General features: G+C 33.5%; 5 protein-coding genes across 5 annotated transcripts; 2 read left to right on the forward strand and 3 right to left on the reverse strand.

Annotated features, from left to right (window-relative positions):
• Window positions 1–728: 728 nt before the first annotated feature.
• LOC133668333 (uncharacterized) lies at window positions 729–3,771 on the reverse strand. The gene is made up of 2 exons (XM_062088110.1): window positions 3,171–3,771; window positions 729–1,190 (listed from the first exon to the last, which is right to left on the reverse strand). The coding sequence occupies exons 1-2, from the start codon at window positions 3,651–3,653 to the stop codon at window positions 1,086–1,088; spliced, it is 588 nt and encodes a 195-aa protein (XP_061944094.1). The 5' UTR covers window positions 3,654–3,771; the 3' UTR covers window positions 729–1,085.
• A 28,727-nt stretch (window positions 3,772–32,498) lies between these two features.
• Window positions 32,499–33,103, forward strand: LOC133668104 (protein DEHYDRATION-INDUCED 19 homolog 4-like; the record flags this gene model as incomplete). Its single annotated transcript, XM_062087847.1, has 2 exons — window positions 32,499–32,624; window positions 32,921–33,103. Coding segments are annotated over 2 exons (309 nt in total), but the record flags the coding sequence as incomplete, so codon positions are not given.
• A 5,067-nt stretch (window positions 33,104–38,170) lies between these two features.
• Window positions 38,171–40,721, reverse strand: LOC133668105 (uncharacterized). The gene is made up of 2 exons (XM_062087848.1): window positions 40,245–40,721; window positions 38,171–38,275 (listed from the first exon to the last, which is right to left on the reverse strand). The coding sequence occupies exons 1-2, from the start codon at window positions 40,719–40,721 to the stop codon at window positions 38,171–38,173; spliced, it is 582 nt and encodes a 193-aa protein (XP_061943832.1).
• Window positions 40,722–43,849: 3,128 nt separating this feature from the next.
• Window positions 43,850–44,983, forward strand: LOC133668083 (uncharacterized). The gene is made up of 2 exons (XM_062087828.1): window positions 43,850–44,227; window positions 44,347–44,983. Exons 1-2 carry the CDS (start codon window positions 44,179–44,181, stop codon window positions 44,598–44,600), a joined length of 303 nt encoding a protein of 100 aa, XP_061943812.1. The 5' UTR covers window positions 43,850–44,178; the 3' UTR covers window positions 44,601–44,983.
• A 935-nt stretch (window positions 44,984–45,918) lies between these two features.
• Window positions 45,919–47,588, reverse strand: LOC133667993 (uncharacterized). Its single transcript, XM_062087715.1, has 2 exons — window positions 46,907–47,588; window positions 45,919–46,352 (listed from the first exon to the last, which is right to left on the reverse strand). The coding sequence occupies exons 1-2, from the start codon at window positions 47,378–47,380 to the stop codon at window positions 46,221–46,223; spliced, it is 606 nt and encodes a 201-aa protein (XP_061943699.1). The 5' UTR covers window positions 47,381–47,588; the 3' UTR covers window positions 45,919–46,220.
• Between the last annotated feature and the right edge of the window lie 24,501 nt (window positions 47,589–72,089).

The following is a 72,089-nucleotide window of genomic DNA, read 5'->3' on the forward strand; positions in this document are numbered from 1 at the left end:
CATAAATTAACTTTTATCGATGGAATCACCGATAAAATATTTTTGTTTGTGACTCCATCGGCCATTTTATTGGTGAAATAGACACGTCATTGTACGAATATCCCGGTTTGAATCATTCTGTAATTTCTTTAGGAAAATCGCCCACAAAAACTTCTAAGTCATCGCACTGTTTTGTTTTTTAAATTTATTTATATTCCGTCTTGGATTTCCTCGGTATATATCGATAGAATCTTTCTATCGGAATATATCGACGGTTTTAGCGAGGGAATCAATTTGGTCAGTACATATCACTGCAAATTACTAACATAAATATTTTATCGGTAATTCTATTTATATTTGTTGAATTTCTAGTAGTGATTCTTATTAAAATATTCATCAAGTCTTATAGTTCAGTAGTGGATGGTGCATGCTTTTTTTATTACATAAAAAAAAAACTTTCTTGTTTGGACCATGGCCTAAAGGGACTGCTTTCAGTCTGTTTGAGTTGGCCTGAACAAATTCCCATTTTTGTTTTCTCTTGTTTTTATTCCATAAAATTATTTGAGTCTTGTACACTACCACTAAAAATTCTCTGCTACGAGTATATAATTCAATGTATTTTTTTTAATCTCAAGATGTTAGTGTGGATGCACACCAAACCTTTTTTTTGTTTTTTCACATTTGGGCCATTTTCTATGCCAATTACAATTATATCACCTACAAATCCACCAACCACAAGCAAGCAACCATTTAACAATACAAGTAACCATACAATAATTTCAAAAATCACAAATCACAATTCAACACTCTCCAACATTCTTTGCTCTGTTATATATTGTCTCTCTCTTATATTTCACTAACATAAATGTAAGAGAATCCCCTATTTCCATAGAAATCTAGTTTTAAATGAAGAGCTTGTAGACCAGTGCTGAAGTCAGTCCCTTTACTAGCTGAAGATCGCTCCCCATGAAAAGCTCAATCTAGTTTGAAGTTTTTCATTACTTCATTAATAATAGTCTTCCATAAGCAAGCGGTTCAAGTTTCACCCCTTACAAAATTCTAATAAAATTAAAACACAGTGACAATAAAATACATCATTTGTTCTTTCACATAATGCTGCAGCCCCAAGACGCTGCAATAGCAGCACAACCGACAACTAAGCCTGCAACTTGCACTATCTTTTCAATGTTTTCAAGCACTTCTGTTCGCTTCTGAAATTAAAGATGAAGAACCATATTATTAGATATTTGGAACTAATATCCTGTTATCGGTAACATCCAAACTATAAAACAAATGATGTATTCTCATTATCACTATGCTATGTAGTAAAAGCGATTAGGACATTAAATTCAAAAGCTGCAATTATTGAAAGCTTTGAGATTCTTTTATACATGGAAATTTAATTAGAAAGACGTTATCAAATCCGACAAATAAATTTATAGAAACGAACTATTCGGATCACTGGTTTGATCAATAGGCCACTGCTTGTACTGTTGGGTTGTTTGTACTAAGTATATTTTACAATATATTAAGCACAAACAAGCTAGAATTTTTGTTAATCAGATCAAAACATCGATACACATTGTCATAGTTTTTTTTTTCCATTTTATTGATTAAAGATTTAGTTACTAATATTCTCCTTTATCAAATTGGAAAATAGGTTATACAGGAAAATAATGACAAATTGGAGTTAGTATCTTCTAAAAAATAATATGTATTTGTTAGTTTTCTTTATATGTGTGTGTATTAAATTGTATCTTTTTTAATTTCTAATTTTATTTTTATAATATTTTTAACAAAACGATAAGTTTTTTTAATTTGATGATAAACTTTTATTAGTTTGAGTTTCTTAATTCAAATATTCTTATTTTTTAAATATTTTTATATATAGATTTTTTCCAAGTAATGCTATTATCGGTCAATACAAATATTTTTGACTCGTGTTAATGATTTATGAGAATTGAACACAAGGAAAAAAACCTTAAGAAAACATATAGTGGAACAATCTAGTAAAAAACTAAAAGACTACAGTAACAAAACATATCATTATCAATAAAATTATGAATGGAAAATTTAGCATTTTTTTGGTTAATTGTGTGTTTGAGATAATTAGGTTTTACATGAAAATAAGGACAAATATGAGCTATTATTTTCTTAAAAATAACATGTATTTGTTAGTTTTCTTCATGCATAATATTCTTAAAAAATGCGAAGTTTTTTTTTAATTCAATGATAATTTTTATTGGTTTTGGTTTTTTAATTCAAATGTTGCTATTTGTTTTTTCAATTTTTATAAATATAGTTTTGTTTCTTAATTAAAGATCTTATCAGGCAATGCACATATTTTAATATTTAATAAAATTAAACGCAAAAAACCTTATCCAACATAAGTGGAACAATATAATTTTAAGATTATTTTATATGAAAATAAAATCCAGTGAAAACATTAAAAGTGCAAGAGCAAAACATATCTTTAATTCATTTTTATATACATAAATGATAGACATATGGACTCTTAACTAAAAAAAATACATAAAGCTTAACAAATATAGTTCTTGAAAAGCAGAATTCATAAAAAATAAAAATAATAAAAATAAAAATGTAAAAGGACACAATTTATATAGAAAAAATAGAAGAGAAAGTCGCTCCATTAACCGCATCACAAATGCATTTACAAAAACACTTATTTATTCATATTATATATACAAAAATACTTTATCCTGCTCGAGACTTAATTTGTGTACAATGGTAATGCCTAATGAAGAAGAGCAAGTGCATATATCCAATAATTGATTAAATTATGCCGATAAAAAAAAAAATAAGTATCATATGCTAAAATGATATAAATCGTCACTATATAAACAATTGAAAAAAATTAAAGAAAAAAAAAAGTTAAAGAGCTATAATTTTTAGATTTTGATTCGAAACATATACTTGAAAACTAGTTGATTTATCCTATTATTTCTCTTAATTTTTTCAATTGAATGAAAGAACATATATGAATCCCTAATAGTGAAGAAGCAATCTGCTAGAAAAATCCAATTCAAACCAAATCCACAATGAACGAAACATAATTAGAGGTATTAATTCGTTTCCAAAATTGGGAATTTTAAGCAATCTGAAGTATTTCTTTCTAGCATGCCATCATCTAACAGGGATCGAAGCTGATATCATTTTCAAAGATTAATTACCTGTTCGGGAGCTCTTACTGCCAAGCTCCTGCTTTTACTTAGTAAAGTAAAGTTATCCCAGAAGATGTGCCCATGGAGATGTTTGTACTTTTTTCCACCATAACAATCACAACAAAGATCATAGGTGCTACTAGCTGACTCATGATCACGACAGAAACATTGAAAGCAGCTGAAGTATACGTCTGCCAAGAACTTATCACAACAGTTGCAAAATAGAGCTCTTCCACTCTGCAAGATGTAGTACAAGACCTTTGTTTCCTCAAAATTCAATCTTCCATCGCCGTCCTTGTCCAGCTCTGTAAACAAGCTTCGATGAGTAAGAACCGTGTTGTTCTCTTTCTTGAGATACTCCTCGTATTCATCTTTGTCAATTTTCCCGTCACTGTTTTTGTCCATTCGATCGAAAATAGTTCTGGCATCATTCTTCTTTTCCTCGGGCAGATGTTCAAAATAAGCTACAGCAGCCTCGCGAATCCCCTCCATATCTCTTTATGCGTGTAATGTTTAAGAGGAGGAAAATTTAAGAGGATAATGGAAGAGGTAGGTTAGATCTGCAACTTCTAAACTCCGAAGGGACTCTACGAGGAACGGGCTAAACTCTAATATCAAATTTATTTGACTTAATTGTTTGGGTGCAATAAAAATTATTTTTTAAAATATATATTAAAATAATATTTTTTAAAATTATTTTTAATATTAATATATAAAAATAATTTAAAAATATTAAATAAAATTAATTTTTTTTTAAAAAAAACACGGTTATACACAATACCAAATAAAATTTTAAACCATGTATTCATGAGACCGTGTCCAAGAATCCTGTCTCTAGTCACTTGGTGCATAGTTGAAAGATCTGACCTTTATTCATATCCACGAAATACAGATGTCAAGTTAATCTACGGATTATTGGGTTAATTCTCATATTACCAAGTAAACTTGTGTGTGTGTGTATATTTATGTTTTATAATTTTCTATTTTATTAATTTCTAGACTTGGCTAAATTCATTAAGTAATGAACTAATATTTTGATTCATCCAAATTTAACTAAGTCAATACATTTTTTAGTTCCAATTTAATGAGGTCGCTAGATGGGATCTCATGTAGTTTTGGTTAAAGGGAATCGCCAGATGAGATTTCAGGTTGACCGAGCTACACACATTTTTCTAGTTTTGGTTTAATGAGGTCGCCAGATGGGATCTCATGTTGGTTCTGGTTAAAGGGGATCGCCGGACGGGATCTCAGGTTAGCCCAACCACACAGGATATTGGTTCTGGTTAAAGGGGATCGCTGGACGGGATCTCAGGTTAGCCCAACCACATACAGGATACTGGTTCTGGTTAAAGGGGATCGCCGGACGGGATCTCAGGTTAGCCCAACCACACACAAGATATTGGTTCTGGTTAAAGGGGATCGCCGGACGGGATCTCAGGTTAGCCCAACCACACACAGAATAATGGTTCTGGTTAAAGGGGATCGCCAGATGGGATCTCAGGTTAGCCCAACCACACACAGGATATTGGTTCTGGTTAAAGGGGATCGCCGGACGGGATCTCAGGTTAGCCCAACCACACAGGATATTGGTTCTGGTTAAAGGGGATCGCCGAACGCGATCTCAGGTTAGCCCAACCACGCAGATTTTGGTTTTGGTCCAAGGAGATCGCCTGATGGGATCTCAAGTTAAAAAAAAAGGGAAAGAAAAAGAAAAAGAGAGAAAAAAAAGAGAGAGGAAGAAAGAAAGAGAAGGAAAAAAAAGAAAGAAACATTTAGAGTTTACTAAAACAAGTTCTTGCTAATGGTAAAAAGGGAGCTTTGAATGTGGGGGCTGTTCTTATTTTACCTGAGGGGTTTGAATTAGCCCCTCCTGATCGTATTTCGCCAGAGATGAAAGAAAAGATAGGTAATCTCTCTTTTCAGAGTTATCGCCCCGCTAAAAAAGATATTCTTGTGATAGCTCCCGTTCCTGGTCAAAAATATAGTGAAATCACCTTTCCTATTCTTTCTCCGGACCCTGCTGCTAAGAAGGATGCTCACTTCTTAAAATATCCCATATACGTAGGCGGGAACAGGGGAAGGGGTCAGATAATTGAGAACTTTCCCCCTTTCCTCAACTCAAGCATTACAGCAGGCTTAAAGGTATACTTTCCTTCCTTGCTAGACTCAAATTCTCACCTCGTCCAACTCGACACATTGACCCTTCTTAGCTTAGTCAAAAAGAAACTTTTCAACCCCAGGGGCCTGCCTCTGACTTTGATTAGTATCGATGGAATTCTTGAAGATGAAAAGAAGAATTGAGATACCCTTGATCCCGAAGCGATCTGCCTTTTGTCTTTATCTTTCTCCCGGTAAGCCAAAGCTTACTATGCGAAACATTGAGGAGTTTTGCTTCGTAAGCATTGTAAAGAGGGGGCATCTGTTGCTACCCAATTTTTGACCCATGTTTTGATAAATTTTCAGAAAAATTCAAAAATAGCGAAAAACATTGAAAATCCAAAAAAATACGTTTTTAATACATTTGAATCGTTTTTTATCATTTTTAGCATCGTCTCAAAAGAATTTAAATTTTCAAAGATATTTGGAACGCGTTCAACTTTTAACGCATCATTTTTAAAATCATTAATTTTCCACTTTGAGTCGATGTTGATATTTGCTCGCTTTCAAAAATACAAAAAAAAATAAGAAAAATCAAAATTTACAAAAAAAAAAAGAGGAAAAGAGAAGGAAAGGAAAAGTTGAGGGACTAATTTGAAGTCCTAGCAAAACTTTTCCTATAAATACCATGCTACACTGAATTTTCCAAGGGGGGTCATTTTGTAATTTGAGAGAGGCAACACAAAAGCGGGGAAAACCCTAAAAAACTGAACTCTCATCTCCCTCACCCAAGGCAGCAGCCGCCAGCCCCCTACCCCCTGGCGTTGATTTTCCTTCTCCCTCTCAGCCGGTCCTCCTCCTCCTTCCCAGAACAGCCACACGGTCCTTCTCCCTTTGCCGACCACACCCACATTAACCTATTTCGGCCACAGCCCCCCCCGAAACAGCAGCTCTCTCACACCGTTTCCCCCATCTCCATCGACCAGCCTTCCAGAGGCAGCAGACCGACCGGACAATCGGCCTTCAGCTGGCCACACGCCACTCATGTTCCTCTGTGAACACAAAGCCTCTCCACTGCCTTCAACCGGCCCGAACGCAACAGCAACAACACAAGACCAGCCCCTCAGCCAGCGGAGTTTCCCCCATTTCAACAAATCTTCTTCTCCTTCGGTCTCCTCCACAGCAACTGAACGACAGCAGCCAGCCACCTCTTTGTCTCCTTCAACCAGTGTCGCCGACCGGTCAACTGCTCCCCCCTCTGGAGTTTGGGGACTATTTTGTAATTTTTAAATTATGTAATGTAACTTTTGTTTAGTGTTTAATTTTTTATAATTTTGTAATGTGATGTACAAAAAAGAAAAGAAAAGAAAAGAAAGAGAAAGAGAAAATAATAATAGAAAAAAGAGATGTGTGTGTTTGTGTATTTTTTTTTATGTATGTCATTGAATCAAAAGAAAAAAATGAATTTAATATTTTAATTTATATGCACAAATATCTAAAGGACAGATAAAAATCATGTTGTATTTCCCATAAAAATGTAGAACATGTATCTACATATATTTTGGGAACTAATAACTGATTTATCAAAGCCTTAGAATTGGGCTAAAACTTTATTTTTAAAAACACATCAAGTCCACGAAGCAGCTTACCTCAGGTAGGGTGCGTTAGGGGTGCTAATACTTTCCCTAACCACAACCAATTCCTTACCCATGAATTTCTGACAAGACCAGTATATCCGGTTTCCTAGTAGCCTTCAATTAAATACTAGGTGGCGACAACCAACGATGTAATCAAACAAATGAGAAACGAAAAAATCGCCAAGCCGACGCCGCGCGGATTTTTCTGACGTGTGGCAACCCGATCAGCTGCTCATTCAATATTTCTATGAAGGATTGATGCCTACTGACCGTAGTATCATTGATGCTGCAAGTGGAGGCGCATTGGTGGATAAGACACCCGAGGTTGCACGTCAATTGATCTCAAACATGGCAGCCAACTCAAAACAGTTTGGCACTCGTGGAGACTTCTCCAACAAACGAGTAAATGAGGTAAGTATTTCTAACCTTGAAAATAAAGTTAATGATCTTACTTCTCTTGTGCGTTCTTTGGCTTGTGGAAATGTGCAGGAGGTGAAAGTTTGTAGCATATGCTCCTTACAAGGACATGCTTCAGATATGTGCCCAACAATGCAAGAAGATTACATTGAACAAGCTCATGTAATTGATGGAGCATTCAACATACAACCCTAGCGTAAATATGATCCCTTTTCCAACACGTACAATCCCGGATGGAGAGATCATCCCAACTTACGCTACGGCAACCCATCCTAACAAGGCAATCAAGGCCAACAGTTCCATCCCCATGGATTTCAGCCCCAACAAAATTATCGAGCAAGACAGCCCCCTCCATTTACAAACTCCAATGTTATGGGGTCATCATCCAATGATGATCTTCGTGAGATGATGAAAACTTTGGCTTCTAACACTGTGACCTTGCAACAAAATGTCATGTCTTTTCAACAGGAAACAAGGTCAAGTATTCTGACACGACCAAAAGATTGATGTCTTCTCCCAAGTGCAGGAGTGTCAAAGTAATAAATAACCCGGCAAGACCGGGGTCGAACCACAGGGAGGTTACTTGTATAAATTATAGATAACAATAATACAACAACAACAATAATAATAATAGTGAAGAAGAAGAGGAAGAAGTTGATGAGAACTTTGAGATGAAAGATTAACGTAAGGATTAAACAATGATAACAACAAATGTCAAGGTTCAAGGATCCACTAATGGTACTTCAAACAAGTATAGTATAAACTCTTATTATTTAATTGGAAACCACACACAAAGGAGGTTCCAATCAGATTATAAATTGTTAACATGATTACATTAGTTATCTTATTCGAATAATGCTAATACTTGTAAATGTTGTCAGGCATTCATGATTATAACTTATGTTAACAACAAATCAAGTTCCTTTCATAGCTCAGGTGTCGGTTATACCATACAGTATGGGCTATGAAAGTGCCAAGTATTTATTGTACCAAGTGTTATACAACATAAATCTAGATTAACCATTTAACAAGCAAAGTATTAAAAGTGAACAAGATAACAAATATGAAGCATGTTAGTATCCAACATTAAGGTCCATGTTAAGTTTATATTATACTTATTCTTACACCATTAGTGTACCCTTTTCACCTTGACATAATTAATTTAGCTAGACATAATGAAAGAAAGAAACATAAATAAACAAGTAAAGGAAATGAAAAGCATAAGCAAGAGATTAATATAAGCAAAACTTAAGCATTACAAAATATAAAGAGAGAGCAAAAGTATGATCTTGATCTGAAAACCAAGATGCCTAAATACATGGCAAATGCCTCCTTTTATAGGCCAAAATTCGGAACTATTGATTTGTTGACTAATTGATGAGTGGGTGGCCACATCTTGACTTGGTGACAATTCTTATCTTCTTGTCTGCCAAAAACATCATTGATGACGTCATAATTTGAACAAACTTGAATCATGAAAGTTCTAGGAAATTGTCTCATCTTTCCAGGGTAAAAATTTGAGATCATTTGAACTTCTAGAACTTGAGATATGGGCTGAACACTGAACAGTGTCTGGGCTGCAGGACAGATTCGGACTTCTTTGTTGTTGCTACAATTTGGACTTGAAAACGGCCTTGTTAAATCTTGGGCTCCACATGAAAGTTGTAGGCCTATGTCTTATCTTTCCATCCATATAAAATGGACCTAAATCCAAGATCTACAACTCCAGATATGACCCAATTACCGAACTGTGTTCCAATTTGGACTGCACCAGCATCTCTTTGGCCATCTTTTTGTCCTTTCAATTTCAGTACTTCAACTCATCAATCAATTCTTTCATTTATGTGATAGGCCTGCATTTAAGATTAACATTTACCATAAATTAAAGGTATCTTATGTAATTAGATATGTTATTATAAAACATGCTTTAGTTAAGGAGTTATTGATACTTCAAGTGCAAAATGATGATATAAAACCTTGATAAAAATGCACTTTTAAGTACTAATCACACCCCCCAACCAGCTTATTACTAGTCCCTAGTAATTAAAGCGTTAAAATAGAAAAACAATTTGCAAATTCCACAAAGCAAGGCATTCATCATTCAACTTCCATTAATCTATCCAGATAAACAAACTCTCATTAAATTTTATATATCTGCTCAATACCTCTTAAACAAAATATTAATAAACCTTCCTTGTTATGTGCTCAATGTATGAAACATAGATGATGGGGCTTTTGTTGGAAGAAAACAATATTTTGTTCTAATGTTTAAGGTTAACTTCCTTGGGTTGGGATTATTTTATTTTATTTTACTTTTTTTTTTAAAAAAATATCTATACATATAACATAAAACACAATGCATCTTTAACCCATGTAACGAGCTTTCGGCTAATGACTCCCAAACCAGTTGATCTTAGGGCATTAGGTGTTGAGACACCCCTACGAGCTTAGTAACTCGGGTTGCAGATACTGATACGTAGATAGTGCAATGTTTGATTCCCTTAAGCTTTTCTCCTTAACCCATGTAACAAGCTTTGGGCCAATAGCTCCCAAGTCAGTTGACTTTAGGGTATTAGGTGTTAAAACACCCCTTCGGGCTTAATTGCTTAGGTTAGGGAGGCTACGAAATCAAACTTATCTACGTTTTTATTATCATCATTTTCTTTTTCTTTTTCTTTTTCTTTTTCTTCTTTTTTTTTTCTTTTTTTTTCTTTTTTTATTTTTTTGCAAATTATAGACTATCCCTATCCCTTAGTTGTTACCTTTAACAAAAGAACATAAATAATGTAATAATCCAATGTGCAACCCACAATCATATGTTAAAGTGTGTGTGTGAAAATGAAGGTTTAAGAATATTTGTTAAATGAGTATATGAGCAGAACCAAGTGATAACAATGCGAGAGTTTGTAAACCTGAATATTTCAAGAAGTATTCTAATAGGCCTTGTTATGAATGTTGCAAATAACCATTAGAAAATGTTTACTAAGATGCGTCTCAAGAGTCAATAAAATTCCCCCTTACTCTACCATCCTAGTAATAACAGTTTTGCCAAATGGTTTTTAAAAACAAAAACAGTTAGTTGGTTAGTTTTTTTTTTTTTTTTTTTTTTTAATGTCAACTACTATCCTCTCCCCCCAACCAAAACGAGACATTGTCCTCAATGTCATAAGATAGAAAGATAGAGTATAGAAGACATCACCTGAAACAACGAACACTGACAAACCTGAAACACACTTAAACAAATATAAGAGACAACAAAACAGAAAAAAAATATTATGCTATTAATAAAACTGAAAGACATAAATTTTTACAAACTCAGACTCAAATCGTAGTTGTGATTGTGGCTCACATCTTCCCTTGGTTTTACGTCCAAGAACGGCTTAAACGCCCTCTATGGGTCGGGGATAAGCTTCCCATCCAGTTTTCTTAAAAACTGGCAAACAGGGTCTTTTTTAGTCAGATTCCCAAGACTAAGTCTATCATGTTCTTTATGAAAATGGGGTCATAAGTCGTGAAATGCACAATGCACATTTCCACCAGGATATGTCTCCAAAGTCAATAGAAGATTATCTAAAGATTCCTTATGTTTTGAAATAAATCCTGACTTTTGACAATTTTCACAAGCTTTGCAGAATGCATGCGTGTCCTTGAACATGGTAGGCCAATAAAATCCATTTTGAAAGATTTTCGCAATGGTCTTTTTTGACGAGAAATGACTCCCACATGCTTCAGAATGACAAAATTTAATGACATTACTTACCTCATGTCAGGAATGCATCTTCGAAATATTTGATCAGGACAATATTCGAATAAGTAAGGGTCATCCCAATAAAATTTCTTCACTTCGTTCAGAAACTCACCTTTGTCTTCGGTACTCCAATGAGTTGGCAAATCTCCTGAGGCAAGGAAATTGATATTTTTAGCAACCCAAGGCATTGAACTAAGAGAAAGTAAGGATTTGCCAGGAAAGTAATCATCGGTTGGTGTGATGTTAGATATTGAATCTGTTGTCACTCTTGACAAAAGATTCGCATCAACATTTTCAATGCCTTTTTCATCCGTGATTTCTTCCTGAGAATAAGTCATTTGCAAATCTTCAAATTCATCAAACTCAGTATTACTCAAAGTAGATTCAAATTGATCATAAACCAATTCTTCAATAAAATCTACTTCTTGTAAATCATTATCATCTCGAGGTTGCTTGCAAATGTTGAAAATATTCATCTCCAATGTCATGTTCCCAAATGATAGCTTCATCAGTCCATTCCTACAATTAATCAATGCATTAGAAGTTGCAAGAAATGGACGTCCTAAAATAACAGGAAATGAATTGCATGCTTCAACAGGTTGTGTGTCCAAGACAATAAAATCCACAAGATAAATGAACTTATCGACTTGTACTAACACATCTTCAACTATTCCTCTAGGCACTTTTACAGATCTATCGGCAAGTAAAAGAGTTACAGAAGTTGGTTTTAACTCACCTAGATTGAGACTTTGAAAAACTGAATATGGAAGTAAATTCACACTAGCTCCAAGATCAAGTAAGGCTCTTTCAATTTTATGTTCTCCAATAAAGCAAGAAATTGTAGGACAACCAGGGTCTTTATATTTCAAAGCATTATTGTTCTGAAGAATGGCACTTACTTGTTCGGCTAAAAAGGCTTTCTTTTTCACATTCAGTTTTCTCTTCACAGTGCACAGATCTTTCAAAAATTTAGCATAAGAAGGAACCTGTTTAATAGCATCCAACAAAGGTATATTGATCCTTACCTGTTTGAAAGTTTCAAAGATTTCAGAGTTGTGATTGACTTTCCTTTGTTTAGTCATGGCATGAGGAAATGGAAGTGCTGGCGGAGAATCAGTCTTTTCTTTGCAATGATCAGATTCAAGCCCTTCCTTACCCTCAGAGATTGATTCATCATCATTCTCACAAGGTTCAAGAATGGGTTTTTCAATAACCTTACCACTGCGAAGAGTGATGACTGATTTTACGTGATCCATGTGTTGGCTTCCCGAACTACTTGCATTCACATTGTATTGCCCCTTTGGATTTTGTTGTGGTTGAGAAGGAAACTTACCTTTCTCTTGGAAACTAAGAACAAATGTCAATTTTGCAAGAGTATCTTTAAAATCTGTCATGCTTTGAGCAAGTTGAGTGTTAATTGCCTCTTGCTTTTCCATAAATACATGCAATGTTTCCTCAAGATTTCTTCTAGGAGGTGGAGCATAAGGAGGTGCATATCCATGAGAATTTTGAAAATTATGATGTGCTTGAAATGGTGGCTGTGAAGTTTGAGCATTATTGTTCTCACTCTTCCAACTGAAATTTGGATGATTTCTCCAACCAGGGTTATATGTTTGTGAATATGGGTTATGGTTGGGCCTTTGAAAACTGTTTAATGCATGGGCTTGTTCATGGAGACATTCTTTAAAAGAAGGCAAGGTTGGACACTCATTGGTTGAATGTTCGTTGGTTTCACAGATTTGACATGCAATGTCTTGAACAGATTTTAGTTGACCACTCTTTTTTAATTCTAGTGCCTCAACCTTTCTAGCTAAAGATGCAAACTTGGCTTGGAGGTCATGATCTTCCCTAAGGTTGTACATACCTCCACTAGATGTATGAGGTTGGGTTTTACTTGGTGCCTCATAAGTACCTGTGGTGTCCCAATTTTGCGCATTTTCAGCTAGCAAGTCTAGGTATTCCATTGCTTCGTTAGGGTCTTTATCCTCAAAAGTTCCATTGCACATCAATTCAACCATTTGCCTATCTCTAGGAGTTAACCCTTCATAAAAATGTGAAACTAATCTCCATGTTTCAAAACCATGATGGGGGCAAGTATTAAGCAAGTCTCGATACCTATCCCAACATTGGTAAAATGTTTCTCCTGGTTTTTGAGAGAAAGTAATGATTTGTCTTTTGAAAGAGTTTGTTCTGTGGGATGAAAAAAACTTCTTTAAAAATTGTTGTTGCATTTCATCCCAAGCATGAATGGATCCAGGTCTCAAATTTTGTAGCCATGTTTTAGCTTTATCTTTTAATGAAAAAGGAAAAAGCTTCAATCTAATGGTGTTCATGCTACAATTTGAGTCATTATATGTGTTGCAAACCTCCTCAAATTCCCTTAAATGCAAGTATGGATTTTCTAAATCTAAGCCATGAAAAGATGGTAAAAGTTGAATAATGCCTGTCTTAAAATTAAAATGAGATGCATCAGGAGGAAAAACTATGCATGAGGGTGCACTTGTTCTTGTGGGATTCATGTGGTCTCTAAGAGTTCTAACCTGAATATTCTCATTATTCTCATTATGAAGTGATTGGTTATCTTCTTCAGCCATATTTTCTGAAAATGATGAGGATACCCTACAAAGTCTACCACTTAATGTATGTGACCACACTCTCATGCACGTGTAAGAAGAGAATAAAAGGAAGAAGAAAACAAAAGAAAAACAAACAAAACAAAAGAAACAAAGTTAGATAAAAGAAAAGAGAAAAGAGAAAATAAAATAAATACTATAATTTGTACAAGAATTTACCTCCCCGGCAACGGCGCCAAAAACTTGACACGACCAAAAGATTGATGTCTTCTCCCAAGTGCAGGAGTGTCAAAGTAATAAATAACCCGGCAAGACCGGGGTCGAACCACAGGGAGGTTACTTGTATAAATTATAGATAACAATAATACAACAACAACAATAATAATAATAGTGAAGAAGAAGAGGAAGAAGTTGATGAGAACTTTGAGATGAAAGATTAACGTAAGGATTAAACAATGATAACAACAAATGTCAAGGTTCAAGGATCCACTAATGGTACTTCAAACAAGTATAGTATAAACTCTTATTATTTAATTGGAAACCACACACAAAGGAGGTTCCAATCAGATTATAAATTGTTAACATGATTACATTAGTTATCTTATTCGAATAATGCTAATACTTGTAAATGTTGTCAGGCATTCATGATTATAACTTATGTTAACAACAAATCAAGTTCCTTTCATAGCTCAGGTGTCGGTTATACCATACAGTATGGGCTATGAAAGTGCCAAGTATTTGTTGTACCAAGTGTTATACAACATAAATCTAGATTAACCATTTAACAAGCAAAGTATTAAAAGTGAACAAGATAACAAATATGAAGCATGTTAGTATCCAACATTAAGGTCCATGTTAAGTTTATATTATACTTATTCTTACACCATTAGTGTACCCTTTTCACCTTGACATAATTAATTTAGCTAGACATAATGAAAGAAAGAAACATAAATAAACAAGTAAAGGAAATGAAAAGCATAAGCAAGAGATTAATATAAGCAAAACTTAAGCATTACAAAATATAAAGAGAGAACAAAAGTATGATCTTGATCTGAAAACCAAGATGCCTAAATACATGGCAAATGCCTCCTTTTATAGGCCAAAATTCGGAACTATTGATTTGTTGACTAATTGATGAGTGGGTGGCCACATCTTGACTTGGTGACAATTCTTATCTTCTTGTCTGCCAAAAACGTCATTGATGACGTCATAATTTGAACAAACTTGAATCATGAAAGTTCTAGGAAATTGTCTCATCTTTCCAGGGTAAAAATTTGAGATCATTTGGACTTCTAGAACTTGAGATATGGGCTGAACACTGAACAGTGTCTGGGCTGCAGGACAGATTCGGACTTCTTTGTTGTTGCTACAATTTGGACTTGAAAACGGCCTTGTTAAATCTTGGGCTCCACATGAAAGTTGGAGGCCTATGTCTTATCTTTCCATCCATATAAAATGGACCTAAATCCAAGATCTACAACTCCAGATATGACCCAATTACCGAACTGTGTTCCAATTTGGACTGCACCAGCATCTCTTTGGCCATCTTTTTGTCCTTTCAATTTCAGTACTTCAACTCATCAATCAATTCTTTCATTTATGTGATAGGCCTGCATTTAAGATTAACATTTACCATAAATTAAAGGTATCTTATGTAATTAGATATGTTATTATAAAACATGCTTTAGTTAAGGAGTTATTGATACTTCAAGTGCAAAATGATGATATAAAACCTTGATAAAAATGCACTTTTAAGTACTAATCATATTCACAACTTGGAAAAGCAAATGGGGCAAGTAGCTTCAAGTGTAGGGAAATTGGAAGCACAAATGAATGGAAAGTTGCCTTCCCAAGCATTAAATCCAAAAGAGAATGTTAGTGCAATCATGCTGCGAAGTGGGAAAGAACTTGAAGAGAAAAGGTTGAAACAAATTGAGATGGAGGAAGAAGAAGAGATAGAAACTGAATTGAGTATAAAGAAAGAACATCCTCCTCCTCCACAAACCGAAACAAAGACCAACACTCCAAAGGTAACTTATCACTCAATTAATTCCAGTTTTAAAATAATTCCACCCTTTCCTGTGAGTTCTTCTAGGTCTAAGAAAGAAGACAAAGAAAAAGAGATCTTAGAGGTTTTCAAGAAAGTGGAATTGAACATTCCTTTGCTTGATGCTATCAAGCAAATTCCCAAGTATGCAAAATTCTTGAAGGAGTTGTGTACTACCAAGAGAGCTTTCAAACTGAAAGGTCATGAAACGGTAAGTATGGGTGAAGTTGTATCTACCGTTGTTCAAAAGAATCTACCTTTGAAACAAAAAGACCTAGGTGCGTTTACTATCCCATGTGTTATTGGTAATGCTAGTTTTAAAAGAGCTTTATGCGATTTAGGTGCATCCATTAGTGTTATGCCCAAACATGTTTATGATTCTCTTAGTCTTGAGCCTTTGAATAAAACTAGCATTGTAATACAACTTGCGGATCGTAGTTTTGTTTACCCACTTGGTGTGATAGAAGATGTCCTAGTCAAGATTGATAGTTTGGTTATTCCATGTGATTTTTATATTTTTGATATGGAACATGATTCTTGTGATTCATCAACCAGCACTCCTTGGGAGACCATTCTTGAAAACCGCTAACATAAAGATTGATTGTGGTAAGGATACCTTGTCTATGGAAGTAGGAGATGAAAAAATTGAATTCAATTTTCATGATGCAATGAAATATCCTTATAGCAATGTTTATTCTATCACATGCTATGACCAAATTGATAAGTGTGTGTAGCAAGTTTGTGATTTTGATTGCGAAGACAAATAAAGCATAACTTTGAGCTATGGCTATGATTTCACCAAGATAGAAGAGATGGAGAGGCACGTGTGTGTTCCCCAAAACGTGCACGAATCAGTATTGGCCTTATAAGCTTTGCAAACCATTCCCCATGGTAATGTCTTTGTTGATTTAGTACTCTCACATAAAAAGCTTTTGCCATCTATTTTACAGGCCCCTGAGTTAGAATTAAAACCTTTGCCCGATAATTTGAAGTATGTATTCATTGACGACAACAATACACTTCCCGTTATCATAGCAAAAGGTTTGACAAGTATGCAAGAGGAAAAGCTTGTGAAGTTGTTGTGTGATCACAAGACGGCCATTGGATGGACTTTAGCCGACATCAAGGGCATTAATCCCTCAATGTGTATGCATCACATACTATTGGAGGACAACGCAAAACCAACAAGGGAAATGCAAAGGAGGTTGAACCTGCCGATGATGGAGGTAGTGAAAGCTGAAATTTTGAAACTGTTAGATGCAGGAGTCATTTACCCTATCACTGACAGTAAACGGGTCGCGCCAATCCATGTGGTGCCCAAAAAGACCGGAATCACGTTGGTGAAAAACAAAAATGATGAGCTCATTCCTACTCGCATCTCGAGTGGATGGAGAATGTGTGTTGATTACAAAAAGCTCAATCTTTCTACACGCAAAGATCATTTCCCATTACCATTCATGGATCAAATGCTTGAACGCCTAGCAGGTAAGTCTTTTTATTGCTTTCTTGATGGATATAGTGGATACAATCAGATTGTTATTAATCCCGAGGATAAAGAAAAGACTACATTTACATGTCCATTTGGTACATATGCATATAGGAGAATGCCTTTTGGTCTTTGTAATGCTCCTGCAACTTTTCAAAGATGCATGATGAGTATTTTATGGATTAGAGGTTGATAAAGCTAAGATAGATGTTATTTCATCATTGCCTTACCCCTCATGCGTGAGGGAAGTTCGTTCTTTTCTAAGCCATGCAGGTTTCTATCGACGCTTTATCAAAGATTTCTCGAAGATTATAGCACCCTTGTGCAAACTATTAGCCAAAGAAGTGGATTTTGTGTTTGATCAAGCATGTAAAGATGCCCATGATGAGCTTAAGAGATGTGTCACATCTGCCCCTATCATCCAACCACCAAATTAGGATGAACCTTTTGAGATCATGTGTGATGCGAGTGACTATGCGGTAGGAGTTGTGCTTGGGCAAAGAATTGGGAAGAATTTGCATGTTATCGCCTATGCTTCTCGCATGTTGGATGGAGCACAATGCAATTACCATACAACTGAAAAGGAACTTTTTGTAGTGGTGTTTGCTCTTGAGAAATTCAGGTCATATCTACTTGGTACAAAATTCATTGTTTTTACTGATTATACAGCTCTCAGGTATCTTTTGAAGAAGAAGGAGTCCAAACCAAGACTGATTAGGTGGATCTTGCTTTTACAAGAATTCGATCTTGAGATCAAAGACAAAAAAGGTGATGAAAACCATGTGGCTGATCACTTGAGCCGACTGAGGACAAAGGATATACAGATCGAAACAATAAGAAAGACATTCCCCGATGAGCAGTTGTATATGTTGCTTTCCTCTACAAGACCATGGTATGCTAATTTGGTAAACTATTTAGTCACCAAAGAATTCCCTCCAGGTTTGTCTAAACCCCAAAAAGATAAGTTACGAGCTGATGCTAAATATTATTTTTGGGACGATCCTTACCTTTGGAAATTTTGTGCGGATCAAGTAGTTAGGAGGTGTGTACCACAAGATGAATTTCATTCCATTCTCACTTTTTGTCATTCTCATTCTTGTGGTGGGCATTTTGGAGCAAAAAGAACAGCCCATAAGGTACTTGAAAGTGGTTTCTATTGGCCTTCTATTTTTAAAGATGCATATCACTTCTGCAAATCATATGAAAAATGCCAAAGAACAGGTAATATCACTCATAAGAATCAAATGCCTTTAACAAATATTCTTGTAAGTGAAATTTTTTATGTTTGGGGTATTGACTTTATGGGTCCATTTCCTTCTTCATTTGGCAATCTTTATATTCTTCTTGTTGTTGATTATGTGTCTAAATGGATTGAGGCAAAAGCCACACGAACTAATGATGCTAAGGTTGTTTTAGATTTTGTCAAGACTCATATATTTGACAGGTTTGGAATCCCTAAAGCTATCATTAGCGATCGTGGCACTCATTTTTGTAATCGTTTCATGGAAGCATTGCTATGCAAATATCATGTGACTCATCGAACTTCCACAACATATCATCCTCAAACGAATGGCCAAGCTGAAATTTCAAATCGAGAAATCAAGTCCATTTTGGAGAAAACAGTGCAACCTAATCGGCGAGATTGGAGTCTACGTCTTGGAGATGCACTTTGGGCTTATCGGACTACATATAAATCACCTATAGGAATGTCACCTTATAGAATGATTTATGGGAAAGCATGTCATCTACCAGTGGAGCTTGAACACAAAGCTTTTTGGGCCATTAAACAATGTAACATGGATTATAATGCTGCTGGGATTGCAAGAAAACTGCAACTACAAGAGTTGGAAGAAATTCGAAATGATACTTACGAGAATGCAAGGATTTACAAAGAAAAGACTAAGAATCTTCATGATCGAATGCTTACAAGAAAGGAGTTTCATGTTGGAGACAAAGTCCTTCTTTATCATTCGCGTTTGAAACTTTTTCTTGGAAAATTGCGCTCTCGTTGGATTGGACCCTTTGTTGTTTCTAATGTTTTTCCTTATGGTGCAGTTGAAATTACAAGTTTAGAAACCAACAAAGTACTCAAGGTCAATGGGCATCGTTTGAAACCTTTCTATGAAGGTTGGACGAAAGAACTCACCGCTTCTATAGAGTTAGCTGAACCAATTTATGAAGAATGAGCATGCCACATGTCAAGCCAATGACATAAAACAAAAACGCTTACTGGGAGGCAACCCAGCACAAAAAAAATCAGATTTGCTTTCTTTTTCCTTATCTTTTATTTTTTTGCATTTTAATTTATTTTCTATCATTCTCTTATGTTCCTTTGCTTTTATTTCAACATTGAGGACAATGTTGTGTTTTAAGTGTGGGGGTATTGGGAGAATTTTAGTTTTCTTTGTTGTTCTAAAAAAAAAAATGTGTTTGATCTTTTTAACTCCTATTGGTTTTTGAGAATTTGAGTATTATGTATGAGAATTAATTGAGATAGATGAAGATATAAATCAAATGAAGAAGTATGCATGTAAATTTTAAGGTTTAATTGGTTTAGGGATTGACTTTGAGAATTTGCCATGTTGACTTTATAGTGTTATACTAATGCAAGCTTTTGAGCCTTCAACATTATATTCTTTGAGTGTGCATTCTTTCAATGATATGTATCTCTAGAATTTGCTTCATATCTCATTGAGATTATATTCCATTACAAATATACATGAAGATGATACAGGCATTAGGAATTTTAATCACTTGAACCAAAAAGTCAACCTAAAGCATATTATCCTTGGTAAGCCCCTTTTGAGCTTGTTTATCTTTTCTTTGCTTTATCCATGTATAAGCCTTAACTTTTTATATGTTTTCCTTTTCCCCTGGCCAAGGATTAGTAGAGTATATACTTATGATATCTCATGGAATTATGGTTGGAAATTATGTGAAAAGAAAGAAGAAGTGATGCTTGATGAAAAGATGGGCAAAGTTGCCAAAGGTAAAAAAAAAAAGAGAAAAAAAGAGAAAAAAGTGTTCCTTTATGTTCTTAAGATTTTATGTTGAAAGAGCTTGAAATCAAAAGAAGTTAAGCATTGGTGATTAAAGATGAAAAATTTATGTGCTTTGATGAAATATCTTGTTTGAAATATCATTTTTCAGAATGCTCTACTTTCTTTGGTTTGAACCTTTCCTTTTACTTTCTTTTACCTCACTTTAACCTTAGCCCCATTACAACCAGAAAATAAGACCTTTTGATTCATGTAGTACTTGTAATAAGTTGCTAATGAAGATGAGATTGAAAAGCAAGCTTATGGTAGAACATACTTTTTGATTGAATTTGAGAGATTTAAACACATAAACCCTAAACACATGAGTGTTGGAGTGTATATCAATGAGAGGACCTATCACTTTGGCATGACATAGATTTCATTTAAATTCCGATGATTGATTGAGTTTTGAAGTTTGCATGTAAATGAATTCATAAGAATTAAACTATTTATCCTTCATGATTGTATTCTTATTTATAATGCATATATTCTTGGACATTGATGGAAGATTAAGAGATTGATCATAGTTTTTTTTCAATTTGATTTTATTTATCCTTTCTCGAGGATGAGCAAGAGCTAAGTGTGGGGGTATTTGATGTCACCATATTATTCGATAGTTTCACCCACATCTACCTAATGTTTTGTCCATGTTTTATATATAAATTAACTTGATATTCTTTGTTTTATGTTTTGAAGGCATTTTTGGATGAAAGATGCAAAAAGGAGTAAATTGGAGGTAATTGGCAGATTTGACGTTCAGTCGATGTTTTGTGCAGAGAGTGAGTTCTAGAGATCGAAATGAAGTGATTCTAGTGGTACTACAAAGCTCACATCCATACCTTTCTGGAAATGTAATGCAAGAAAAATAAAAGGAGAAAGAGCATGAAAATCACATCCTGCAAAGTCAAATCTCGCATTTTGCCAGTGTTGACCTTTGGCCATTCAAAATTTAATATCTGGAGCTACAAAAGTCCAATTGCTGCAAACTCAATTTTCTTGAATTCCTAATTCAAATACCTATCCACGCTCAAAAGTTCAGCAAACAATGATGTCATATGAGGGAGATATGAGTTTCCAAAGATGACAACTGAATTCTGCCAGCAAATAGGTTTCGTGAAGAAACGAGTCCAAATTACATTCCGAAGCATTTAAACCGACATCCAAGTTTTTATATCAGTAATTTAGTTCCTCTAGGTCAGAGTTTGAAGATTTCATGCAAGGCTATTTCTCCTTTTTAGGAAAAATAGTTATTGAAGTACTTAAATGTAAACTGTCAACTTAAGGAAGGACTATTTTGTAAAATAGAGACTAGGGTTTCTTAGCATATAAAAAGAAAGAGAGAAGGGGCAGCAGCCAGCAGAAAAGAGGGAGAGCAGAAGGAGGCAGCAGCCAGCAGCCAGCAGCCAGCAAAGAATAAACACAAATTCTCTCCTCTACAAACCCAAAAAATCATGTTTTTTTCATTCTTTAGAAGTAGTTGTTCAATAGTTATGCAAGGCTAAGCTCTTTTCTTGGTTGCAAGGACACAACAAACCTTCGGATTTCAAGAACCGTGAGATTTATTCTTCCTTCTATTTTCAGTTTATGTTATGAATGAGTATGATTGTTTTCCTATGCATATTTCCTATGATTGTTGTTGATGATTGCTATAGCGGACTCTAAGTTATTGTTGTGAACAATCTATTGCTAAGTTTAATATCAAAACCGGAGTTGTGATATATGAACTTGTGAAGCAATTAAGCTTGATAATTGTGGCGGAACTACGTTATTGAACTTAGGGAGAACATTAGAACAAAGTGACACAAGCTGCGGACAGCTTGTATGTTAATCTTGATGAAATTATCTAGTTCTTAAAGCTACCATTAAATTGAATCATTAGTGCAGACACTTTGATTGTTTATTGGTTAGGATTAGTTATACGGCGGATCCGTCAATTAATCAACGTTAAGAAAAGATAAAATTTCAGAACATAAACTGCAATTTTCGTTTCAAGGATCGGTTCTAATTTCCGTTGGTGGATGTGTGCTTGCGACCAAGGTTTGTTTTCTTGATAAGTTTTGGTTTTAATTGATTTTGTTTGCTAGTTTAATTGCTGCCATAGTTTAGATAATCACAAACCAAATCCCCCCAATTACATAGCGTACAACATAAAATCTGACTTGAAACTTCCTCGTGGGATCGACCCCTTGCTTGCTCTATACTATCTTGTGTGTTTTAAGTTAGGGTAATTAATTTGTGCGACCACGACATCGCAACAAATTTTCTAGTGGACAAGCAAATATCAATGAAGATGATGATATCCATATTGAAGATTGTGATGAAGGTGATGACTATTCAATTGACGACGAAGAAGAAGAAAATTCGGACTAACTATCAGTCAGAATGAAGCCGTGTGTAAAAAACATTTTTCATGTAATATATATTATGGATGATATATTTTGTAACATGAAATATTTATTTTATAAGTTTATGTATTGTTTAAGCACTGTTGTTATTGTTTTGTGCAATGGACAGTTAGCAATCAAAATAATTACTTGGCATGCCACTATCACCGACGTCCATATCGATGGAAAAACTTTCGTTGGAATTTCACAGCGAGTTGAGAAATAATTACTTGAAATGCCACTATCACTGACGTCCATACCGACGGACAAACTCCGTCGGCATTTCATAGAGAATTGAGAAAAAATTACTTGAAAAGCCAGCGACCGCCCCTTCATTTTGGTTTTTCAACTCCTCCGTTCTTAATTTCCCCTCTTCTTTGATTTTTTTCCTCTCATTTCCTTCAAGATTTCTGCAAAGGTTACTAGTTTTATTTTTGAATCTTCATCAAATTAAAAGGTATGAGTTTCCTCTATTTCATTTTACTTTAAGGATTTTTTTTTATTTTAGCTATTTTTATTTTTGTTATGTTTTTTGTTTTGGTGTATTTTTATAATGTAGATAAAGTCTTGAAATAAACACATTATTAAGGTAAGCATATTTCATTCCTAAAGTCTATAGTTTTTGTTTTTGAATTTATTGAATATATTTTATTGTTGTATTGGCAAAATTATTGAATAATTTGTTGAATTGTAATTGTTAATATTGAATTTACCTTAGAATTAGTAATTGAATATGTTGGAATAATTAGTAATTTTACTCTATTATTGCATGCTTTGTGTTTAATTATTTCCATTGATTTTAATTGTTAGTCTATAGTTTTTTTTTAAAAAAAATTATTCAATATATTTTATTGTTGTATTGGCATAATAATTGAATAATTTGTTGAATTATAATTGTTAATGTTGAATTTACCTTAGAAATGAGTAATTGAATATGTTGGAATAATTAGTCATTTTACTACATTATTGCATGATTTATGTTTAATTATTTGCATTAATTTTAATTGTTAGTCTAGAGTTTTTTTGGAAATTTTTGAATATTTTTTATTGTTTGTATTTATATAATGATTGAATAATTTGTTGAATTGTAATTGTTAATGTTGAATTTACCTTAGAATAAGTAATTGAATATGTTGGAATAATTACTAATTTTACTACATTATTGCATGATTTGTGTTTAATTATTTGCATTAATTTTAATTGTTAGTCTAGAGTTTTTTTTGAATTTATTGAATTTTTTTATTGTTTGTATTTATATAATGATTGAATATGTAGTTAATGTTGAATTTACCTTGTAATTAGTATGAATGTTATATGTATAAATGTTATGTTATATACAATATTAGTATAGATGGAGTCAATTGGTTATGGCTTTTGTCAATATTTGCAGGTTTGTGGATTTGGGTAGTATCTAGTATAGGGGAGGTGTTGTCGATTGTTTTTTAACATTTGAATTTAATTATATAATTATTCGTATACAATTGTGTAGATGCGTAAAACGAAAACCAGAGCTTGTTGCTCATGTATGGTCGCAGCTAGTTCTTCTAGCAGCGAGGATGACGTATCCTTAGGTGCCTCTCAAGAAGAGGCACCTACGCCACTTGCGCCGTCAACCAATGTTGCCTCTTCCAGCACGGGTTCACAACGCAGAGATGGCATGCCTTCACAGCGGAATTAATTCACCCGCAAGTACGAGGCACAATGGAAGGACGACCTTTCAATGTAAGTTTGTTAAGGTTTTAGTTTTTTCTTTTAAATTATAATATAATTTATGAACAACTAATAAATATTTCATTAATTTATTTTATTTTTAGGTTCACAAACATTGAAGCCACCCGAGTAATATCATCAGTGTTTCAATCGTCGATGGCGATTCCATTATTTCAATGGAGTTAGGTATCCAGACATCCTGAATGGATACCTCAAATCAATGCATGGTTTGATAGATTTGAGGTTGGTGTTAATTTCTAATTTCCAGCATATTTCTAATAAATTATTAATATAATTGTAAATAAATTATTATTTTTATTTAAAATTAATTATTTATACATAGGATAAATTTGATTGGGACAATGCGCAAGACACTGTTGTGAGGAGGGTGTGGGAAAATCACGCGGCAATTAGGTAACATCGAAAACAATACAAGATTTTTTTAGACAAAAATTTATGTTTCAAAATGTAATTTCTCACTATGGAAGTAGGTTGCGTGATTTTTGGTATGAAGCACAAAAAAAGATAAAAAAAACCGTGAGAGATAGGGGTCTCCAAAGCTGGAACGATGTGGCGGTTTGGAGGGATTTCAAACCGATGTACATCCCGGAGATATATGGTCTTGAACATGTGATGTCTGAGGGGTTTACACGACGCTTATAGTCCGGTGCTGGCAACCCAAATCGGCCAATTCATGGCTCGGTAACAACGCACACCAGCGGCTCCGTTCCGTTTGCTGCACATGCGAAACGAATGGTAAGATTAATTTAAATGAAATATATCGTTAAATTAATTTGTTGTTAATTAATTTTTTTTTATTATAGGCTACATCTCTTGGACGTGAGTCGAGCCCGATGGAGCTGTTTGTGGAGATGCACGTGCGGAGTCAAGACCGCCAAAAGGGGGTGCAACAGTTCGTTGACAACCGTGCTCAACACTTCATGGTATGTTTGTTCAACCATTTTATTTTGTAAGTTATTATTTTTATTGAATTGAATATGATAATTACTTTTTTTATTTTCAAGAGACCTCTAATAGCCGGTTGAGGGAGAGATATGGGGACGATCCTTTGACCCATCTGGAATTCGATCCAGATTTGTGGATGAAGGTTGAATTGTCTGGTGGACCCGATAAAAATCAGGTTTACGAGCTCTCCAACACTACAGCTAAGAACTTGAGGGCGACCCGTAGTGTTTCAACTGTTAGGAGCTCCCGATTAGTATCGGGCATCCAATCTCAGGAGTTCGTGGCCTTGCAGCAACACATGGCTCAACTCACTGAAAAATATGACCACCTATCAGCGGAGTATGCACAACTCAAAGCGGAGTATGCACAACTCAAAGCGGAGCATGCACAACAAAAAGCAGAGCATGCACAACAAAAGGCGGATCATGAACAACTTCGCGAAATGGTCATGTACATGGCATGATAGAGTGGTCATACATGTGCACCTCATCCTTTTTGACCGTATAACCACCAACCTCCTCCTCCTCCTCCTCCTCCAGCTCCACCATTACATTATTTTGTAATAAATATTATTTACATTTAATAGTTCATTTATTTTTTAAAAAAACACATTCAATTTGTAATGAATATTATTTAACTTTTTTTTTTGTTTTTGATATTTAATAAAAAAATTATTTGCATAATTGGTTTTTATTACCATTAATTTATATAATTTTATATTATGTATTCTAAATAATTTTTAAAAAACATCTTTAAAAATAATCACAGAGGGTTTTACCAATAGAATATATTCGTCGGCATTTGACAGTAGCTACCACATTGACCGACGAATTTACAGACAGATATATTCGGTCGGTATTTCACACTCACCGACAACTTTACGAACGGACATAATCCGTTGGTATTTGAGAGTATCTGCCACAATAACCGACAAATGTAAAGATGGATATCTTCGGTCGGTATTTCAAACACTCACCGACAACTTTACCGACGGTATGTATCCGTCGGTATGTCACACTATCACCGACGGGATAAGTCCGTCAGTATATTTCAAGTGAGAAACTTCTTTTTTTGCGTGCAAGTTCTGTCTATAAAACCATCGGCAAATATTTTTTTATGTTGCTAACCGATATAGCGACGGACGGTGGTATTACCGACAAACAGAAAGCCGACGGATGTATTCCGTCGGTGAAGACGTCGGAAAATAAATTACCGACAAACTTTTAATCACATACTGATTGAATATATCTGTCGGTAAAACTGTGAAATCTTGTAGTGGTTTTTGTGCATTTCATTGAAAGAAAATCTGGCATTTCACTTCTTCCCATCGGACAGATTCTCATAATAAGCTACAGCAGCGCGGCGAATCTCTCCTCCGTATCTATTTATGGGTGTAATATTTAAGAGGAGGAAAATTTAAGAGGATAATGGAGGAGGTAGCTTTGGCCTACAAATATTTCAAGACTCCAAAGGGACTTTTAAGGAAGTGGATCAAGTCTAAAATCCTGCTTCTAGCCATTTCGTGCATAGTTGAAAGATCTGAACTATATTTATATCCAAGAAATAGACAGTGGGGTTAATCTATGTATCATTGGGTTAATTTTTATATTACCAAGTGAACTCAATTTTTTTAAAAAACAATATCATTTTATTTTTTTTATTTTTTTATCTGTTTTATATTTTTAAATCGTTTTAATTAATATGTTTACATTAAAACTAAATTTTAAAAATAAAAAATATATATTTTAATTTATTTACAAGTAAAACACACTTTAAAAACCAACTTTTATGGCACACAAACATGATTTTGAATAATATAAAGTAATTAAAAAAATTAAAAGAGTAAAAAATAATAACAATAAAAAACCCAAACAATCTTATCTCTTCATTTCCTCATACTAGCCACCAATCATATCAACCCGGTGAATGCATGGACCTAAATTTTTATTCAAGTTAATCTTTATATATATATATATATATATATATATATATATATATATATTAATTCAAGTAAATCAATAAGATTCAGAGACATGCAAGACTAGTCCGAATTTTACAACTGTAAGTGTAGTTCACTGCATTTTGAAACAACCCATTAAACTGAACCAAACTTGATAATCACGTTCACAAAACATTCACGATGGAAATAATACACAACTATGAAGTTTAATATTTTCCTAAATAGAGAGTAAAAACAATAAAGTATACTACTTTATATTATTCAAAACCCATGATATCATCATTTGTCTTTGATTTTAAAACCATATCCCACTCAATCTTTCCAAATCCCACAATCTTTCCAATCAAGCTTCCACAATCTTTCCAAATCCCACTCAATCTCCCTACGCCATATCAAACCATGATATCATCATTTGTCTTTGATTTTAAAACCAAACACCCTCTTCATGCTGAAGCCGCGACCCAAAGCCCGAGGAAACCGAGCTACTACTATGAGAGGCCCCCACAAATCTGGTTTTGGAGACAATCTTTTCTTTGATTCCACCTCTACCCATGAATTATTTATTTCTCCTCAATAATTCTTGTAGTCCATTATAAAATTATAAAAAAAGACCTAAAGTACATTTTATGAGACTTGAGCACTGTTCAAAATTATAGTTGTTTTTATAACACATATCATTTGACTCGAACCGTCTCTTTTCCTAGACTTATATTATTCTATAATTATATCTTCTATATTTTTCAGTGTGACTATTCAAATCTTCATAATCTCCTGCACCGCAATCCTTTAATATTATTATTATTAATGACTTGATTAACATGCGCACCAAAAACATAATCATGAGAAGATACATATCATTTATATAAACTGCATAATTTTTTATGACATGTCACAAAGGATGAAAAACTGCATCATTTCTTAGAACATGCTAGAAAAGTTTTTTTTTTTGGGTGGTTATGTTGCCCGCATCCCGCGGAAAAGAAAAAATAAACATGTTCACATGGCAAAAAGGTTAGTGGAACTTGATGAATGATTACTCCTTTTTTTTCATTTTATAATTTGCATTTGATGAATGATTGCAGGAAATAAATAATAATAATAATAATAATAATAATAATAATAATAATAGTAATAATAATAGTTGTGCTAGTAATAATAACAACAACAATCAATTTCTGAGTCATTCTTTAAATTCATCTTTCTTCTTTCCAAAATAAAAATATAAAGTAAAGAAAGCAAGAAGAGTACTACCGACTTGAAAAAGTAGGCTAGAAAGGATTTGAAATATATAGGAAGATCAAACTACAATTCTAGACAAATTAAAAGCCTAATTGTAGCTCATTATACCAAAACCAGGAGAGATAATGCAGATTCAATGTTCAAATCAAATCATTATTGGACAAATATGTATAATTTCTAAGTCCAAAGATATAATTAGATTTTTAATATGCCAATTAGATTTAATCATGGGCCAAATTAAATAATTTTTTATGTTTAAGAATTAATTTGGATCCAATTGAAGGATTTAATTAGGTACAAGGATTTTATTATACTGTAAATGGGTCAAATTAATTTTATTAAGGGTTTAATTGGTGAAAAATTAAGTTTAAGAGCTCAATTTGGATCTAATTAAGAAGATTGTAATTTTAGAAAACCAAATTCATTTTTTACCATTTTAATTGATTGAAATCAAGGGTAAAATCATAAGAAAAATAAAGTTTTAGGGTCAATTAGGGGTTAAATTGAAAAAATTCACATCCATGGACCAATAAAATTAATGTTATTGAGGGCCTAATTGGTGAAAAATTAAGTTGGAGAGCTCAATTTGAACTTTATTAAGAAGATTGAAATTTTAGAAGACCAAATTCATTTTTTACCATTTTAATTGATTGAAATCATGGGTAAAATCATAAGAAAATCAAAGTTTTGGGGTCAATCAGGGGTTAAATTGAAGAATTTCGCATCCAAATACCAATATGTAAAAGGCATCAAACTATAGGGACCCAAATTCATTATTAAGGGTTTAATTGATGAAAAAGTAAGTTTGAGAGCTCAATTTGGATCTAATTAAGAAGATTGTAATTTTAGAAGACAAAATTCATTTTTTACCGTGTTAATTGATTGAAATCAGAGGTAAAATCATAAGAAAATCAAAGTTTTAGGGGCAATTAGGGGTCAAATTGAAGAAATTCACATCCATGGACCAATAAAATTAATGTTATTGAGGGCCTAATTGGTGAAAAATTAAGTTGGAGAGCTCAATTTGAACTTTATTAAGAAGATTGAAATTTTAGAAGACCAAATTCATTTTTTACCATTTTAATTGATTGAAATCATGGGTAAAATCATAAGAAAATCAAAGTTTTGGGGTCAATCAGGGGTTAAATTGAAGAATTTCGCATCCAAATACCAATATGTAAAAGGCGTCGAACTATAGGGACCCAAATTCATTATTAAGGGTTTAATTGATGAAAAAGTAAGTTTGAGAGCTCATTTTGGACCTAATTAAAAAGATTGAAATTTTAGAAGACCAAATTCATGTTTTACCGTGTTAATTGATTGAAATCAGAGGTAAAATCATAAGAAAATCAAAGTTTTAGGGTCAATTAGGGGTTAAATTGAAGAAATTCACATCCATGGACCAATAAAATTAATGTTATTGAGGGCCTAATTGGTGAAAAATTAAGTTGGAGAGCTCAATTTGAACTTTATTAAGAAGATTGAAATTTTAGAAGACCAAATTCATTTTTTACCATGTTAATTGATTGAAATCATGGGTAAAATCATAAGAAAATCAAAGTTTTTGGGTCAATTAGAGGTTAAATTAAAGAAATTCGCATTCCAATACCAATCTGCAAAAAACATCGAACTATAGGGACCCAATTGATTGCAATTTGGGGTTAAATTGAAGAAAATTGAAAGTTTAATGGTCAATTGAGGGTCAAAACGCTTAAATCCAAGATCAAGGATCAAAATGAAAAATGCATCGAACTATTATCATTATTATTAATAGTAATATTATTTGTGACCTTTTGGTTTCTTTATTGAACTTGATTGTTATTGATCTTGATTGGCATGTGCACCAAAAAGATAATCATAAAATTGCAATGCTTTTGATGACATGTCAGAGTGGATGGAAAACAATACAGTATTTTAGGACATGCTAGAAAAGTTAGTGGGAGAGATGTCGCCTGAATCCTAGAAAAAAAACAAACAAACAAACCCGGCCCATTGTTGTAACCCATTTTTAGGTCCCCACAAAAAATAAAAATAAAAGGCCAAAGGAGGTTAGAAAAATAACAAGAGGTAGAAGCGCTCAGAAAATGGTCGGAAAATTGGTCAAGGAGGTTAAAAATACAAAGATTTGATTTTTGACAGTATATTCTTGAAGGATGAGAGCCCTGTTGAGAAGGAAAATTTGAATTTTGAGGAGAAAAGCCCAAATTTGGATGTTTATGGACTTAATTGGATTTTTATTTTTCAATTTATAGAGGATTTGATTGCAAGAAAAATTGATTTTAAGTCAATTTGAGCTTTAATTAGAAGAAATTAAAGTTCTGGGGCCAAATTATAATTTTTAGGAATTTATTAGGTCCAATCAGGGGCTTAATTGCATAAATATTGAAGTTTAAGGGCCAATTAGGGACTTAATTGAGAAAATCTGAAACCAGGGACCAATTTGGAAAAAGGCACGTAAATCAGAGGGGCTGTATTGGATTTGATCCGGGGCCAAATTGAAGAAATTAAAAACTGGAGGACTGATTTGAAAACAGCGCAGGGAAACCAGGTGACACGTCGCCTGTTACTGTTCACTTTCTTCCTCAAAAAGCTGCCCGAGTGGCTGCTTTCCAGGCGCATTTTCCGGCTCGTCTGGCCTTCAAATCCGACAAAACATGCACCAACATGTCCACCTGAAACCCCTTTATCCCGTAAAATGGTCCGGTCGGGTCGAAAAATTTAGAAACGGCTCCGTTGAGTGGCCACCTCAGGCAATTCACAGCCTTGAGCTGCCAAATTTGGCAGCTTTGAACCAACGATTTGGATTCCTCGAGTTGAATCAAGGGCTGAAAATTTTCCCCAATATAGACAATATGACCCTCTTACACCGCCTATAAATGAATCTCTGTTGAAGACCTGGAGGGGGAAAAAGATCGGGTCCAAAGTCAGCCAAAAAACCAGCATTTTCACCCAATTTCTGCAGATTTCTTCCTTTACTTCCAACGCCGGCCGCCAGCTCCAACCCCCTCCCCCTGGGCTTTTGATTTTTGCTTCTTCCCCACAACAGCTGACCGAAACTCTCAGCCTCTCACCCCACCTAAACCAGCGCCGTTCTTTCCCTCTTTTTTGCCTGGCCTAAGACAAACCAGAGAACTCATCATTTTCCTTTCCTTTCATTCTCTTCCAGCAGCCCCAGCACTGTCCCATCTCCCTCTCATCAACACAAAGCCAGCGGCAGATCTTCACCTCAGCTTCTCCTTCACTGCAGCTCCAACAGCCCCAGCAACACCTCTATAGAGGGGAAGAGAGAACAGCTGCTGTCCCCGGTTTCCACAGCCACCGACCACCATCTTCATCCCAGCCATTCCCTACCACCTGCACCTCCATTGAAGCTGCTGTAGAGAGGGAAGAACAGTTGTTGACATAGGGAGCAAAAAAAACAAAAAGAAGAAGCAGTGCCAAAACAGCAGGGAGGAGGAAGAAGGCCGCAGCAACGCCACCGCCAAACCGGCCACCAGCACCACTGTCAGCCCATCTATCCAAGCTCAGCATCTCAGGTAACCCTTTCCCTTATCATCGTCTATGGTCCTCTTCTTGCATGCAGAATGTGCACTCTGCACGTTCTGCAAGCCACAAAATAATTAGCCGGTTACTGTGCGTGCACAGTAACCAGCTAATTAATTAACGGGTTACTGTGCTATGTACAGTAACCCCGGTTACTATGCGTAATAGCCTCAGCTAATTAATTAACGGGTTACTTTTGCCACATCGATTAAGAGCATCCTGCTGAAGCCAATAATGGGATATCATATTCTTATCGAGTTCTATTGATGGATGTAAATTAAAAAGTTTAGTTCTTTAGTGTTAAATTACTTTTGGTAAAGGGTTTTATGGGGTTTGATTTTAAATGAGATAATTTGGTTAACTGTGTGAGTTTGTCACCTTTTTTTTTAGCATTTTTTATTTTATCCTAGAGCATATAAATTGGTCATTTTCTTTTTGGAACACTATTAATTACACTTTCCTAGTTTTTTTTTGTCTAGAGACTGTTACTGAAATGATACTGAAATTGTTTGTTTTCAGGTATGTCCAGTTTGTGCTAAAAGGGTGGGGATGAACATTGTTACTCACATTACTGGGCAGCATGGGAACTTCTTTAATATATCCTTTTATCTCAAAATTTGACTCTTAACATTTAACATTTTGGTTCTGGTTTTTTTTGCATAATCTGGATTGGTTTACACACAACCAAACATGCATGTTTATGTAGTTCAAATGTTAATTATATGGAAAAGTGACCTAGGTAATGTTGGTAACTGAAAATCTGTCTAGTGAATCTCTAGGCTCATGGGAAACTTTCAACATCAAAGAGGTGAAAATCTACCTTGTTAGTTACCGGTTAATAGTGTCCAAACTATTAGTTTGTATTGACTTCTCTGTTGAAGTTCCTTGACTGGAGATTACGTGCAGCGTAAGAGGAGACTGGAGAAGGGGAAGCTAACTTAGCATTTTCTATACTGAGAAAAGAGCTGCGAAAAGGAAGTTTACAATCCCTTCTTGGTGGATCTTCGTGCTCTGTTTTGTCCTCCGATACAGAACCTGATCCATTGCTTTCACCTTTTATATTTCTTGTCATAGTTTTGCAGAATTGGAAAACTTAAAACTAAGGTTCAACTTCCTGTGGTATGATGTTAGTGTTTTCCTTTTCTGTCAATCTTTACACTAGTTTAGTTTTTTTATATTTTTATAATGAAAAGAGTTGTACTGTAACCTAGTCTCCATGAAAATTTCACATGCCCATTTAGGCAAGCCAATTGTTACCTAGATTTGTAACCAAAAAGATTTTATTAAAATTGAAAAATTTAGTTGTTGCTTGCATTGTGGTGTTGTTGGCAGCCTCAACATTTATTAAATTTCTTGTCCTTCCACAATTAGCATGTCTGATTAATTTGTGTTCACGTGTATTGAACTGTAGGATATAACATGCATGCTCTTCATTTATTAAACTGTGATTTTACGATTTTTAGTTAAAAATTTTTACTTGTGATTTTATGATTTTACGATTCGAGTTAATATTGTATGTTTCGTGTCGTGTCAAAAAAGCATTTTTGACAACCTTGTCTCAGATAATTTATGAAATTATATTTTTTTTCAATTTCATTCTCATTCAACTTTTTAATATGTAAGATTTGTTCCTCATTATTTTAATAAACTTGAAAAAAAATAAAACATTAATAAGTTATTTTCTAGCTCATTTTCCATAACATAACCAAACACTGGAAAGTGTTTTCCAACTTATTTTCCATTACACTATCAAACATCGGAAAATACTTTCCCGGAATTTATTTTTTTTGGAATTTAATTTTCAAAAAGAAATTACTTTCCAGCAAACAAACGAGGCCTAAAAGAAAACAAAATAATGTTTTTGAAAATTTTGAAATATTGACCTCGTTTTCATGACTTTAATGAATTGGTTATTAAAGCAAAAAACACATGCTTAAGACATATTTGAAATTTTGTTGAATGAGAATACGCTATGATTTTTTTATTTTATTTTAGAGAGATTTGGTTATATGTATGAAAATAAAATATTTTTTTAATAATATTTTTTATAATATTTTAAAGAAAATCAAGTATTTTAATTGGAGTTGTATAGTTGTAAGTGTAGTTAACTGAAACCGCTATTCAAAGCCCAAGGAAACCCAATTACTACTATGAGAGGCCCCCAAAAATTTGGTTTTGGAGACAATCTTTTCTTTGATTCCACCTACCCATGAATTATTTATTTCTCCTCAATAATTCCACCATCTCACACCACATAAAATACGGTTCATGTATTAGAGTCCTGGAAATCCGAGTTCTATTTGTCTAAGGAACATGATCTCCTCTGGCTGTTTGGAAGTTATATAATAATTTTTTTAAAAATGTTTTTTTATTTAAAAATTCTTGTTTTGTCATTGGAATTTGACTAATTAAAATCAAATAACAGTTATAGCTCTCATAAGATATTATTAAGATCTCTAATAAAATGGTGATATAAGCTTTTCCTTCTCAATAAAGATGGAGAAATAAAGTGATGGGAGCTCGAACAAGATCGAGGTTGGCAGAAGCATCTCAAACTTAGTTTTCTCATAAACAACTCAAGTAGAGGGCTCAACAACTGCAGCCTTTATCGGCAAAGCTGGAAGGAAGTTGAGGCAGAGAAAATGCCATCATAGGAATCTCTATAGTTGAGTTGGGAACATCGAACTTCACAGCGGTATAGACCCTCCTTATCTTAAAGTGGTGGCAACGCTCGCAATCACCTTAAAAGAAGTTAAAATCTGCTTCAACTCCAATTGAGGGAGTACGACTGCCTCTGACTTTTTTTTTTTTTTTTTTGCAGGATTTCTGACTCTCACCGATGTTTCCTTAGGAACAGAGCCCTTAAAAATAGAGAGTTAATAAAAATGATGGGGATAGTCTTCCATCACTTCAACCTGGCCTCTAACCACAACAAGAGACAAAAACTTCCTTGGTGGACTTTCTTCTATAGACTTGGCTAAAGTTTCTCTTTCTCAAGAAGATTGAGCTCTCATGCGAAGGAATAAAGCAACGGTACAACAAATTGAATAATCATTAAAATACATAATATTCATAAATATAATTTCCAACATTCTTTACTCTCTTGTATTTTACTGACTTAAACATCATAAGATCCCCCGTTGCGATAGGAATCTTGTTTTGCATGAAGAGCTCGTGGACCTGTGCTAAGTCGGTCACTTCACTGGCCAAAGATTGCAGCCTGTGAAAAGCTCCATCTAGTCTGAAGTTTTTCATTACTTCATCAATAACAGTCTTCCATAGTCAAGCGGTTCAAGTTTCACCCTTTACAGTTTCAAGGTGATAATAAAATGCATCATTCGTTCTTTTCACATAATGCTGCAGCTAGAGGATGATACAAGACAAGCACTACCAACAACTATGCCTGTAACTTGCACTATCATTCTAATTTTTTTTAAGCACATTTCTTCGCTTCTGAAATTAAAGATAAAGAAGCATAAGATTAGATATTTGGAACGAATGTCCTGTCTGCTATGCGTAAATTACGTGAGACTAATTGGTAACACCCAAACTATAAAACAAATTCGATTATGATGTATTCTTCTTATCACTATGTTAATGAGTAAAATCTGTTAGAGAATAATATAAATTATATTTTAGAATCTCACCTAATAATTTAAGCTATTGGGTTGAGATGGTTCTTTCACATGATATCAGAGCCTTAATGTCTAAGCGGTCACAAGTTTAAATCTCATCATTTCTATTTATTTGATAACAATAAAGCACAAGATAGTATGAGCCTGTAAAAGTATTAAACCCAAAAGGCTTTAACTTGTGGGGTATGTTAGAGAATAATATAAATCATATCTTAGGATCTCACCTAATAGCTTAACCTATTGAGTTGAGAAGATTTTTTTGATAAAAGCCACATAGCGATTAAGACAACAAGACATTAAATTCAAAAGCTGCAATTATGGAAAACTTTGAGAATTTTTTTTAAATATGGAAATTTAATTAGAAAGATTTTATCAAATCCCACAACTAAATTTATAGAAACGAGCTATTTGGATCCCTGGTTTGATCAATAGGCCTAGGCCACTACTTGTAGTCTTGTACTATTGGGTTGTTTGTACTAAAAATATCTTTGGTATTGTGACAACTTTTGTGGTGAAGGTCGACCAGACCGCCTTTCCCTGAAAGTTAAAAAAGAGCGCTTATAAGACAGATGCCATAGGAAAGACATTCTGGCTTTTTGACTTGACTGACTTCTATTCCCTAGCCTTAACGCTGCCTTAGCCGCCACAAGATGTTCAAGTACTGCGAGTCGTGCTTCTAGCGAGAAAGCACTCCTCTATAAATTGCACCCACATAACATAGGGAGTCTTACTCACCGATCGAATTATCTGAGAAGACCAATCGTCGAAGCTATTTTCCACAGGAAAGGAAGTTCTCGACTGAAGCATGTGTGAACCGTAAACCGATCCCTCTTGATAGACCTACTTACATCACTCGAGCTTATCTCTGTTTTCGGTTGAGCAAGACAATCCCTTAAAAAGGTGCATATCTCCTTTCATTTTTGATAACTCCAGCACCTGGGATTACTGGGTATACTATAGCACCAGGTTAGAGGGAATTATAGAACAGAACGCGGATTGGCTGGTTTGCTTATGCTATCCCGCTTTCTTTAGTTGGTTTGGTTTGAAAAAAGTTGTTCTATAAAAAGTATTTTTGATTGAGGTTGATTTGGTATTTATGTATGTTTGGTTAAAAATATGATTGAAATTGAAATTGAACAAAAAGTAGTTTAATGTGTTTGGTTAATAATGCTTTTGAAATTGAGGTTATAAAATAATTTTAAAAATATATATATTAATATTGATGATTTTTAATTTAAATATTGTAGATTTAACTATTGTTATTACATCATGAAATAAATAATACTTTATATAAAATATTTTTTATTGTTCCATTAAACTATCTACAATTCCATCACGCATGAAATACATCTGACAAGGACTACAATTTTTTTGGTTTCTTAAGCGCACAACAACATCAGGTAAAATATAATCAGGAACAAAATTAGGATTGCGATCAAATTCTGCAAATGTTACGTCATCAAGCGATCTCTGTCTAATTTATGTAGTGTCACTGAATAATGTTAAACACTAGTTTTTCGAATAAAACACAATTAAAAAATAAAAAATAATTTTTATTTTTTATTTTACTGGGTCGGACCGGGTTCAATGCATTTTGAGCTTTGAATCGAAATCAGTCCGACTAGAACAATAAACAGTAAACTATGTTTTTTCCTTTACCAAACATGTTACATCTGCGTTTTAAACAAAACGTAGATGCAACTAACCTCATTACCTAACGAACTCTAAGTATATTTTACTATATATCAAGCATAAACAAGCTAGAATTTCTATTCATCAGTTCAAAACATTGATACACTTCGTCATAGTTGTTTTTTTTTTTCATTTTATTGATTAAAGATTTAGTTACAAATGTTCTCCTTTATCAAATATTTAATATTAGTTTAGAAAATACCAATAAACATTAATATCTAATGAAAAATATTTTATTAAAATGATTATGGAATGGAAATTTAGCATTTTATGGTTAATTATTTATTTAATATAGGCTTTACAGGAAAATAATGACAAATATGAGTTAGTATCTTCTTAAAAATAATATGTATTTGTTAGTTTTCTATATATATATATTTTTTCAAGTAATGCTATATATTTTTGACACGTCTTGCATGATTTATGAGAATTGAACACGAGGAAAGAAACCTTTAGAAAACATATAGTGGAACGGTATAATCCATAAAATAATTTTCTATAAGTGAAAAAAAAAAGAAGACTACAGGAACAAAACATATATATCATTATGAATGGAAAATTTAGGGCCATTTTCTACACCAATTGCAGTGATCATCTCTTACAAATCCACCAATCACAAGCAAGCAACAACAAGCAACCATATAACCACAAGTAACCATACAATAATTTCAGAAATCACAAGCATTGGCACAGCAATATAATAGTCTTACTTTACTAGCTGAAGATCGCACCTCGTGAAAAGCTCAGTCTTCCATAGGCAACCGGTTCGACTTCCACCCCTTTCAAAACTCTAATAAAATTTAAACACAGTGATAATAAAATGCATCATTCGTTCTTTCACATAATGCTGCAGCCAAAGGATGACGCAAAAACAGCACCATTAACAACCATGCCTGTAACTTCCGCTATCGTTCCAACGTTTTCAAGCACATTTCTTCGCTTCTGAAATTAAAGATAAAGAAGCATATGATTAGATATTTGGAACTAATGTCCTGTCTGTTATGGGTAAATTACGTGAGACTAATTGGTAACAATATCCAAACACTGTGCTGTAGAGTAAAAGCCACACAACGATTAGGACAACAAGACATTAAATGAATCAAAAGCTGCAATTATGGAAAACTTTTTGATTTTATTTATTTATGGAAATTTAATTAGAAAGACGTTATCAAATCCGACAAATAAATTTATAGAAACGAACTATTTGGATCACTTGTTTGATCAATTGGCCGATACCTGTAATGGTTTTGAACATCGATGCACATTGTCATAGTTTTTTTTTTTCATTTTATTGATTAAAAGATTTAGTTGCAAATACTCTCCTTAATCGAATATTTAATATTAGTTTAGAAAATACCAATAAATATTAATATCTAATAAAAATATTTTATTAATAAGATTATGAAAGAGAACTTTAGCATTTTATGGTTAATTAACACAAGGAACGAAACCTTAAGAAAACATATGGTGGAACGGTATAATCCATAAAATAATTTTCTATAAGTGAAAAATCTAGTAAAAAAAAAAAAGAACTACAGGAACAAAACATATCATTATCAATAAAATTATGAATGAAAAATTTAGCATTTTTTTGGTTAGATGCGTGTTTGAGATAATTAGGTTTTACATGAAAATAAGGACAAATATGAGTTATTATTTTATTAAAAATAACATGTATTTGTTAGTTTTCTTTATATATATATATATATATTATATCTTTTTTAAAAAAATTTCATGCATAATATTCTTAACAAAATGCTAAGTTTTTATTTTATTTTAATTTGATGATTATTTTCTTTGGTTTTTGGTTTTTTAATTCAAATGTTCTTTTCTTTTTCATTTTTTATAGATATAGTTTTATTTTTTAATTAATGATCTTATTAGGCAATGCACATATTTTTAATTACAAGTGGTATATAATTTAAGAAAATTAAACAAAAAAAACCTTACCGAAACACAAGTGGAACAATATAATTTTAAGATAGATAGTGGACTCTTAACTAATATATCATTAATTAGTTTTTATATACATAAATGATAGACAAGTGGACCCATAACTAATAAAAATACATAAACCTTAACAAATATAGTTCCTAATAAAAAAAGCAGAATTCATAAAAAAAGAAATGTAGAATGACACAATATATATATATATATATATATATATATATATATATATAAAGCAAATCACTCTATTGACCGCATAAAAAAAACATTTACAAAAATACTTATTTATTCATATTATATATACATTTTATCCTGCTCGAGACTAAATTTTTATGCAATGGTAATGCCTAATGAAGAAGAGCAAGTGCGTATATCCAATAATTGATTAAATTATTCACGTTACAAAATGAATAAATGGATTAAATTATTCCTATAAAAAAATTAAAAAAATAAGTATCATTATGATAAAATTATATAAATCGACGTCACTAAAAAATCGGAAATAATTAAAGAAGTCAAAAAAGTTAAAAAGCTATAATTTTCAAAATTTCATTCGAAACCCTATTATTTCTCTCAAATTTTTCAATTTGATGAAAGAACATATATCAATTCCTAATAATGAAGAAGCAATCTGCTAGAAAAATCCATTTCAAACCAAATCCACAATTAAAGAAACATAATTAGAGGTATTAATTGGAAATTTTAAGCAATCTAAAGTACTTTTTTTTTCATTAACGTACGTAGGTGTCCGAATCAGCTTGCATGCACCTCGACTAATCCCATAAACCGTGAAGTTAACGACCATGTAAACCTCCAGTAGTTTCGAGGTTTGTAGGACCGAACTAGTGACTTCTAAAAAACAAATTTAGAACCTAACCAATTGATCAGTTACACCCTTCAGGATTTGTATTTCTATCTAGTATGCCATCATCTAACATGGATATCATTTTCAAAGATTAATTACCTGTATGGGAGCTTCTAGTGCCAAGCTCCTGCTTTTACTTAGTAAAGTACAGTTATCCCAGAAAATGGCATCATCGTGGTGAGTGAACTTTTTTCCACCATAACAATCACAACAAAGATCATAGGTGCTAGGTGACTCATGAAGACAGAAACATTGAAAGCAGCTGAAGTATACGTCTGCCAAGAACGTATGACAACACTTGCAAAATAGAGCTCTTCCACTCTGCAAGATGTAGTACAAGGTGATTGATTCCTCAAAATCCAAGCTTCCATCGCCGTCCTTGTCCAGCGCTCTAAACATGCTTGGATCAGTAAAAATTGTGTTGTTATGTTTCTTGAGATACTCCACGTATTCATCTAGGTCAATTTGCCCGTCTCTGTTTTTGTCCATTTCATCGAAAATAAATCTGGCATATCGCTTCTTCTCCTCGGGCAGATTTTCATAATAAGCTACAGCAACCTGGCGAATCCTCTCCATATCTCTTTATGCGTGTAATACTTAAGAGGAGGATAATGGAAGAGGTACGTAGCTTAGATCTACAACTTCAAAACTCCAAAGGGACTTTATAAGGAAGTGGCTCAACTCTAATCTAAAATTTCTTTGACTTAGTCCTAATCAGGTTTGGCTAAATCTACCAAATAATGGATGTATTTGAATCAACCTGCCGAGGAAGCCTAAGATGTTATACCTATGATTTGGTTAATATGAATTGAATGAGTACCTAATAATTATAATCTATGATTCCGTCTCGTCGTGTGTCTACGTCAAGTCAACTTATTTTGGCATTTATAAAAGTCAACTCTCAATTTTGGTATATAATTATGCGAACTAAAATTTAAATCAAAATATTTCTGATATGGTGTCCGAACTAGCAAACAAGCCTGAGCACTTTCTTACTCCCACACAAAGTTTATTTTAATATCTTAATTAGATCTAGTTTATATGAAATAAATTTAATTTCACGAAATGGTTATTTTATGAAAATGATAAATTACTGCATGTCATTGGGCTAGAAGGCAAATAAATCAACCGAACGTGTTTTTCACAGAAAAGAAAAATATAAGATTTTGAGTGGAGAAAGTGTTGCTCATTTGAACTTGAGAAAACACTTTTCATTTTGCATATCGATACGTTAGTGTTGCATATTGCTATCTATACGTATATATTAAAGAAATTGCATTTCCTAGGAAATTTAGCAGCAACTTCTAACACTACTTCTAGCCCAGAGGCCATTAAAAAAACCATAGTTTTTCTTGGTGAAATCTGTCAAACAATGCCCATAGTTTTTCTTGGTGAAATTTGTGTATGATTCAATGATCATATAAAAAATTATATAGTTGTTTTTATAAGAAATGTTGTTTTGTTCAACTACACCTCTTATTGAACTTATATTTATACATCCAAACTATAAATATATCATGAAAAGACGCTTATCGTTTTGTTACCTTTTACCAATCAATCTCACTGTCATTTTGGAGACGGAGATTTGAGGTTGTGGTCCCCTGATGAGGAAAGGAAAAGGTCTGACATTTTCTTTTAATTTATATAAACCTGCTTTAGACGTTAAAGAAAGTTGTTATCCATTTTTTAACACCACACAAAAAAGAGAAAATACAAAAAATTCAAAAAATATATTCTAAAGAAAACCAAAAAAATAATAGCAGTGAGAAAAGGATTCCAGAGTGCCTAGAAAATGACCAAAAAATTATTGAGAAGGTTCAGAAATATAAAGATTGAAATTTGACAGTATATTTTTTATTGATGAAAGCTTTATTGACAAAAAAAAATTCAATTTGAGAAAGAAAAGTTCAAAACCAAATATTTATGGATTCAATTAAATTTTATTGAAGTTTTAATTGAATTTATGGAGGGTTTGATTGCAAGAAAAATTAATTTTTAAGTCAATTATGCTTTAATTAAAAGAAATTAAAGTTATGAGGTCAAATTACAATATGTGTTGATGATTGAAGGCATTGTTGTTGTTGTTGTTGTTGTTGTTGTTTATGACTGAAATGAAGGAGAGTCAGTGCCACTTCAGTGTTAATGGCCTCTACTAGTGGAGTGCTGAGGAGAAAAGTCAATTATGTTTTCGTGTGTGAGATGTGGACAAATAGTGTTTCCCTAAGAGGCTGTGTGAACATTCCTTTTCCATTCTTAAAGCCCAACACTTGTTTAAGCAAATCAAGGAGTCTAGTTTCTTCACATTTGATACTCTCAATTTTCTTTAGACAATGAGCCTCTTTCAGACCCCATTCTTTATTTTCTAACTTTTCTCAGTCTAGTGTAGTAGACCTCGGGTGGGGGAACCTACTTTTAATCCCGGTGCATGCATAATAAATATATGAACGTGTAATCTATATGATGAACTTGCCTTTCGAGGGGTGATATATGATCGTAACTCTTGCATGATAAAACAAAAATCTTGATTTTTTCCCAAACTCTACAATGAAAATTTTTTGAGTGATGATCATTGTGTCACTCATAATTCTTGAGTTCAAGATGCTTCAAGAAGAGTTTGTCCTAATGCAAGTAAAGATAGCAACCTAAGAACAAGTTCTATTCATTATGTGAACATGGGTAAGTTTCTACCTAGTCTTAAAAGGGTCTCATATCTGCCTAGTGATGATCTTCGTAAAGACAATATAGGGACGTTGTGAGAAATGGTTAAGGCACGTATACCCACCATTACTAAGCAGACACTCAAATACGAGTTGAGTGTTTCACGTATCTAAACCCTAACTAATAGTCATAGGGTAGATCGCTAATTCCCCACCTAACTTAGAAGTTTGTGTGTGCTTTCAAAAATAAAAACATGTGATGCATGAGACATTTCTATAAAATACATGGAAACAAAATCATTAATAAAAGACAAAAATACAAAAACTTAAACACATCAAATACACAAAGCTGAGTCCAATATTGTCAGAAACAATACCTTCCCTAGTGGAGTTGTCATTCTGTCGCACGTGCCCGCGTGACGTTGATAACAATTTTTGTTCGTTTCTTTGTTGATTCTAGGGAGTTTTTACCTAGTATTTAGTTTAGGGTTACTAGAAAACCTAGATGTAATGGTCTTTGTAGAGATTCATAAGTAAGAGACTGGTTGTGGCTAAAGAAGATATTAGCACCCATAACGCACCCTACCTAAGATAAATTGCTTCGTGATTTGATGTGATTTGTAAGTTTTGACAGTTGTCTTATCAACTATTTATCTAAAGTTGAAGAAAAGTTCTCATCACTGAGAAGATTCTTAACTTATCAGATAAAGAAATTCTAACATCAACACAAAAAAACAAAACAAACTTTTTTAATATTAAAAATATATCTTCCGTATAAGATCATAATTCTAAATACCAAAAGAAAACAATATTTTCTGAAATATGAACTAAATTCTATGCAAATTATAACATTTAATTTTTTATCTTTTTAATTCTTTTTTTATCCTTTTAGTTTTTATCATTTAAAAACATAAATAAAAAAAAGTACAAACACCATACATCAGTTTTCACTATTTTTACTACATATTCCTAATTACATGTTAGGACATAATAAAAATTCAAAATAGATCAAAGAACACATATACAATTAAAATATTATAAAATAGACAAAAAAAAAATAACAGTGCTAGGAATTTTTGAGTCGTGGAACAGTGATGGGTGCTTTCTTCACTCACTATTACCACTATTATCACTGACGGCACGTGGATTCATATGCTGCCGCAAGCAAAGCCCAAGAGATGGGTGGATTTGGGATGACTCCCTCCTCTTTTCTCTTCCCTATCGGTGGTGAGGGCCATCACCATAAACATAAGCAAAGTTTTTGGTAACAGTGCTAGGAATTTTCAAGTCATGGAATAGTGGCGGGTGCTTGCTTCACTTGCTATCACCACTGGCGGCATGTGGATTCATACGCTGCCGCAAGCAAAACCCAAGAGATGGGTGGATCTGGGATGACTCCCTCCTCTCCTCTCTTCCCTATCGGTGGTAGGGCCATCGCCATCTACAAAAAAAGAAAAACACAAGCAAAGTTTTTGGTTCTTTCTCCTTTTTTGAGATCTATTCTTTTTTGTCTTTTTTTGGTTCATTGTTCTTTCCTTCTTTAGGTGGCAGATTTGATGGTTGTAGATCTGGCGGTGACGGTGGCCGTTGCAGTGGACGAATCTGCCAGTGCTTGAAGGCCTTGGTATGGAGGAGAGTAAGTGTCTCCTGGGCGCGGGGAACGGTCACGGGTCTGTGGGAGCTGCTATGTTTTGGCTGCCACTGGATTCTGGTCAAGGAAGAGAGAGATGGTCTCGGATTAGCAGGGATGGGGGAAGCTGGAGACGTCGTCTGTGGGGCTGGTCTCCTATGTCAGTGAGCAGCAGCTCTGGTTTGGCCAAGAGATGGAGGTGGTGCTCTCGGTGGCTATGGGAAGAACACCTGAGAGGGAGAAGGTCTGGCGTGTGGCTGTTTTAGGTGAGGGAAAGGATAGGACGATTTGGCCAAAGGGTGAACGGCTGGAGAGATGGAGGGCAAGTGGGAAGATCTAGTAAGGGAAGGAGATGGTTGGGTCTGTGGGGATGGAGAGGGAAGGGGAAGACTTGTCCGGTTGAAGGGAGAAGAAGCCGAAAATTCAAAAGCCCAAAGCCAGGGGTTTCTCTGGTTTTCGCTCAAGGGAGGGGGTGGTGGCTTGTTGTGTTTCCCTAATTTTCAAAATTTGGAGACGTATATTTAAAGGTAAATATTGTTAGGTTTTTTAAATTTTATCCTCAATTATTTTTGTTGTTTTTATAAATTTTAATTTTAATTATTTTTTTTATATTTTAAAAATGAACAATATCAATATCGATTCAATAAAAAAATCAATTATTTTAAAAATAACATATTAAAAATCGAACGCGTTTAAAATTTTTTTGAAAATTTAATTTTTTTTAAAATAATACTAAAAACACTAAAAACAATGTAAATATATCAAGAACATATATTTTTTAGGTTATTATTATTATTATTATTATTTTGATATTTTTTTGAAAACTTATAAAAGATGGGTTAAAAATTGGCATTTGAGATGGTAGAACTAGCAGCAGCTTTAAACTTTGAATTTACATAAAACAATTGTTTTACGGTGAGATTATATAACTATTATTCATTATTTGTTTGTAGAAAAGTAGGAATTCAAACGACATAATGAATTAGCTTTGCCCAGAGGACCTCATCATTGTTTTACTTTTGATCGGTTAACTTGTGGGTCAACTCGCTTAATTCATGAATCATGAACCGGATCCAGCCTCTTGCCTATGCCTAGAGGAACTCATCTTTTAAAACCATGGTCATTAACCCACACAAGCATTAAATTTCGTTGTATAAAATTATTATATGGTTGCTTAGGTGCTCCTTCAATTTTCAATTAAATTTCATTGTATAAAATTAATATTTTGTTACCGTTAAAGAGAATGTATTCTCTTGTAAAAAAAAAAAATAAGTGTTTGATATTGTGATATAAGATGATTTTAAAAAATAATTATAATATATTAATTAGAATGATTTTTTAGAATCTTTTTTAACATCAAAAGATAAAAACTATTAAAAAACATAAAAAAAATAAATTTAATATTTTTTCAAGTAAAATATAATTTTAAAATATACCATAATAACGTCTTGCTTGCAATGAAATCAGTTGTGATGGTGCTCAATGATTTTACAAGAAAAGCTTCATTAACAACATGATATTTTACACACAAGCAGCTTAAGATTAAACAAGTTCTTAATGCCCTCCAAAAGTACACATGAGACTATGGAGATCGAATGCATGAGAATACAATTATTGCCACAAACAAGATACAGCAATATAAAGTAACTTGAGTTTATTCTCTACCGGATCTGAGCCCACTTGAAGAGTTTCCAGTAAATTTTCAGCCATTTCCTCTTACCTCATCGGCAATATTTATTGTACGATTGGATGCATTTGACTGGTGATAAAATGCATCATTGGTCTCTTTCACATAATGCTACAGTTAGATTTTGATGAATCAACACCATCGTCACCAGTTATCATGCCTCCAATATCACTACTAGTTATGCCTGCAACTTGCATTCCCTTTTTAATAATGTTAAGCACCTTGGTTCGCTTCTGAAATAAAAGATAATACGCAAATATATTAGAGGCTGAGTTCATATTTTTATAAGCAAACATATTTTTATACTTAATATAGTATTTATTTATCAATTAGATGGAGAGAATATTTGTATTAATGAAAATATGAGGATTCCACTAGTTATTTTGAAGCCAGTCCTGAAATATAATTAATCTCTTCATCCAGAGAATTAAAGAACTTCAATCAATACGAAGAATGGGAATTCAAATGTAAAGCAGAGAAGAAATATAATTAATAATAAAAAAAAACATAGCGAGCTTGTAAAGCTCTATACTACAAGAGAAAAGAAATCATTGATTAACCTTTGATTCAGTAGAAATCAATAGCTCTCCTATCTCAAAAGCCATGTCATGCATAGCGTTTAGCTCAAAAGATCCTAACTATATCCAAATTCAGAATCTTGAAGGAAACTCCATACGTAATGCTCCATGAACAATGAGTTATCAGTGAATTTTGGCAAATATATAGTAATAAATAGTAAAAATAGTAAAGAAATAATTATACTGTTTTAGTTTCTAAAATTAATTACCTTTATGGGGGCAGCTTGTATCGGGCTCCTGCTTTGACGTAGTAAAGTATAGTTATCGCAGAAGATGTGCCCATCGTTGTGTCTGAACTTTTTACCACCATAACAATCACAACAGACATCAAAGGTGCTAACTGAATCATCATCATTGAAGAAACACTGAGAGCAAGTGAAGTATGCTCCTGCCAAGAACGTCTTACAAGACTGGCAAATTATAGCCCTTCCACTCTGCATGATGTAGTACAAGACGATTGCTTCATCAAAATCCAAGGTTCCATTGCCGTCCTTGTCCAGCGCTGTAAACAAGCTTGGAAGAACCGTGTTGTTATCTTTCTTGAGATACTCCACGTATTCATCTCGGTTAATTTTCCCGTCTTTGTTTTTGTCCATTTCATTGAAAGAAAATCTGGCATTTCTCTTCTCCTCATCGGGCAGATTCTCATAATAAGCTCCAGCAGCCCGGCGAATCTCCTCCATATCTATTTATGCGTGTAATATTTAAGAGGAAGAAGATTTAAGAGGATAACGGAAGAGGTAGCTTAGATCAACAATTTTAACACTCCAAAGGGACTTTGGTCTGCATCTGATCACAAAGCTCACATGTTCGATAGTGATTTATAGTACTAGCAAGTGACCACAAAATGAAGAAATATTAAAGAATTGAAGTGAATTTGGGTGTGTATTATCATTGTGAATTTGTATGGGACCTTTGGTATCTTCAATAATTTAACTTTCTCACACAACACATGAAACACGACTCCCGTATCAGAGTCCATGCAAACCCCACAAATTTGTTTTTGGAGACAAAGATCTTTTCTTTTATTAATTTCTCCTCAACCCTTCTCTATCAACAACAAAAGAAAACAGTAGCTATTAAAGAGACCACACAGCGAAGAAATATTAAAGAATTGAAGTCAAGTTGTATCTTCAATAATTCCACTATCTCACACCGCATAAAACACGATTCACGTATCAAAGTCATGAAAAACCATGATGGAGCTTTTGGTAAGTTATCATAACACAAGTATTTTATTTTTTTTTGAAAATTTAGTATAGTTGAGAGTATTATAACTGTCTCGCGCATCATGTGAGTCACGAATGCATGCCATCTGAACCAGGGGCGGAGCTAGAATTATTTGTTAGGAGGGGCTAAAATTAATACAATAAGATATAATATTTATTTTAATTTATTATACATGAGTTGTAAAACAAAACCTATATAATTTAGTTTTATTCAAATAATTTACTACAAATATATAATGACATTTGTATAAGGTAAAAGGTTTGGAGCAAAACCAAATTGAGTCAAAGTAATGAAGTTAATTTCATCTTCATAATATATCCATCACTTTAATGTTGTTGGTCTTTATACCTATCAAATATAAACATACAAAGTATATAAGAAACATTAGTTAAAACGAAACATTATTTATGTTTGATAAACTTTGAAATAAAGTAAAAAATAATAAAGAATGATTCTTACATATTTATTTTAATTGTGCTCGTTGTTCTTTCATATAATAGAAATCATCGATTATCATATCAATTGTGAATCTTTTAGCAATTTTTTTTTCTATATAGACAATCAAATAATTTGCAAGAAAATCATCTTCCATCCGATTGCGAAGTCTTGTTTTAACAATATTTATCGCTGAAAAAGCTCGTTCAGTAGGTTGTGAGTTATCAATATTTTTTCTTTTTCTTTTTCGAAAAAAGAATCAATTCTTTTTATTTTATTCATGGTTCAACCTAAAATCAAAACATATATCGTAAGAAAAAATTAATAATTTTGGCGGTTCTGCTCAAAACAAAACATAAAAAAAATCCAAGCATAATCAACACAAACCAATAAAATATATCTAATTAATTAGAAAAAAAATCACTATAACAAGAATTCAAAAAACAATTGGTAGAACTAGCAGATCTGAAAAAAAAAGAAGCAAATATGATAGAATTATTAAAAAAACCTCATCAAATTATTAACAAGCATCTCAAAACAAAACAAAAGTATATTTTAAATTTAAGTTACCTTGTTTTGTTTGATGAAAGATAAATTAATTAGTAGCTCTCCTTCAATTTTTTTGTAGAAAAATTTTGCTTGCAATTTATGTTTTTGATCGGTTGCAGGATTTATATTAGAATAAATTGGTGACGTTGTTATTTATTTCACAAAGTAATGCCTTTATATTTTTTTTCTTTTCCATGTAGGTCAAGAGTAAATTAAAAGAAACTTAAAAATAAAATCACACTTAATTTAGGAGACCCACCTCTCTAAAATAAAAAATATAACACTTCTTCATATTTAATTATCTAATTACTTAATACAAAAAAAAAAGTATTGCATGTATTGCAGGGGGGGCCCGGGCCCCTACTTGCCCCCCTTGCTTCCACCCCTGATCTGAACCTCTATTATTACAAATACAATTTATGACTTGCTAATTATAGATGTCAATTGCAATTCGCGTATTTTTAACTTCTCGAAATGAGGTATCCTAAAATAGTTTATTCTTCCATCAACTCTCTTCTTCAAAAAAATTGCAATTCACATAATTACAAGTAATTAGTTTTCCAACATTAAAATACAATTCACAAAAGGAGCACATAACTAAGTTATAAATCAATATGTTAGTCATCCAAATGTAACTAAGTCAATATCGACAATTAATTTAAAATAAAATAAAATCTAAATTAAGCTCCATATCTTGAGGATTTTGAATTGACATGCAATATATTATATTTATGTTAAGCCATGTTTGGTATTATGTTCCAAGCTTTACAACTCATCCTTGTTGTTTTAAAATCATTTCAAAATTTGTTTTGCTATTCACTCTAATCCTTGTTGTTTTAAAATCATTTCAAAATTTGTTTTGCTATTCACTCTTGGTATTTAGAGTCAATAGACTCAACATGGATTATTACATTGTATATTAAAAGTATTAGCGTTTCTTTTGATTTTAAATAAAAAATAAGTCTTAAAAATATCTAAGTTCAATATTGTCTAAAGTATTTGTGCCACTAGATCCCATCACTAAATAGATTAACCCACAATAGTTAATGCTTGGACATTTTAGGATCAGGGTACAAAACCCTTATTCAGTAAAAATTATGAGTGAACCCTGATACTATAGGATAAATGAACTTGAACAGGGCATTATCTATAGACCACTGTTGCATAAACAAATTGTTTAGCGACATCTCCTCATAAGATTTGGACTACGTTCAATGAACCTGACATAAGCCCATTCAATTATTCACTGACATGGCTTTATAAACTAATAATAGTCATTGGTCATTGTTCTTATCCAGTTTTGGATCCCCGTACAAAAAAAAAGGAAGAACATAAAAAAAGAAATATTAGAAGAAAAAAACTAAAAATATATACTAGTGAAAAAAGGACACCGAGGTGCCTAGAAAATAGACAAAGATTGGTTGAGAAAGTTTGAGAAAGTTTGAAAATACAAAAATTAAAATTTGATATTATGTTTTTTATTGATGAAGGCTCTATTGACAAAGAAAATTCAATTTAAGGATGAAAAGTCCAAGATCAAATGTTTAAGGACTCAATTAGATTTCATTGAAGGTTTAATTAAATTTATGAAGGGTTTGATAGTAAGAAAAAATAATTTTTAAGTCAATTTAGCTTTAATTGAAAGAAATTAAAGCTTGGGGGCGAATTATAATTTTTAGGAGTTATTTTGGTAAATTCAAGGGTTTAGTTGCATAAATATTGAAGTTTAATGGACAATTAGGGATTTGATTGAAGAAATCAAACAGCAAGAACCAAACTGGAAAAGACGCGTGAATATAGGGGTTGGAATTGACCGAAACAAGGGCTAAATTGAAACTTTATTGATCAATTAAGGGTCAAAATGCACAAATTCAAAACTAATTACCAAAATAAAAAAGGCGGTCACTTTAGGGCTGTCATTTAAATTTGATAGGGATGCAATTGAATTGATTCTTAAAATCAAAATCTCGATTGAGGACTTGATTGAACAAATTGAATAATAAGGACTAATTTGAAAATAGACACTTTTTGGTATCATTTTCTTGTAAATGAAATGACACGTTTTGTTCAAAACAACACTGTTTCATTCACTATTCATTTTTTAAAAAAAGAACTCAAAACGATGTTGTTTTGAGTGGCATTATACATCTTCTTCTTCCCCTGGATGTGCTACAGGCAGGGGAAGAAGAAGATTATTCCCCCGTAACATCTCTGTCTCTCCCAAAAACCCAAAAATCAACAAGACTCATACCCATGACCATCTAGCAAATGAAAAAATAGAGGGGACAAGCCTTGCGAGCAATATGGATGACATCAACATTAGTAGGGCACATAAAATACATCTTATTGGCAACAAAGAAAGGTAGATATGGTTGTAGCATCGTAGGCTAGGACATCCATTATTTTCTTACTTAAGGCAACTATTTCCAAGTCTGTTTTTAAATTTTCACGACTCTGACTTCCATTGCGACACATGTATTTTATCCAAAAGTCATCGTGTGTTCTATCCAACAAGTTTTAAAATATATGAAATTCCATTCACATTTATTCAATCGGAAGTTTGGGTTCTGCCGCCTATTTCAGTATTTTTAGGAGTTAGTTGGTTTGTGACTTTTATAGACGACTACTGTAAGAGTCTCAAAATTATATCATTGAGGTCATAACTATTATATCAAATCACTCTTCAAAATTGGAAACATTCAGATTTTTTTCCATATAAATCTAATTTTTTACAGAAAATTCAATAGAGTTTCCTTTGTTTTTTAAAATAAAATAAAATCTAAATTAAGCTCTAGATCTTGAGGATTTTGAATTGACCTGCAAGATATTATATTTATGTTAAGCCATGTTCAGTATTATGTTCCAAGCCTTTATAACTCATCCTTGTTGTTTTAAAATTATGTCAAAATATGTTTTGCTATTAACTCTTGGTATTCAGGGTAAATGGACTCAACATGGATCATTACATTGTATATTAAAAGTATTAGTTGTTACTTTGGATTTTTTTTTTAAAATAAGTCTTAAAAATATCCGAGTCCACTATTATCTAAAGTATTTGTGCCACTAGATCCCACCACTAAGTAGATTAACCCACAATAGTTAATGCTTGGACATTTTAGGATCAGGGTACAAAACCTTTATTCAGTAAAAATTAAGAGTGGACCCTGATACTATAGAATAAATGAACTTGAACAGTGCATTATCCATAGACCACCATTGCATATACAAATTGTTTAGCGACATCTCCTCCTAAGATTTGAACTAGGTTTAATGAACCTAACATAGACCCATCCAATTATTCAATAACATGGCTTTATAAACTATTAATAGTCACGGGTCATGATCTGGAGTAAATAGGGATAGAAATATCAATTCCTCAAACAAATTAGGAGTAAAAATATTAATAGTCACGGGTCATGATCTGGAGTAAATAGGGATAGAAATATCAATTCCTCAAACAAATTAGGAGTAAAAAAAATAAGCAGAACTTTAGAACGGATAGAAATAAAACCTACCATAGGTTTAACTAATTACTGTAGATCCATGTGGATACACCATCGGTAGATTGGGCACAACAGACTATTAGGGATAAAAGACAACCAGCAATGTAATTTACTATAGGTATGATACTTTAGGATGATAATACATTTCCTTTAGCATAATAAGTCCCTTATCTTAGAATTCTGAAGACTAATTAGGGTTTTATAGTAATCATAATTGATGTGGATCGGCCCACGAACACCAATAAGTATCTATTACATGTTCTAAATGGGTCAATTACAAGGTCTAAAATAAAGGCATTGAAAGAAGCATTAAATAGAGTAGTTTTGCAAGTTTCGGCCAATGCAAAAATTAAAGATATATTGGAGCATCAAGAGGAGACCTTAGTACATTTAATGAATTTGCAAGAGGGGCCAAATCCCACCTTATTTGGGCCATGAACTTTCAACAATAAGGCTGCCAATTTTACACTAGTTTGGGCCAACCTTGTTTTGGTGTATGTTTCCATGTGCTTTGTGGATTCCATACTAATTGTAGATTTTATATTATGTGTGAGAACATTAATTAGTTCTTTTATGTATTAGGATATCTTATTTAATTTCTTTCCATGTCAAGTGAGGAGAATACACAACAAAAGAAAATAAAGAATCCAAGATTAAAAGGGTAACAAGGTGATGGAAAAGTTTCCTAGATTTGCAAGGAAAATATTTCAACAACTTTAATTGTTTTTTCTAGTGATGGAAGGACAATTAATTAGCGGTAAAGAGGAACAATACATGCAACAACTTTTCCTTCTAGAAGAATGATAAATACAAGGCTACAATTAAAATCCTTTTCTATCTTAGAAACTATAGGGGCGTCAACTTCTCCCTTGTTTTCTAGGATCATTAGGCGGCATTGTAGGTTTTACATGAGCCTTATATTTGACTTGTATTGTTTTTTCTTTTTTTTTTTCTCTTCTTACGACAATTTAAGGAATTAACTTATGAGTTTTATTTTTATTATTTCAACTATAGCCCAAGGCTTGTTTGGGCTTAATTAATACATGGTTTTTAGCTAAGATCCAAGACTTGTTTAGATCATTGTTTTGGACTTATCAGTATATGTTCTGGGTTAATTTTATAAGTGAACCGATTTAGTCCACAATGGTAGATCCATTTGGGTTATTTTCTAAGAGTATTTAAACTTTTTATAAGCCCAAAATTCAACGGTCATTGAATGATATCATTATGATTTTTCAGCTTTTGTGTGAGAGTGATTCTTGCATTCTTTGGTTCTTGAAAGAACTAAACTGACTTATTTAAGATTAACTGACTTCTTAGCATCATTCGATTTAATTTCAATAGTGTTAATACCTTAAGACATGTTTCTATTGTGTCACACTCCTATCAAACATCTTTTGACTTTTTGAGATCAGATTTCAATCATGATTGTGAGTTGCATGATCACGAGATTCCCATTAGTTATACTTGGTTTGCATTAACCTTTGGGTCTTGCATTGACCAGACCCATTAACACTTAGGTCTGACCAGCGCTAGACCTAACGCGCTTTAATAGGAGCATCTTTGGTGTTGTATTGTAGTTTTTTTATATATTGTAGTGTTTTACAAATTGATTATAAAGAATTAAAGTTTAATTTTTATTTTAAGGTTTGTTTGAGATTTAGGAGAATAACTGGTTAATTATTCTCATATTACTGAGTCAACTCGTGTTTATTTTTATTTTTTCAAAACGATATTATTTTAATTTTTTTTTAATTCATTGACTTTGACTTAGTTAGGTTTGGCTAAATTCACTAAATAATGGATCAATATGTGGAGTCATCTAAATTTAACTAAGTCAATATAAAAAACAATTTAAAATAAAATAAAATCCAAATCAAGTTGATCTTGAGGATTTTGAATTGATCTGCAAGATATTATACCTATGTTAGGCCTTTTTTGGTATTGTGGTTCAACCGTGTTTTTAAATTTTTTATGTTTTTGTATCATTTTGATATGTTAATATAAAAAAAATAAAAAATATTATTTTGATTTATTTATAAGTAAAAAGTATCACATTATTAAACACGCTAAATAGATGTTGTTGTGAACAATAAAAATTAATGAAAAAAGAAAAAGAAAAAGTTAAAAATAATAACAATAAAAAACCCAAACAAGCTTATATCTCCATTCCACCGTCCCCATCAATTATTTATTTCTCCTCCACCCATCTCTCTCTCTCTCTCTCTCTCTCTCTCTATATATATATATATATAAAACAGTAGCTTGATGTTCTACATGATGGTATCTTCAATAATTTAACTATTCACACAACACATGAAACACGACTCCCGTGTAAGAATCTTGAAGAATTCTGATGTGCTGATGCATACCTGCCCACGTCATTATATTTTAAAATAAATTATAAAAAAGAATCCAAGAACATATCATTATTATATATAAAAAAAAGCTGACAAAGATAAAAATGCTTTTCAAGTCATTCTTAAATTTTGAAAAGTAAAAGGTTAAGTATATAATTTTAATGTGAAAATAAAATTATACATGATGGGACCTTTGGTATCTTCAATAATTTTAAGTGTGGATTATCATTGTTCCAAACTTTTTTAAAACTTTGCGATCGTGATGGGACTTTTGGTATCTTCAATAATTTAACTATCTCACACAACACATGAAACCCGAGTCTTGAAGGCCATGTAAGTATAGAATTAGTTATTTTTAAATTGTTTTCTATTTAAAAATATATTAAAGTAATAATTTTTTATTATTTTAAAAACCGACATATTAAAATAATTTAAAAATATACTATAAAAACAAATTTTACCCCAGCACCATACATAGTTTCAATCGGCACCCAAGTAGAATCACATACAATTCATTTTTATTCTTGTATTACCCTTACAACCTTATGTCTCCCTTTCCTCATACTAGCCACCAGCAAATACACCATTTTCTTTTTCAAGCTGAAGCCGCCACTCAAAGCCCATGCAAACACAGCTACTACTATGAGAGGCCCCCACAAATTTGTTTTTGGAGACAGATCTTTTCACCGTACCCATGCATTATTTATTTCTCCTCAGCCTTCTCTATCAACCACAAAAGAAAACAGTAGCTATTAAAGAGACCACACAACTTTGGTATCTTCAATAATTCCACGATCCCACACCAAAGGAAACACGGTTCACGTATCAAAGTCATGAAAAGCCGAGTTGCATTTTTCCAAGGAACATGACAAAACTGAATCTAGCTAGGATAGAGTTTTTGGTAAGTGAGCACCTTTAAAAAATTATTTTGTAAAATAACATAAATTTAGAAATCTAATATAATTGAGAGTGTTATAATTGGCATGTGCCATCAGTAAGTCACGAATGCCTTCTGAACCTCCATTATTGCAGATACAATCTACAACACGCAAGTAGTAGACAGATCTTTTGATTTTAAATAAAAAACAAGTCTTAAAAATATCTAAGTCCAATATTATTTAATGTATTTGTGCCTCTAGATCCCACCACTAAGTATATTAACCCATAATAGTTAATGCTTGGACATTTTAGGTTTAGGTTACAAAACTCTTATTCAATAAAATTACGAGTGAACTTTGATACTATAAGATAAATAAACTTGAATAGGGCATTATCCATAGACCACCGTTGCATAAACAAATTGTTTAGCGACACTTCAACCTAGGATTTGAACTCGATTTAATGAACCTAACATAGACCCATCCAATTATTCACTAACATGGCTTTATAAACTATTAATAGTCAAGGGTCATGATCTAAAGTAAATAGGGATATAAATATCAATTCCCCAAACAAATTGGGAGTAACAAAAATAAACAGAACTTTAGAACGGATATGAATAAAACTTACCATAGGTTTAACTCATTATAGTAGATCCATGTAGATACACCATCAGTAGATTGGGCATAACAAGCTATTAGAGATAAAAGACAGGTAGCAATTGAATTTACTATAGGTATGATATTTTGGGTGATAATACATTTTCTTTAGTGCAACAAGTCCCTTATCTTATAACTTTAAAGAGAAATTATGATTTTCTAGTAACCATAATTAATGTGGATCAGCCCACGAACACCAATAAGTATCTATTACATGTTCTAAATGGGCCAATTACAAGGATCAAAATAAAAACATTGAAAGAAGCATTAAATAGACTAGTCTTGCAAGTTTTGGCGAATGCAGAAATTAGAGATCCATTGGAGCATAAAAAAAAGGCCTTAGTACATTTAATTAATTTACAAGAGGGGTCAAATCCCATCTTATTTGAAAAGATAAAATTGACAAAAATAGATTTGAAATTTTTTTAACAAAAATAGATTTGTAAGAGGGGTCAAATCCCATATTATTAATGAGACAGTGTATTACAAATTTCTTCTGTTCAATAGTGATTTATATTACTGATAAGTGACCACACAATGAAGAACCATTAAAGAATTGAAGTGAATTTGGGTGTGGATGATCATTGTGTTCCAAACTTCTTTAAAACTTTGCTATCGTACATGATGGGACCTTTGGTGTCTTCAATAATTTAACTTTCTCACACAACACATGAAACACTCCAAAGGGACTTTGGTCTGCATCTGATCACAAAGCTCTCATGTTCGATAGTGATTTATACTACTGGCAAGTGACCACACAATAAAGAAATATTAAAGAATTGAAATGAATTTGGGTGTGGATTATCATTGTGTTCCTTTAAAATTTTGCTGTCGTGCATGGGTCCTTCGGTATCTTCAATAATTTAACATGAAACACGACACATGAAACACGATTCCCGTATCAGAGTCATGATGAAGGGCCGCGCATGGTAGTGTATAATCCGTTATTTTTTGAATTGTTTTCATACTTTGAAATATATCAAGATAAAAAAAATTATTGTAATAAATATGTTTCATACCAACCTATTGAAATAATCTAAAAGTATAATAAAAATTTAATTTTAAATAAAATAAATTTAAATTTTATCCAAACATCGTATCTCCACACCGAAGGAGTATCGCATACAATACATTTTTATTCTCGTACTACCAAGTTAATTCTAACCCTTACAACCCATGAATTATTTATTTCTCCTCAACCCTTCTCTATCGACAACAAAAGAAAACAATAGCTATTAAAGAGACCACACAGCGAAGAAATATTAAAGAATTAAAGTCAAGGTGGGTGTGGAAACTTTGGTATCTTCAATAATTCACGTATCAAAGTCACGAAAAGCCGAGTTGCATTTTTCCAAGGAACATGACAAAACTGAATCTAGCCAGGATAGAGTTTTTGGTAAGTGAGCACCTTTAAAAAATTATTTTGTAAAATAATATAAATTTAGAAATCTAATATAATTGAGAGTGTTATAATTGGCATGTGCCATCAGTAAGTCACAAATGCCTTCTGAACCTCCATTATTGCATATACAATCGACAACATGCAAGTCGAAGATGTCAATCGCAACTCACATGTCGCAGAAGGTATTTACAACTTCTTTACTAGAGATATCCTGTTATAATTTATTTTGTTATCATCTTTCTTCCCCAAAAACACTGCATTACACATAATCACAAAAAATCAATTTCCAAGCATTAAAATACAATTCACATGAGTTATGAATCAATATGTTGAATCATCCAAATGGAACTAAGTCAATATCAAAAAATAATGTAAAATAAATTAAAATATAAATCAAGCTCTAGATCGCAAGGATTTTGAATTGACCTATAAGATATTATATTTTATGTTAAGCCATGTTTAATATTATGTTCCAAGCCTTTACAACTTATCCTTGTTGTTTTAAAATTATATGAAATTATGTTTTGTTATTCACTCTTGGTATTCAGGATAAATGGACTTAACATGGATCATTACATTTTATATTAAAAGTACTAGTTGTTTCTTTTGATTTTAAATAGAAAAACAAGTCTTAAAAATATCTAAGTACAATATTGTCTAAAGTATGTGTGCCACTATATCCCACCACTAATGTGTGTTTTGGTGGGATGTGTGGTGGCTTTTTTTCATTGAAAAGCATGTATTCTTTGCTTTTAAGAGGTGTTGTGTGTGCTTTAAAAGACCCGTCCTATTATTCACTAGCATGGCTTTATAAACTATTAATAATCACGGGTCATGATCTGTGTCGCACATGTGCGGTGTCGCGGCGAATATTCCACTTCAAATCTAAAATGTAATATATCTATCTGGCAAATATAGAGAGACAATAAATTCTTGTCTTTTATCAGTGAAAAATGGACATCCAATTTTGGACTTTTCTCTTCAAATTAAATTTTTTTTCCCACAAGGCTCTCATCATTCAAGTATATACTGTAAAAAATTTCGATCCTTGTATTTTTGAACCTCCTTAATCAATTTTCTGATCTTTTTCCGAGCGCTCCAACCTTTTATTATTTTTCTAATTTCTTCCAGCTATATATTTTTATTTTTGTGTGGGGACCCAAAAATGGGTTACAACAATCTGGAGTAAATAGGGATCTAAATATCAATTCGTCAAACAGGAGTAACAAAAATAACCAGAACTTTAGAACATATAGGAATAAAACCTACAATAGGTTTAACTCATTACAATAGATCCATGTAGATACACCATCGGTAGATTGGGCACAACAGGCTATTAGGGATAAAAGACAAGTAACAATGGAATTTACTTTAGGTATGATACTTTAGGGTGGTAATACATTTTCTTTAGCGTAACAAGTCTCTTATCTTAAAACTCTGAAGACTAATTAAGGTTTTCTAGTAACCATAATTAATGTGGATCAGCCCACGAACACCAATAAGTATCTATTGCATTTTCTAAATGGGCCAATTACAAGGTCCAAAATAAAGGTATTGAAAGAAGTATTAAATAGACTAGTCTTGCAAGTCTCGGCCAATGCAGAAATTAGAGGTCCATTGGAGCATCAAAGGGAGGCCTTAGCACATTTAATTAATTTGCAAGAGAGGTCATATCCCATGTTATTTGAAAAGATAAAATCGACAAAAGTAGATTTTTAAAAAATTATAGCAAAAATTCATAAAAACACAAAAAGAAAGCAAAACATTGTGGATTACTATTGTAATCCACAATACAATGAGTGTTGGATGAACAATGGTTTCCCCCACATCCTTTAAGTTTTGTTACTTCATAAAGTTTAATAATATGGATTACTATTGTAATATGGTTTAATTTTTAAAAAACCCATCAAATCCGTAAATTGGGATAACGTGGGTTCCCTTGACAGACCCGCAAACCACGCTAACCTTATAGAAAGACAAAAGAAAAAGAAAAAAATTACAAAATTAAATTCTTAACCATTTCAATATTAGAAAATAAAATAAACAAAAATAATTTTTTTTAAAATCATAACAGAAAAACAAAAAGAAAAGGGAAAAAAAAACCATGTGTTCAAAAAATAAAAACAATAATGTGCGGATTAGCAGCTTTAAATTTTGAACTTACATAAAACAAAACAAACAAAAGTGAGATTATATAACAATTATTCATTATTTGTTAGTAGAAAAGAAGGAATTGAAACGGCAGAATAAAAAGAAGTGTTATAACATTGTTTTACTTTTTACCAGTTCACTCGTGGGTCAACTCGCATGAACAGGATCCAGTCTCTTACCTATGCCTAAAGGAGACTCAACACATCTTTTCAAACCATGACCATAGGTCATTAACCCACACATGCATTAGATTTCATTGTATAAAATTAATATTTAGTTGCTTAGGGGCTCCAATTTTCAATTAAATTTCATTGTATAAAATTAATATGTTGTTACTGTTAAAGAGATTGTATTTTCAAGTGCCGAAAATCAGGGTTGAGTGTTTGATATTAAGATACAAGCTACTTGTTAAAAAAAATTTAACATGAATAAATAAAAATTATTAAAAAACATTAAAAAATATAAATTTAATATTTTTTTCAAGTGAAAATAAACACAATAAGTATCTCATTTCATCGCGCAGTCATGTCTATATCCCTATTTAAAGTTAATCACTTGTGATGGTGCTCAATAATTTTACTAGAAAAGCGTCATTAACTACACGATTTTACACAGAAGTAGCATAAGATTAAAGTAACAAGTTCTCTTGAGATCATGTCTCATAAATCTCAGGATTATTGAAGACTTATATGGTTGTTAATTTTAGAACCCGTTGGATTAGTTGAGGTACATGTAAGCTAATTCGGATACCTACGTTATCAAAAAAAAAGAAAAAAAAAGAAAGTAACAAGTTCTCAATGCCCTCCAAAAGCACACATGAGACTATGGAGATTGAATGCATGAGAATACAATTGCCGCAAAAAAAAAAAAAATACAGCTCTATATAAAGTAACTTGAGTTTATTCTCTACTGGATCTGAGCTCACTTGAAGAGTTTCCAGTCATTTCCTCTTACCTCATCGACAATTATATATTGCACTACTAGATCTTGATGAACCATCACCATCATCACCATTACCATCACCAATACCAGCAAGATCACTATTTATGCCTGCAACTAGCAGTCCCTTTTCAAGAATTTTAAGCCTTGGTTCGCTATACATACACCCTTTTCTCTTTCAAGCTGCAGCCGCCACTCAAAGCTCATCTACAACTATGCCCAGTCAAGAACTGGGGCCTCACAATCACTAGCCAATATATCCAATATGCTTTTCTCTCATGCCTTTCTTCGTCTCATGCCTTTTTAGATATTCTGGTGTCCTAGGCGTAGAGGAACCACACCAATCCATCCCACAAATTTGCTTTTGGAGACAAGATCATCTTATCTTTTAGATATTCTGGTGTCCTAGGAGTAGAGGAACCACACCACATAAAACACGGTTCACTTATCAAAGTCATGAAAAGCCGAGTTGCATTTTTCCAAGGAACATGACAAACTCAATCTGGAAGCTTTAATGCTTGTATTTAATAAAATAAAACAAGGTTTATATATGCCAACAAATATTTAAAAACCTTTAATGATAATTAAAAATTGAGTCTGGAAGGTAAAAGGAATTTACATATTAAAATATTAGATCTCGGGACAATGAGAGCTTTTTAATTTTTTAATTATACAATAATATAAGGGGTTTTTTTAGAAGTTAATAATTTAAACTCAATTGAAAAAATGGTTTTAATTGTAAAATTCCTCGTTTTCTTATGAATATATTTTTCTTCAAACATGCAGACTTCAATGTATTTTCTTAGAATCTAATTATAACGCATATTATTGAGTTTAAATTATTTTTTATCTTGATTTTAAAATTTGATAAAACTAAAAGCAATTAGAATAAATATAAAAAATCTAGATAATTTAAAATAAAAATACATCTCTCAAATAAAAAAAAATGCCAATGTTTGGGTGATTATTTTTTCATTTTCTTTTTCTCTAACTTTGTTACTTCTTCTACTTATATTATTTTGAAATGTGTGGCGATGCATGGGGTGATTAAAATTTGACTGTCTCATTGTATGCAAACGAATAAGTTTTTCACCATATTATTACGTTTGTGTTAATTGATAATGATGCAGCCCAGATCGGGGTAGCATGCAGCAACCTTTTACATAGCATAATTAATTCTTTACACCTAATTAAATTATTTATTTGAATTTAAATTAATTCTTAAATATAATTAAAATTTAATTTAGCTCGTGATTAAATCAAATTTTTCTATTAAAAAATTAATAATGTTCTTGAACTTAATTTTCACTCAGATTCGTCCAATAATTATTTAATTTAACCTTAAATTTTTATTATTTTTTTATTTTTAGGCATAATGGGGTACAATTAAACTTTAAATTTTCTCCAAAATTACAGCTTAATTTTTATATATTTTGTTGTTGAATTTTCTTTAAAAATCACCACCTTTTTTTTTACATTTATTATTAATTTATGGAATTAGTCCGTCAGTGACAGCAATGAACTCCGTCAGTGAAATAACTATTGACGCCATTGTCGCACCCTCGCGAGCGGAGCGCGGCGTCGCGGCGACCATCAATTGATTTCACGGTCTTTTTTTGTTTTTGTGTAAAGTGGAGTCGCCACCTAGTATTATGGTCACTAGGAAACCTAACTGGTCTTTCAGAGATTCTAAGGCAAGGGACTGGTTGCGTAAAGGGAAGATATTAGCACCCCTAGTACGCCCTACCTAAGGTAAGCTGCTTGGTGTTTGGTTTGCCTTATAATAGCTATGGTGTTGGTGTTTTCCTAGGATACGTTTTGCTATGATGAACAAACTTGGACTTGAAAGTCTAAAAAGAAAGAACCTTTGGTCAATGTTGATCACACCCTTAGATATGTCTACAAAGTACCAAGGAGAACCAATGCAGATCTCTTGAAATCTGTGTTTGATTCAAATTAAATTTATTAAGATAGAAATCCAAGGAGATTCCATGTGCTTTAAAAGCTCATTTTTCCCTTAGTATTTCATACTCTCACGGCTCGTAAACTGTGGAGTCAAAAATTGAAATGTCCTCAATTATAATTAAGGCTTCTTTCAAGGATGTGTGATGACTTATTATTCCTAGAAAAATATTTTGGATATTAACCACTCAGGGTTTCTTTATCCAAACATTAACAGCGAATAATAGCAAGTTATTCCCAATAATATTTTGGATATTCATCTCTTTGGGATTTCTTTATCCAAACATTAACGGTGAATAATAGATAAATTATTCGCAATAATATTTTGGATATTCATCCCTTTGGGATTTCTTTATCCAAACATTAACGGTGAATAATAGATGAATTCCCCCAAAAAATAAGATTTTTATATTTTTTGGAATATTGGCCAATACCCTTTGGAGTTTTACAAACATGTTGTAAAATCCAGAAATGCAAGAAAATAATTTGTGTTTAAGAAATCCATGCGAAAACACATTTTCAAAACTTCAAATATTTGTTTTTTTTAAGAGGAAATTTAAAAAAGATGTTAGGGTATTGGTCGTATGCAACACATAAAAATAATTTTTTTTTGTCAAAAAAAAATCACATTTAATTGCAATTAAAGACAACAAACTGCGTATATATTCTCAAAATTTTCAAGTAAACTGAACAGTCCAAAAAAATCAAGGATGATCCCTCGAAGCGGACCCCTCGAAGCCAAACATAAACTTCTTTTTTTCTTTTCGGCCAGCAGGAGACCCGCGTGAACAGTTACTGGTGAATTAAAATTCACATGTACAGTAACAGGGTGAATTGAATTCATGCATGCATGTATAAGGACGAGAAGAGCTTACCTGGTGCAGGGACGAAGCTGGTTTTTGAGAATGAAGCTGGTGGATGGCGTCGACCGGGATGGAACTGATCTCATTACTAGGCTGTTGCTTCGGCTAATTAATACATGTTCCTGTGGAGGAGAAAAAAATTTGCACCACTAGAGGAGAAGAAACTGGAGACGGAATGAAGGGACAAAGGTGATGGCGAAGGCGTGCTGGTTCGTCTCTCTAATTTTCATCTGTTTATCTTCTTTCCTTCTGCTCCTCCTTCATCTCATTTCACGTCTGTCTTGTCTCTACTGAGAAGAAATGGTTGCTGCTGCTGTGGGCTCGGTGGAGGATGGTCTGAGGCTACGTTGACAGAGAGGGCTGCTTCAGGTGCAGGGGAAGAAATGGCCGAGAGAAGGGAATGCCAGGATGGGGACTGGTTTTGGGTGCTCTCTCTCTCTCTCTCGTTCTTGTCCGAAGGAAATGGAAATGAGTGGGTTGTCGGGAAGAGTGAGATGAGGAAATCGAGGAAGGTGTTTGGCTATGGGTAAAAGGCAAAAAAAAAAGGTTCTGTAGGGGAAGAAGAAGTGAGGGAGGAGATCTGGTTTTGGCCGACTAAGAGAGGAGACTGCTGATCAATGGCCGGCTGAAGAGGGAAACCGAGAATTCTCAAAGGCCAAAGCAAAGTTTTCTCTAGTTTGGCTAAATAGAGGAGAGCTCGTGAGGGAGAGTCGGCCAGATAAAGGAAAGGGGCTGGTCTCCGTGTAACAGAGGGGGAAAATAGGCAAAGAGCGTGCCGGGGCTCTCTCTTTTTTGTTTTCTTTTTTGAAGGTAAGGGGGGGCGGCTCGTGTTAGGTGTGGCAGAGGGCTGAGGGATGAAGCCTAGAAGAAGAAGAAGAAGGAGGGATGTTTGCTTTGTTTTTTTTTTAAAAAAGAAAAATCAGAGAGGAGGCTATGGCTGAGGAAGAGAAACGACTTTTGGTTTTTTTTATGTTTAGGTTTTTTTTTTGTGTTTGGCTCCCCTCTCTCCAAGAAAAATGCCCCCTTGGAAATATATCTTCTCCCTATATTATGACCGGATGTTCATTTATATAGAAAATCTCTACACGTGTGTTATTTAAGGAAATACTGTAATAATTATTGCAGAGATTGTCTTCTATAACCATCACCAACAAATCCCATATATATAGTATTTTATATTGCATTGATTATTTTCCATAACCAGCATGAATCAAATCATATATCTATGGTATTTTATATTGCAATAATTTATATGATTCAGTAATTATCTCCTTAACATATTGCTTCCTTGATATTAGCCTTGATGCTTTATGTTATCGCCACATGTAAACCCTTATTATTATTTTTTTTATTTATTATTTTATTTGAAAATTTATCAAAATGTGGGTCAAAAATTGGGTAGCAACAGATGCCCCCTCTTTACAATGCTTACGAAGCAAAATTCCTCAATGTTTTGCATAGTAAGCTTTGTAAAGAAAGAAAAAAAATCTTCCTTGCGTGCTGAGTGATCCACTCATCCAAGGACTTCACTTTTTAAAAGAAAATGGTCTAGTTATCATGGGTGACCTGCCTCTTTTTTTTAAAAAAGAAAATTGGTCTATTTTTACGGGCGACTTGCCCACGCACACTCTAACCTGGTCTATTTTCAGGGGCGACCTGCCCACATACTCACGCTGGTCTATTTTCACGGGCGACCTGCCCTTTTGAGGGGGTTAACCTAAGATCCCATTTGGCGATCTCCTTTAACCCGAAGTAAAGTCGGTGTGTAGCTCGGTCAACCTGAAATCCCATCTGGTGATTCCCTTTAACCAAAGCTAAACTCTGTGTGTGGTTGGGTTAACCTGAGATCCCATCTGGCGATCTCCTTTAACCAAAACCAATACAAAAATGTGTGTGTGGTCTTATTATGACGGGTGACCTACCCAAATGAAAGATGATCTTATTATGACAGGTGACCTACCCAAATACAAGATGGTCTCATTTTAACGGGTGACCTACCCAAATGCAAGATGGTCTCATTGTGATGGGTGACCTACCCAAGTGGAGAGAAGGGAAGAGTGGTCTCATTTTTATGGGTGACCTACCCAGGGGAAGAATGGCCTCATTATAATGGGTGACCTACCCAGGTAAAAAAAATGGAGAATGGTCTCATTCTAATGGGTGACCTACCCAAAAAATGGTCTCATTGTGATGGGTGACCTACCCAGGTGGAAAAGAGGAAGAGTGGTCTCATTCTTATGGGTGACCTACCCAGGGGGAAGAATGGCCTCATTATAATGGGTGACCTACCCAGGTAAAAAAAAAAGATGGAGAATGGTCTCATTCTAATGGGTGACTTACCCAAAAAATGGTCTCATTATGATGGGTGACCTACCCAAGTGGAAAGGGGGAAGAGTGGTCTCATTCTTATGGGTGACCTACCCAGGGGGAAGAATGGCCTCATTATAATGGGTGACCTACCCAGGTAAAAAAAAAGATGGAGAATGGTCTCATTCTAATGGGTGACCTACCCAGAAAATAGTCTCATTATGATGGGTGACCTACCCAAGTGGAAAGGGGGAAGAGTGGTCTCATTCTTATAGGTGACCTACCCAGGGGGAAGAATGGCCTCATTATAATGGGTGACCTACCCAGGTAAAAAAAAGATGGAGAATGGTCTCATTCTAATGGGTGACCTACCCAGAAAATGGTTTCATTATGATGGGTGACCTACCCAAGTGGAAAGGGGGAAGAGTGATCTCATTCTTATGGGTGACCTACCCAGGGGGGAGAATGGCCTCATTATAATGGGTGACCTACCCAGGTAAAAAAAAGATGGAGAATGGTCTCATTCTAATGGGTGACCTACCCAGAAAAAATGATGGTCTCATTGTGATGGGTGACCTACCCGTTTTGAATTTCAAAAGAAATTATCTTACCTCGAGGAATGAAGCAGTGCTGGTTCACAATTCATATTCTTTTCCGTAGTTCCGTTGACCTGAGATTCCGTATCTCAGCGAGTCCCAAAACTTGGAACTATTTGGCTTTCGTCACACCTTTCATGACAGGTTAGTGTTATGATAATATAGCATGCATGTTTTTGTTTACCTATTTTTGGAAACCTAGGTCCCCCTTTTCGTTGTAGCCTTCTTCGAGCTCCTGTTTCCATTTGTTTGCCCGACCTATCCTCTTGAACTGGAATATGCTCCATGCGCTATATGTCCTATCCTTCTTATGCTTGGTGAAGAGATCTCTAGTTCCTTGTGGGGCCCTTTCTTGCTCCATTAAATAGTCTTTTATTATACTTTTGCAGATGTTTTAATTGTCTTTTTCCATTTTTTAAGAAATTATTTTCAGAGGAAAACTCAAAGGATCTGGTTTTATTCATGAAAACTGAAACTTTTAATGCAATCATCATATTTTGTTTTAAGCAACTCTTATAAAAGGTGTTTCAACAATTCTATAATGATACCCCTTTGGGCTTTGGTTCACTAATAGACCCCTATGTGCGCTTTTTGCCCCCTAGTGTGGTGTACAAAACCTATCAGGTTTAAATTTGGTTTGGGATCCCTCCAATTTTGAGAATGGATGGAGTCATCTTCTTAGTCATGTGTCAAAACAGTTTTTTTAAGTAAAAGATTTTGAATGCTATGAGATCATGCGCTTTATGAAGAAAAGGTTATTTACAAAGAGAATTCATGGCCGAACTTTATTTTATGGATCCAGAAGCATAGTATTTCTTTATAGAGTCAGCATTCACATGTCTAACTAGATCTTCTCAATCCATTCTAGATAACAATAAAGCTCCTCCCGAGAACGCTTTCTTTACCATGTAAAGGCCCTTATTGTTTGGCGTCCATTTACTCTGATCTTCTCCTGGTAAAGGCTATATTTTCTTCAGTACAAAATCTCCTTCATGGAATCCTCGAGGTCGGACCTTCTTATCATACGATTTGGTCATCCGTGATGATGATAGATTGCAGCTATCCTCTTTTTACTGATCAGATTCAACTATTCATATCTAACTTTTACCCATCCCACCTCTTCTAAACTCAAAGTCTACCAATACTCTTAATGAGGGGGTTTCCACTTCTAAAGGCATCACCGCCTCCATTCCATATACCAAAGTGTACGGTGTGGCTCCTGTTGAAGTTCGGATTGCGGTGCGGTACACATGAAGGGCAAATGGCAACATCTCATGCCAATCCTTGTAGGTGACTACCATATTCGAAATAATCTTCTTTGACATTTTCCTTAGCAGCTTCTACCGAACCATTCATCTTTGGCCTATAAAGTGAGGAATTGGAATGCTTGATTTTCCATTTAGCACAGAGTTCTATTATCATCTTGCTATTGAAGTTCTGGGCATTATTAGTTATAATATTTTCTAGTGGACCATATCGATAGATCAAATCTCTTTCAAAATTTTTTTTACCACCTTTTGCCTCCACGGCATCCAAATCTCAACAATGTTCCGTCAGATGATTTCTTATACAAAGTTTCCCTATCAAGATAGAAATCCATTGCCAACCTCCTCAAAGTCTTCTTGTTGATTTTGGATGCCCCCATGGGATATGTCTGGTTTTGGATGAAATTTTTAATATCATAGTACCAAGGGTTTTCATCTATTTCTCTTTCAACTGAGCAACAATGAGCTGGGTTATTTCTGGTATCAATGTGTATCGGTTGTACCTTGTGCCCAAAGTCTATTCTAGCCATAGAAGCTAATGTGACCAAAGCGTCAGCAAAAAGGTTTCCTTCCCTTCCTAGATGGGTGAACTTTATTTCCTTAAATTCTCTAGCCAATTTAGACAGGTACTCTTGGTAAGGTCTAAACTTCTTTCTTGATTTTCCATTTTCCTTTCACTTAGCAAATAATCAAAATCGAGTCTCCATACATATTTATCTTTCTAATATTCTGCTCCAATGCCACCTCTAAAACGAGAATGCAAGCTTCATGCTCTTATGTTATTATTGCACCCAAACTGCGACTTAACTTAAACCAGATATTGTTTCTTATTAGGAGAGATTAGCACTGCCCCCACTCTGTTACCACAGCACCATCAAAGTACATAATCCACCGATCTAATTTCCCTTCCTTGACTAAAAGCACATCTTTATTAGAAAAATGAAATTTTAACGGCTCATAATCTTCCACAGCATGGTCAGCTAGGTGATCGGCAATGACTTTCATGGCTTTTCTTGTCATATATACTATGTCGTACTTAGCTAGTAGAACTTGCCATTTTGCAATTCAGCTTGATAGATAGGGGTGGAGTAGGTACTGCTTGATTTTCGCGAAAGCTTCTTCACACTCTTATTCCAAATTCCGAGATTCTTCTTCCTTAACAATTAAAGATTAGGTCATAAGTCGTGGTTAATTGAGATATAAACGGAGCAATGTAATTCAACCTTCCCAAGAACCTCCTTACATCCTTCTCAGTCTTGGGAGTTGGCATAGATTAAATAGCCTTTACTTAACTAGGGTCCACTTCTATCCCTTTGTCACTCATCATAAATCCCAACAACTTCCTAGATTTCACCCCGAATGAACACCTTGCATGGTTAAGCCTCAACTTGTACTTCCTTAGTCTTTCAAATAATTCCTTCAATATTTGGACATGATTCTCTCTCTCTTTAGATTTAGCAATCATGTCATCCACGTATACTTTAATCTCTTTTTACATCATGTTGTGAAATAGAGCCATCATGGCCCTTTGGTAGGTGGCCCTGACATTCTTTAACCTAAATGACATGACCTTGTAGCAAAAGGTTCCCCATAGTGTTACAAAAGGTTTCTTCTCCTTATCCTCTTGCGCCATTTTATTTTATTGTAGCCCAAAAATCGGTCCATAAAGGAATATATAGGGTTACGAGTTGCTTTGTCAACCAGCATATCTAGGAGTGATAGAGGAAAATTGTCTTTAGGGTTAGTCCGGTTTAAGTCCATAAAGTCCACACAAACTCTGATTTTATCTTCTTTTTTAGGTTCTACCACTATGCTGGACACACGTCGTGGATACTTGACTGCTTCTAGAAAATCAGTGTTCCATTGCTTTTCAATTTTTGCTTTTACTAAGACATCCAGATGGATTCTTCTCAACTTTTGATTAACCGGTTTGCATCCTTCTACTAGTGGTATCCTATACAAACCAGGCATATCCTTGTAGGACCAGGAAAAAAAATCTATATAATCTTGGAGTAGTGCAATTAACTTTTCTCCTTCTTTTAGGGGTGATCAAAGTCCTTATCTTCAACTCTCTCTTGATTTTTTCATTGCCCACATCTATGGTTTTAAATTCCTCTTTAGCGGGTTTCCAAGCTTGTTCATGTTGTTCTTATTAATTTTTGTGAATCCCCTAATGTTATTTCCCTCTCATTCTTCTTCTTCTACAACTAATATGTATTCTTTAAAGTTCGGCCATTCATTCTAAGTGTAAAGTGTAGATGTTGTTATGGAAGTTCCACTTTGAAAACGAAAAGTGATGTGTAAAAACACCAAGATGAACTTTTGAAACTTTTGAAAATGCATGATCTCATTAAAAGGAAAAGTTTGGCTAAAAAAAACAATGATAAAATCCAATTGACATTTGGAACCTTGATTTAAAAAGGTGAAAAAGGCAAACAACACAATATCATGACCAAACAAGCATTATTGATTAAATTTGAACACCTATGGAGCTTCTTGGGTCTCCCAACTCTGGAACATCTCTCCCTTGGCTAGCTTTTGAATGAAGGTCTTGAGATTCAAGATGCTTTGAGCTTTGGCTTGTTTGGATGCAAAAAGATATTATGGAGCATACATCCTAAGGATAGGTTCTAGTTTCTTTACGTGAGACGTAGGGTAGGTTTACTACTTGGTCTCTAAAAAGGGTCTCTTGCTGTCCTAGTGATCACCCTCGTAAAGGCAATATGGGGGTTCAGCAGATAGTGGGATGGCACGTGTACCAATCACTATCAGTCTAAACACTCAGCAAAGAGTTAGGGTTTACACAAACTTAAACCTTGACTCAAGTCATAAGGCAAGCTGCTAGTCCCCCACTTAACTTAAAGTTTAATGTGTGTGCTCTCCAAAAAGAAAATAATAGTAAAGTGATGAATGACTACATCATGTATGACAGAACGTAAAGATGCATGCTAAAGCTTTTAAACAAATTATCATTCATAGTAAAAAAACAACAACACATAGCATAATAACAAAAACAATTACCAAGCTTAGTCCAAGGGTCCCCAGTGGAGTCGCCATCCTGTCGCACCCTCGCGAGCGGAGTGCGGCGTCGCGGCGACCATCAATTGATTTCGCGGTCTTTTTTTGTTTTTGTGTAAAGTGGAGTCGCCACCTAGTATTATGGTCACTAGGAAACCTAACTGGTCTTTCAGAGATTCTAAGGCAAGGGACTGGTTGCGTAAAGGGAAGGTATTAGCACCCCTAGTACGCCCTACCTAAGGTAAGCTGCTTGGTGTTTGGTTTGCCTTATAATAGCTATGGTGTTGGTGTTTTCCTAGGATACGTTTTGCTATGATGAACAAACTTGGACTTGAAAGTCTAAAAAGAAAGAACCTTTGGTCAATGTTGATCACACCCTTAGATATGTCTACAAAGTACCAAGGAGAACCAATGCAAATCTCTTGAAATCTGTGTTTGATTCAAATTAAATTTATTAAGATAGAAATCCAAGGAGATTCCATGTGCTTTAAAAGCTCATTTTTCCCTTAGTATTTCATACTCTCACGGCTCGTAAACTGTGGAGTCAAAAATTGAAATGTCCTCAATTATAATTAAGGCTTCTTTCAAGGATGTGTGATGACTTATTATTCCTAGAAAAATATTTTGGATATTAACCACTCAGGGTTTCTTTATCCAAACATTAACAGCGAATAATAGCAAGTTATTCCCAATAATATTTTGGATATTCATCTCTTTGGGATTTCTTTATCCAAACATTAACGGTGAATAATAGATAAATTATTCGCAATAATATTTTGGATATTCATCCCTTTGGGATTTCTTTATCCAAACATTAACGGTGAATAATAGATGAATTCCCCCAAAAAATAAGATTTTTATATTTTTTGGAATATTGGCCAATACCCTTTGGAGTTTTACAAACATGTTGTAAAATCCAGAAATGCAAGAAAATAATTTGTGTTTAAGAAATCCATGCGAAAACACATTTTCAAAACTTCAAATATTTGTTTTTTTTAAGAGGAAATTTAAAAAAGATGTTAGGGTATTGGCCGTATGCAACACATAAAAATAATTTTTTTTTGTCAAAAAAAATCACATTTAATTGCAATTAAAGACAACAAACTGCGTATATATTCTCAAAATTTTCAAGTAAACTGAACAGTCCAAAAAAATCAAGGATGACCCCTCGAAGCCGACCCCTCGAAGCCAAACATAAACTTCTTTTTTTCTTTTCGGCCAGCAGGAGACCCGCGTGAACAGTTACTGGTGAATTAAAATTCACATGTATAGTA

The sequence above is a fragment of the Populus nigra genome, chromosome 11 (genome assembly GCF_951802175.1).
Source record: "Populus nigra chromosome 11, ddPopNigr1.1, whole genome shotgun sequence".
NCBI classification, from domain to species: domain Eukaryota; kingdom Viridiplantae; phylum Streptophyta; class Magnoliopsida; order Malpighiales; family Salicaceae; genus Populus; species Populus nigra.

Bases quoted from the DNA above. Each gene is read 5' to 3' on its own strand.
- LOC133667993 (XM_062087715.1), bottom strand. From the start codon at position 47,380: ATGGAGGAGATTCGCCGGGCTGCTGGAGCTTATTATGAGAATCTGCCC. The intron at 46,353-46,906 runs GTAATTAATTTT...CTTTTATTTCAG, and splicing joins TACAAGCTGCCCCCATAAAG to AAGCGAACCAAGGTGCTTAA.
- LOC133668105 (XM_062087848.1), bottom strand. From the start codon at position 40,721: ATGGAGAGGATTCGCCAGGTTGCTGTAGCTTATTATGAAAATCTGCCC. The intron at 38,276-40,244 runs GTAATTAATCTT...CTTTAATTTCAG, and splicing joins CACTAGAAGCTCCCATACAG to AAGCGAAGAAATGTGCTTGA.
- LOC133668333 (XM_062088110.1), bottom strand. From the start codon at position 3,653: ATGGAGGGGATTCGCGAGGCTGCTGTAGCTTATTTTGAACATCTGCCC. The intron at 1,191-3,170 runs GTAATTAATCTT...CTTTAATTTCAG, and splicing joins CAGTAAGAGCTCCCGAACAG to AAGCGAACAGAAGTGCTTGA.
- LOC133668083 (XM_062087828.1), top strand. From the start codon at position 44,179: ATGGGTGGATCTGGGATGACTCCCTCCTCTCCTCTCTTCCCTATCGGT. The intron at 44,228-44,346 runs GTAGGGCCATCG...TTCCTTCTTTAG, and splicing joins TCCTCTCTTCCCTATCGGTG to GTGGCAGATTTGATGGTTGT.